This window comes from Phascolarctos cinereus, unplaced genomic scaffold (genome assembly GCF_003287225.1).
Source record: "Phascolarctos cinereus isolate Bilbo 61053 unplaced genomic scaffold, phaCin_HiC Scaffold_1;HRSCAF=81, whole genome shotgun sequence".
NCBI lineage: Eukaryota > Metazoa > Chordata > Mammalia > Diprotodontia > Phascolarctidae > Phascolarctos > Phascolarctos cinereus.
The window spans coordinates 214,497,393-214,569,481 of record NW_027555514.1 but is presented as its reverse complement, the minus strand read 5'-3'; the positions used below and the strand labels follow the sequence as shown (position 1 = coordinate 214,569,481).

The following is a 72,089-nucleotide window of genomic DNA, read 5'->3' as shown; positions in this document are numbered from 1 at the left end:
CAAAAAAAAAAAATAGAGTGGTGGATCAGTGGAATAGATTAGGTACAAAAGACATAGTAGTAAACAACCTTAGAAACCTAGTATTTGATAAACCCAAAGACCCCAGCCTCTGAGATAAGAACTCACTTTTTGAGAAAAACTGCTGGGAAAACTGGAAAACAATATGACAAAACCTAGGTATAGACCAACATCATACACCATTTACCAAGATAAGGTCAAAATGGGCACATGGCTTAGAGATAAAGGGTGATACTTTAAGCAAACAGAGAAGAGAAGAATTTATTACCAAACAAGAGATAGAGAGCATTGCAAGATGTAAAATGGATAATTTTGATTATATTAAATTTAAAAAGCTTTTACACAAACAAAACCAATGCAACCAAGATTAGAAGGAAAGTAGAAAGCTGGGAAACAATTTTTCCAGCAAGTGTCTTTGATAAAGGCCTCGTTTCTCAAATATATGGAGAATTCAATCAAATTTATAAGAATACAGACCATTCCCCAACTGATAGATGGTCAAGCAGGCAGTTTTCAGATGAAGAATCAAAGCTATCTCTAGTCACATGAAGAAATGCTCTAAATAACTCTGGATTAGAGAAATGCAAATTAAAACGACTCTGAGGTACCACCTCACACCTATCAGATTGGCTAATATGACCGAAAAAGATAATGATAAATGTTGGAAAGAATGTGGGGAAATTGGGACACTAATGCACTGTTGGTAGAGTTGTAAAGTGATCCAACCATTCTGGAGAGCAATTTGGAATTATGCCCAAAGGCAATCGAACTGTACCTACCCTTTCACCCAGCAATACCACTGCTAAGTCTATATCCCAAAGATATCATGAAAAGGGGGAAAGGACCTACATGCAAAAAAGAAAAAAAATTGTAGCAGCTTTTTTTGTAGTGGCAAAAAAGTTGGAAATTAAGGAGATGTTCATCAGTTGAGGGATGGCTGAACAAGCTATGGTATATGAATGTAATGAAATACTATTGTGCAATAAGAAACAATGAGCAGGCAGATTTCAGAAAAACCTGAAAAGGCTTATATGAACTGATGCTGAGTGAAATAAGCAGAACCAGAACATTGTACACTGTAACAGCAACAACGGGTGATGAATAGTGATGAATGACTTAGCCCCTCTCAGCAATACAATGATCCAAGACAATTACGAAAGAGTCATGATGGAAAATGCTATCTATATCCAAAGAAAAAACTGATGGACTTTGAATGTGCATGGAAGCATACTGTGTTCACTTTTTTTCATGATTTTTTTTCCTTTTGGTCTGTTTCTTCTTTTACAACATGACTAATACATAAATACATTTTACGTGGTTGTATATATATATATATATATATATGTATATTATACACATATACATATATATGTATGTGTGTGTATATATATAGATAGATATAGATATAGATATAGATGATAGATATAGATATAGATATAGATATAGATATAGATATAGATATAGATATAGATATAGATATAGATATAGATATAGATATGATATAGATATAGATATAGAATAATATAGATATAGATATAGATATAGATATAGATATAGATATAGATATAGATATAGATATAGATATAGATATAGATATAGATATAGATATAGATAGATATATAACCTATATAAGCTTGCTTACCATTTTAGAAAGACAGGAGGGGAGAGGGAGACAAAAATTTGGAATTCAAAATTTTATTAAAATGTATGTTAAAAATCATCTTTACATATAATTTGAAAAAAAAATACTACAAAAAAAGATTTCTTTTATCCTTAGTTCTGTGACATGAACTCAAAGACTTCCATCACCTCCTTGATTTGCATAGATCCCTGGAACACTTCATTGTAGACCTCCTTCCCTGGTGATATCTTTCAGGATAAGTTTGCTGGATAAGTTATTCTTGGATGCAACTTCAGCTCTTTTGCTCTTCAAAATATAATGTTCCAAGACCTATGGTCTTTTAGAGTAGATGCTGCTAAGTCTTGTGAAATCCTGACTGTATTTCCACAGTATTTAAATTGTTTTTTCTTGTTCCTTGCAATATCTTTTCCTTAACCTGGGAGCTATGACATTCCTGTAAATTTTCCTCCTAGAATCTGTTTCAGATAGTGAACTATAGATTTTTTTCTATTTCTACTTTACCCTCTTGTTCTAAAACTTCAAGACAATTTTCCTTAATAATTTCTTGTAGTATTGCATCCAGATTCTTTTTTTGACTATAACTTTCAGGTAGCCTGACAATTCTTATATTGGCTTTCCTCCATCTGTTCTCCAGATCATTTGTTTTTCTAATGAGATGTTTCAGATCCTCTTCTATTTCTTTTTATTATTTTTGGCATCTTATAACATCATTTGATTTCTCTTACCCAATTCTAGTTTCAAGAAGTTATTTTATTCCTTCAGATTTTAAGTAGGCAGAATAGGTCAGAAATTTCCAGGATCTCCAGATTTCCTCCACAAACAGAGAAAATCACCAGGAAATGAATATAGAGCAGCAAAATAAGGGAGTTAAGCAGTTCTCCTACTAAGACAACTTGAGAGGACCTCAGAAAAGACAGGGCCTCAAAAGGCTGAGGTTTGGCCAGGTAGACACCTACAGGACTACTCCACTGAATCAACAAACAGCAAGCCCTGGAGCAGCTCTGTCAGGAAGAAGACTAGACCTCAAGAAATTTCACCTCAACTTTCACCTCACTCACAGCCTCAAGAAATTTCACCTCACAGCCTCAGAAACTTACTTTTACTTCACAAACTTTCATCTAAGCACCAGAAGGTGGCTGAGTGGGGGAAGATTGCAGGCCACCCTCCAACCCACCACCATCAAACCTGCTGTTCCTTGAAACCAGGCCTAGCAGCGCTAACCAAAAGTGATCCTGGGCTGAGGCTATGGGCAAAGAGGAGCAAGCACACTCCAAATGAGTGTGGTATATTACAGGGATCAGGAACATTTTGGGGACAGAATGTTAGGAGCCCTGACTGTGGCTTAGAGGAGAAAAGGAATCCCTGAGGTTGAGTTCCAGGACAGAATTCAGTAAGGAGGACCTGAGGCCTAGAACAACATTACCCACAACTCAAGATTAAAACTTGATTATAGTGAAAATAAAACAAAATTAAATTAAAAAGTGAGTAAGCAAAGGAAAAAGAACATGACCTGCTACTTTGGTGTAAAAGAAATTTGGGTTCATATTCAGAGGAAGATAGTGAGGTTTAAAAAAAAAAATCCATTCCTACCGCAGAGTAACATCAAATGGTCACAAGCCCAAAAAGAGTTCTTAGAAGAACTTAAAAAGGAATTCAAAACTCAAATAAGATTGAGGGAAAATTAAGGGAAAAAATTAAAAGAAAAGCAATCCAAGAAAATTATGAAAAGAAAGTTAATCAATTGGAAAAAGAGACACAAAATCAAAAAGCAACACTATTTACAATCACTCTTGGAGTCTAACAAGTTGACCGATTCCATATCTACTCCTTTTGCAGTTTCCAGAGTTTCTCCCCAAACACCCATTTCTTTGCATTCTGGGATTGCTGGGCCTTGAAAACACAATTACAGCATTATTATTTAGCCCAGTTCTCTCTGCCTTTAAAACAACAAAGAGATTTTATCAAACATTTTGCTAAAATATATGTAACAATGAAAAATGCTATCCACCTACAGATAGAGAACTGATGGAATCTGATTGCAGATTGAAATATATTTTTTCCTTTATTTTGCCAGATCTCCCCCACTTCAAATATGGCTAGTGCAGAAATATGTTGTATGAATATATATGTGTGTGTGTGTGTCTATATATATAGACATACACACATATATAAGGTACCATATTTCTTACTCTCTCAATAGATGGGGGAGGGGTAGAGGGAGGGAGAGAATTTGAAAAGTGAAAATAAGTAATTTTTTTAGATTTTTAATTAATTTATTTATTTTTAGTTTTCAACAATCACTTCCATAAGCTTTTGAGTTTTAAATTTTCTCCCCCTCCCTCTCCACCTCCCTCCCCAAGATGGTGTACAATCTGATATAAGCTCTACTTATATATTCCTATTAAACATATTTTCACATAAGTTATGTTGTAAAGAAGAATTAGGACCAATAGGAGGAACCACAAGAAAGAAGAAACAAAACAAAACAGAAGAAAAAAAAGAGCAAATAGTATGCTTCAATCTGCATTCAAACTCCATGGTTCTTTCTCTGGATGTGGATAGCATTTTCCTTCATAAGACTTTTGGAGATGGCTTAGATCCTTGCATTGCTGAGAAGGGCTAAGTCTATCAAAGTTAGTCATCACACAACATGGCTGTTACTGTATACAACATTTTCCTGGTTCTGCTCACTTCACTCAGCATCAATCCATACAATTTTTTCCAGGTTTTTCTGAAGTCCACTTCTTATAGCACAATCGTATTGCATTTGTTCAGCCATTCCCCAACTGATGGGCATCCCCTCAATTTCCAATTCTTGGCCACCATGAAAAGAACTGCTATAAACGTTTTTGTACATATGGTTCCTTTTTGCATTTTTATGATCTCTTTGGGAAACATCCCTAGAAGTACTATTGCTAGGTCAAAGGGTATGCACATTTTTATAGCCCTTTGGGTATAGTTCCAAATTGCTCTCCAAAATGGTTGGATCAGTTCACAACTCCACCAATAATGCATTAGTGTTCCAATTTTCCCACATATTCTTCAATATCTATCATTTTCCTGTTTTATCATGTTGGCCAATCTGATAGGTATGATGTGGTACCTCAGAATCATTTTGATTTGCATTTCTCTAATCAGTAATTATTTAAGGCATTTTTTCATATGACTATAGATGGCTTTAATTTCTTCATCTGAAAACTGCCTATTCATATCCTTTGACTATTTATCAGTTGGGGAATGACTTGTAGTCTTATAAATTTGACTTAGTTCTCCTGTATTAGATTTTTTAAAAGTAAAAAATAATGATAATCAAATAAAATCTATGTAAACTCTACCTACTATAGCTTCTTCCCCACCCTGCCCCATTCCAGGAGTTTATAAATCTTAAACTACTAAAAAAAATTATTATTGAGGAACTCATAATGTACTGAGGAAGTGTGAGATGCATGTAAATGAGTAGTAAATTAGTAAATAACAAAATGCTAAAAGAATTAGGAGAGAGACAATTCTACCTGGGGAGAGCAGAAAAGGCTTCATGGAGAAGGTGATTAGTCTGAAGAAAGACTGGAAAGATGACACTGATACCAACAGAAATACAGAATTTGGGGAGAACACAAGTTTAGGAAGAAGACAATACGCTCAGTTTGGGACCCATTGAGATTGAACTATGCCTATGAGACATTCAGGTGGTGTCGCCCATTAGATCACTAACAGAGGGCTGGAGCTCCAGAAAACCCAGAGAGGTGGTAACTGAAGCCAACCTAGATTACCAAGACAGAGACTATGGAGAGAGGACAAGAAGGGGAGGGAGTCCTGCCAGCAAACAGAAGGACGAAGGAGGTGGGGAAATGGAGGTTCGGAGAACTCATGCCATAGAATTATGGAATACCAGAGCTGGAAGGAACCTTAGAAACATCTTATCCAACCCTTTCTTTCCCCAGATGAGAGGATTGAGGCTCAGAGAGGTCAAAGGATTTGCCCAAAGTCACACAAATGGAGGTAACAGACCCAATTTCAGATTGTGACCATCTGCACACCTTTGAACACCCTAAGCTCACCTATTCTCTTCTCCTTCCAGAAGCTTCTAACATGTGGCAATTTCAAGTCTAGCCCCAGCCAGACACTCATCAGCTCCTGGTAGGCCATATCTCATTTCACCTTATGGAGTGCACCCTCCAGCCAAGCCAACTTGCCCTGCGCACTGCCAATGGTGTCCTCACCAAACTACTCAGACTGGTCTTTGGTTCCACCCAGTCTGAAATGCTGGGGATGTAAAGTAGACAGAGGGTGGGAAACCACTTCAGCTCCCATTTCCACCATCTGCAATGACCCAAAATAGCCCTTAGTCATAGGATACAGGATGGAGGTCCTTCTCTCATCAACCTAGTTAGTAACATCTTCCCCTTCAGAGCCTATGAACAATTGGACTACTTCGTGTTGTCATTCTCTAATGCAATTATTTGGACAGCTAGGTGATGCAATGGATAGAGCACTAGGCCTGGAACCAGGAAGATTCCTCTTTCTGAGTTCAAATCCATCCTCAGACACTTCATAGCTCATAAGTAAAATGAGCTGGAGAAGGAAATGACAAACCCCTCTAGTATCTTTGCCAAGAAAACCCCAAATGGGGTCACGACTAAAAATGACTGAACAACAAAAATGCATTTATCAAAGGATAAGCGTATTATAGTTCTCTGTGGAGTGATGGTGTATTATACCCATCTATACTGGTATCTTGCTAGACTGAAGGTTCATGGACCCATCTCAGATACTTACCCTAGAGATAAGACCGGGTCTTATCTAAGCTTTCTATCTCTCCCTGTGCTTAGCAGTTCTCTGGTCACAGTAGGTGTAACACTGTTTGGGCTGAGCATGGTAGTACATGCTTGTAATTCCCACTACTGAGGGAAGCTAAGATTGGGGCTGGTGGATGCTTGGAGCTCAGAAGTTCTGAGCTGCAGTAGGGATAATTACCTGATCCAGTGTCACACAAAGCCTGACACCAACATGGTGAGCTCCCAGGAAAGGAGGGCCACCAAGACCTCCTCAGGAGGGGCAAACTAGCCCAGGTCAGAGACTTCCAGGCTGATGAATAGTGAATGTGATCTGGCCTGTGAACGGCCACTGTATGTCCAGCATGAACAAGGCAGAAACACCAAGCCTCAAAGAACACAATAAAGAACACAGTGACTAACACATAGCTGGTGCTTACTGAATGATTATTGATTGATTGTTGAACTCAAATAACAATTAGGGATTGTTTGTGGTTAAAGGAGAAAGAGTACAATTATGCAGGCTGGGAAAGCCAAAATTTCTTTAGCACAGAGGCTCTTAGCACAGTCTGGTGAAGCCTTCTCAGAATACTGGGAGGGTTTTTTTGGTTTTTGGGTTTTTTTTTTTTTTGCTTTTAGGCAATTGGGGCTAAGTGACTTGCCCAGGGTCACATAGCTAGTAAGTGTCAAGTATTTGGTCTGAGGCCAGATTTGAACTCAGGTCCTCCTGACTTCAGGGCCGGTGTTCTATCCACTGCGCCACCTGGCTGCCCCCAGAATACTGTTTTTAAATGATTTCAATCAAAGTAAATAAAATTCCAAAGGACACCAAAGGTTAGTGAAAATTAAAATGTTGTATTTTTCCCACGTAAGGTCATGAGTTTCCCCCACCATCTATCTATGGATCCCTTTTGCCCTTTGGGGTTCTATTGACCACAAGTTAAAAAAAAAAACCCTGCTGGGACAGCTAGGTGGTGCAGCGGGTAGAGCACCGGCCCTGGAGTCAGGAGGACCTGAGTTCAAATCTGGCATCAGACATGATACTTACTAGCTGTGTGACCCTGGGCAAGTCACTTAAATCCAATTACTTTGCAACAAAAATATAAAATACAATAAAAAATAATTTTAAAATTCCTATTAGAAAGAACTGAGCCGAGCTTCCTGCTACTCATATCAAATTTGTCCAAGGAAGGCAGCTACAGAAATCAGGGGATCCTGGGCCTATACAACTCCTGCCGCTTCATTGATAAGAGATGAGCAGAGATCATGGTAATACAGAAAATATAACCCCAAATTCGATAATCCAAATTTATACGTGAAGTTGCTTTTTAATGGAGGCAGACACACACCTGTGCAGGATACAGTAACATGCCATCCACGTACACACATAGGCACACATCCATATGCCTGGACCTATGCACACCCAAGATCAAATTCATAGTATGTAAGCATTCAGAAATATGTACAGAATACATTTTTAAAGAGCGTACGTACATGCATGTGTTTGCATAGATAGAGAAAGCATATATGAAGTGCTTACTCTATGCTGGGCACTAAACACTGGAGATGCAAATGTAAGCAAACAAATACATGTGTTTGCATTATACAAACATGCAACACAAAACATATGTGGGTATGGGTATGCACATATATACACACACACACACACACACACACACACACACACACACACACACACACCTATACACATTTGCATTGTATAAAGCAAGTAAACAGTTACATTGTACAGTTGTTTACACTTGTATATGGACAATTATGGGTGTGTGGATATACATACACGTGTACATACTAAGCCGTCACCTTCCTCTAGACCACCTTCCCTTTTTTGTTGGCCAAGTACCCAGCTAAATTATAGGAAGGGTGAGGAGAAGGGATGCCCCCATCCCTACAGACACTTCATAAAGTGCAATCTCAGATGAAGTGGAAAGGTCGATGCCTGTGAGAAGACCGCCAACCTCCCTGGTTCTTGGTGCTGCTCGCCTGGCCTATGAGCCACTGAACGGCCTGGTTAAGCTTATTAAGTTCTTCCTCGTGCTGACGCAAGTTCTTCCTGGGCCTCCCCGGCCTTTCATGTCCTCCCACTACTCAGATGAGAGGGCAGGGTAGACAGAGACAGGAGAACATGAGAAGGGCAAATTTTAGAGCAATGGATCTGGAGTCAGGACATCTGACTTCTAGCCTCAATTTTCTCATCTAGAAAATGGTAATTATGCCATCTCCCTCACTACCTCCTGAGGTTGTTGGAAGAACTATAGCCCGTAATGAACATGAATGGGCTTTGGAAAGTATAAGGGGCTGAGCCACAGACAAGATTATTGTGATCTATCTCTCTTCTCTCTCACTGTCCAACACCATGACCACCCCCATCAGCCTGGGTCAGTCCCTAGACCCATTAGGTCAGACCCAAAAATTCAGGAAGTAAACCTGTTCTACAACTGAAGATGTTGTCTAAGGAGAAGGGCAAGGATACAATGAGCTGTCCCTGGAGGTGTAGCTGAGGGCTAGGCAGCAGGTGTGAGGACCATACGTGTGCATGAAATCCAGTGCAAGTTGCACACAAGGAAATTGTCTCATGAATTTGACCCTTGTAAATCATTTCCTCCACAGCAAGTGTCCCCGTTAGCCTGCTGAGTCTGGGTGGATGCAATGACCTAATCATTGTTGAGTTCTTGGCGCAGAGGCTGAGGCCCTGTCTGATTTTCCTCTCCTAAACACAAAACCACTTTATGGAGGAGGTTGTTTACAAGGGTCAAACTCATGAGACAATTTCCCTGTGCTCAGCTTGCCCTGGACTTCATACACACACAGCCTGGGGATACTAGAAAAGACAAACAAAGCATAGCAATCATCAAACTCTTACATTATGGGGAAATGGTCAAGGAGAAGAGGCTGTCTACACCAACCTGGGTGGGGGGGAAGTACTTTTCTTGGCAGAAGCTGAGGGCAAATTTGGTATTTAAAGACTGGAAATAGATCTTCCTACCCATCCTTCCCAACCCCATCCCCACCCCCCAAAAAGTCTTGACTTGTATAGATTTGTAGGTGGATTCCAATCAGCTTCCCAACCCACCTTCCATCTATCTACTAGGAGTGTAGACACAGCTGAACATGTTTGAAACAGGCTAGTTCCAAAAGAACTAGACTGGGGTCCCTCCATCACCCCTTTTTCATCCATCCAACAATGTAGACATGTCCTATCATGATGGCAAGAGCAGGAATTTGCTCCAATCTTCTCTCTAAGGTCCCAGTGCGGGGCTACTGGCCAAGGGTCACTCAGAATCCCTGTATCCCAGGGGGCCTGAGCCCTATCACAGCTCCTTCCCAGGACCATGGCGATCTCTCCTTGTTATAATCCCAGGATTCTACCAAAGCTGGGCAGCAGGCATCCCCATGGGCCTGCTAAACGCAGATGGGAACAATGACCCAATCATTGTTGAACTCCTGGCTGCTGTCTTTTGGTTCAAATTCACTGTGACAGAGGGGGCATCGTGTGAAAAAAATATTTGGCAAATGTCTTCTATAGAATGGTACTGTGCCAGACTCTGGTAGGGAAATCAGGGGAAAACGAAGGATAAAATCCCTGCCTTTAAGAAGCTTACAGTCAATTTAGGGAAACAAAATAGCCTTTGGAATAGTGAAGGATGACTAAATCTGGCTTTGAGTCCTGGCTCTAATACCATTTAGCTGAGTGACTGTAGGCAAGTCACTTAACCTTAAATGGGCATAAGTATACTTGCCCTACCTACACTCAAAGGCTTGTGTATGAAGGTACTTTGTAATCATACAGTCCTCAACAAATGTAAACTATTATTATGATTTTTATTAATAAGAAGAGTGATAAAAGACTGGACAGAATCAAGTACAAAACTATTTATTAAAAGTTCTATGTGTCATAGAAATTATAAATCAAGGGAAGATAATTGTGGTGTAATTATGTAATCAAGAAAGGTTTGATGGGAGTAGGCAAACTAGACTAAAGCTTAAAAATAAACCAGACAGGGGGCAGCTAGGTGGCGCAGTGGATAGAGCACCAGCCCTGAAGTCAGGAGGACCTGAGTTCAAATCCGGCCTCAGACCAAACACTTGACACTTCCTAGCTGTGTGACCCTGGGCAAGTCACTTAACCCCAATTGCTTAAAAGCAAAAAAAATAAAAATGAAATAAACCAGACAAAGAGGAGAGGGAAGGGAATCCCAAGAAGGATAAATATGAAAGTGAAAAACAGGAGTGTGGTATATATATGGGGAACCAGGGGAGGGGACTGGCCTCCATTGAAACAGAGTAAATACAATGGAAAGCAATGGGAATTAAGGTTAGAGAGAAAAAATGGTGCCTGTTGATGAGGACCCTTGAATGTCATATTTAGAGAACAGGACTTAAAAGCATATAACTCAAGATTGTAGATTAGAAGCATCCACCCAGCAGAACTCTCTCAACACTCCTCTCCAAACAACTGTAGAATAATGCCTCAAATCAATTTTGGGAGTGGCAGTGTCAACAAAAGATCAGGGTGAGACATTTTTCCAGCTTAAGGAAACATGGCAGGTTGGCAGGAGTCTGAGGTGAAGGCCTGTCTGGAGGGAACACATGCAACAGAGCAGCTTCAGGAGCTCTCAGTCCAGAGATGGCAAGAGGGGTCAGACAGCTGATCAGAAAGAGATCACAGGCGACCCTTTTGTAGCACTGGCTAAAGCTGGTGCTGAATGGTAACTCTCTTGCCCATATGCAGTTCAGCATAGAAGTCCTAGGGTAGAGAGGAGCATGTGTGGTCTGTCACAAAGGCCCTAGTCAAAGCTCCAAGGTAGAGAGGAGCTCTACCACCTGCTGCTGCAGAAGAACAGGGGACCTGGTCCCAGTTCCAGGGCCAAGAGGAGTGCTAGTGTTTGCAGCTTCTGGAGACTATGGGCCCTTCCTGGGCAAAGAGCAAAGTACACACCAGGAGAGCAGTGGCCATACCTCTCCCCAGACCATACTACCTTGGAATGACTGAAAATTTGCAGACCCCTAGAACTAGCTCTGAAAAAAGCAACACAAAAAAGCTGAAAGTTTAGAACAGGGTCTTCTCACCCTGAGGGGAGTAGAGCCCAACATTAACATAAAGTTCAAGGGGGCAGCTAGAGGGTGTAGTGGATAGAGCACCAGCCCTGGAGTCAGGAGGACCTGAGTCCAAATCTGGCCTCAGACACATAATACTTACTAGCTGTGTGACCCTGGGCAAGTCACTTAACCTCAATTGCCTTGCCAAAAAAAAAAAAACATAAAGTTCAAAGTTAAGAAATAGGCTAAAAAAATGAGCAAACAACAAAAAAAGAACTTGACCATAAGAATCTATTATAGTGGCAAGACCAAGACACAGACTCAGAAGACTACAATAGGAAAACAGCTACAACCAAAGCCTCAAAGAAAAATGGCAACTGAACCCAAGCCCAGCAAGAATTTCTGAAAGAGTTAAAGAACTAGATAAGCATGATAGAGGAAAAAATGGGAAAAGAAAAGAGATCAATGTAAGAAAATTATGAAAAGAGAATTAACAGCTTGATAAGAGAACAAAAAAAAAATTTGAAGAAAATAACTCCTTAAAAAACAGAATTGGCCTAATAGTAAAAGATTTACAAAAATTCACTCAAGAAAAGAGCTCCTTAAAATGCAGAATAAGCCAAATGGAAAAAGAGGTACTAAAGTTCACAGAAGAAATAAAAATTAGAAGGTAAGCCAGGAAAGTTATAAGAGACTAAGAAATAATAAAACAAAATATAAAGAATGAAAAAATAGAAGAGAAGGTGAAACATCTCTTAAGAAAAACAACTGATTTGGAGAACAGATCAAGGAGAGAAACCTTAAGAATAATCAGACTAGCTCAAAGCTACAATAAGAAAGGATCTTGATACAATAGTACAATAAATAATTAAACAAAATTATTCTGAAGTGTTAGAACAAGAGAGGAAAGGAGAAATAGAAAAAATCCACCGATCACCACCTAAAAATTAGAATTGGATAACTGGAAGCTAATTACTCCATGAGACATCAAGAAATAATAAAGTCAAAAGAATGAAAAACTAGAAGAAAATGTGAAATATCTCCTCAGAAAAACAACCAACCTAGAAAACAGATTGTAGAGAGATAATTTAATTGGACTACCAGAAAGACATGATCAAAAAAAAGTATAGGCATCATTTATAACTTCAAGAAATTATAAAGGAAAACTGCTCCTATATCATAAGTCCAGATGATAAAATAGAAATTGAAAGAATCTACCAATAACTTCCTGAAAGAGATCCCAAAATGAAAACTCTCAGCAATATTATAGCCAAATTCCAGAGTTCTCAGGTCAAGGAGAAAATATTGTAAGCAGCCAAAAAGAAACAATTCAATTATGGGGCCACAGTCAGGATCACACAAGATTTAGTGGAATCCATGTTAAAGGAGCAAAGGATTTAGAATATGGTATTCTAGAAGGCAAAGGAGCAAGGATTACAACCAAGAATCACCTACCCAGCAAAACTAAATATAATCCATTGGGGAGAAAAATGGATATTTAATGAACTAGAGGCTTTTCAAGCATTCCTGATAAAAAGACCAGAAGTTGAATAGAAAATTTAACATTTAAACACAAGATTCAAGAGAAGCATAAAAAAGGAAACATGAAAGAGAAATCACAGGGGACTCATAAGGTTAAACTGTTTACATTCTTATATGAAAAGATGATTCATGTAACTCCTAAGAACTTTATCATTATTAGGGCAGTTAAAAGGAGTTTATATAGACACAGGACATGGGTATGACTCAGTTATGTTGGAATGATCTCCCCAAAATAATGAAGGGATGAGAAAGAGGGATGCACTGGGAGAAGGGGGAAGGGAGGGGTAGAATGGGAAAAAAATTCCTCACATAAAAGATGAGCACAAGGAAAAGCTTTTACAATGGAAGAGGAAATGTGGGGCTGGGCAATGCTTGAACCTCATTCTTGTTGGAATTAGTTCAAAAAGAGAAGAATACACACACACACACACACACACACACACACACACACACACACACACTCAATCAGGTATAGAAATCTATCTTACCCAATAGGGAAATCGGAAGGTAAAGAGATAAGAGGAAGTAAGGAGGATGATAAAAGGGAGGGGTAGATATTAAGGGAGGTGGTAGTTAGAAGCAAAACATAGGCTCTTGAGTAGGGATAGGATAAAAAGAGAGAGAAGAAGAAACAGAAGAAAAAGGGATGGAGGGAAAAACAGTAATTATAACTGAGAATATGAACAGATAGCAAAATGGATTCTAATTCAGAATCCAACAATATATTGTTTACAAGAGGCACACTTGAAACAGAAAGACACAAAAAGTTAAAATAAAGGGCTGGAGCAGAATTTAATATGAGTCAACTGAAGTAAAAAAAAGGCAGGGGTAGCAATTGTGATCTCAGACATAGCAAAAGCAAAAATTGACCTAATTAAAAAGGTTAATCAGATAAACTACATTTTGCTAAAAAGGTGCCACAGACAATAAAGTAATATCAAAAAATTAAAAATATCAAAAAATCAGCAGGTTTCTCTGATAAAGGCCTCATTTCTCAAATATATAGAGAATTGAGTCAAATTTATATAAGGAAGAGCCATTCCTCAATCGATAAGTGGTCAAAAGATACAAATAGTAGTTTTCAGAAGAAATCAAAGCTATCTATGAAAATATGCTCTAAATCAATATATATGTGAAAAAATTATATATGAAAAAATGCTCTAATCACTATTGATTAAAGAAATGCAAATTAAAACACCTCTGAGGTGCCACCTCACATCTATCAGAAATGACAAATACTGGAGGAGATGATGGAAAACAGGAACATTAATGAATTGTTAGTGGAGTAGTGAAGTGGAGAGTGATTTGAAACTATTCCTTTGACCCAGCAACATTCTACTAGGTCTGTTTCCCAAAAAGAGTAAAGAAAAAGGAAAAGGACTTATACATACACAAAAATATGTCAGCTTTTTTTTGTAGTGGCAAAGAATTGGAAATTGAGGGTGTGTTCATCAAGTGGGGAATGGCTAAACAAACTGCAGTATGTGATTGTGATGGAGTACTATTGCGCTATAAGAAATGACAAGGGAGGTGATTTCAGAAAAACATGACGAGACCTACATGAACTGATACAAAATGAAGTGAGAAGAACCAAGAAATCAGTGTGAACAGTAACAGCAATGTTGTAATGATGATCAACTGTGAAAGACTTGGCTACTTTGATCAATTCAATGAACCAAGGACTTCTTTCATGATGAAAAAATGCTATCCGCCTCCACAGAGAGAACAAATGAAACTTGAGTGTAAATTGAAAAGTAATTTTCTCACTTTCTTTCCTTAAGATTCTGGATCTTCTTTTCTAGTTGGTTGACTTTCTTTTCATAATGTATTTGTTTTTCTTGGATTGTTCATTTAAAAAAAAAAATTTCAATCTCTCTGATTTTTAAAGTGTTTTTAAAGTTCTTCTATGCATTCTTTTTGGGCAGGTAACCATTTGAGATTACCCTTTGGGGTAGGAAAAGCTTTTTTTGCTTCAGTACCTTCCTCTGAAGATGAACCCTGGTCTGTTCTCATATTAACTTTCTATGGTTGAATTCTTTCTCTTTTACCTGCTCATTTTCTAAAACAACTACCACAAACCCCTCCTAGTCGTGGGGTATGGAGGATGGTGTCTCTGGCTTCAGATACTCCTTCAGTTCTCCCCTCTGGCCTGGAACTGAAACCAAGAACTCCGCCCTCCTGTAAGTGCCTATAGCCAGTGGGGTCCCTACCCCATTGCTTCTGCACTCAGCTAGCAAGTGTTTGTTCCTTCTTGCCCAGGGCTGCATCTCCATAGCACAGCTGGGGTTGGTGTCCCTTATCAGGAGAGGTTCCCTCAATCTTACCTACTCAGACTCCCAACTCCCCATGCTGTCCAGGAGGTGAAAATTCCTGTGGCTGGGGTGGAGGTTACCTCCCAACTCAGCTAGCCCCAGGGCTCCCACTGTTTCAGCAAGAACTAGCCTGAAGGTGTTTACACTTCTCAGGGACTAAATCTTGGTCCTGGGATTTTTCTTCCTGTTGTCCCAGGAGGACCACTGTTGTGCCCCAATTCTTGTTTGTTTTTACCAACCTATGTTTGCCCTAAGGTGCTGTTTTGTCTTGTTTGTGGGGGAAATCTGGAGAGCTTGGAATTTTCTGACCCACTCCACCGTCTTCCCTCTTACCAATATTAAATGGTAAAAGTCACAATTTAAAAACAAGCCTTCTTACTTTTGATCTAGCTCTCTCTATGGCTAGTCTAAAAATAAGGTGCCATTTTGATTGGGGACAAAGGAATGGGTTCTTTCAACTCTGTGTTTGTTGATGGAAACAGGCCTCCTCACATTAAATCTTCATCTGTGTGTTTGATGAGAGCCGAATCTTCCTGGCAGAGTGTAGTGTTCATAACCCACAAGAAGGGAAGTTGGTGATAAGCTTAATCAACAGAAAATTGAGTGAAGACTTGGCAGCATCATTGCAGATAAGCTGGCCTCTTTTGCTTCTTTTACTTTTAACTTCACATTGTCATTGTGCAGAAATCAATTGACTCATAAATTCCTAGAAGGTACCTTGTCTAACCTGCCTAATGGATATTGGATGGCCAAACGCTGAGCTATCCTGGTCAGAAGGTTTTCCAGGGAAGGACCAGCCATTGTCTCTCTTGTTCCTTATTCTAGAACCTCCCATCCCAGGTGTCTAGGAAATACTCTATCAAAGTCTAACCTAAGAACCAGTTCCTTTCTCCAGCTGTGGTCTAACCAGACTGCTTTTAGTTTTAGATCAATGCAATTCCCTCAATTCTGTCCTGTCAAAGGTAGTTTTAAGATTTGCTGTAGGAGAGAAGAAGATTCTATCTCCAAAAAAATTCCTTTGATCTTCATCTGTTCTCTCTCCCCATTGCATTGTCATTACAGAGAGCATTCCTAACAAGAGTGAATGATATTTCCTGTATTTTTCTTTTGCTCCGCTTTTCTCTTTGGGCTATTATTGCTTTTACTTCTTCCCATTGAAAGGAAAGAGACTGAAGCATAAAGGATTCAGATGAGATATTGGCAGGGAACAGAAATAAACAGATGGTGATATCAACGTAGGTGATAAAGACCTGGAAAGGGTCTAGGGGTTTTAGTTGTACAAGCAGGGACAGCTTGTACAAGCTGCAACCAGCTTATTTGGGCTTAACAGCTGGTTGTTAAATATTCAGTGTGAGAATTTGCACATCAGAAATTGACACTTACTAGCTGTGTGACCCTAGGCAAGTCACTTAACCCTATTGCCTAGCCAAAAAAAAACAAAACTAGACAGTATAAGTTTGGAATATTGCTGTGATGTAGGAAACAATGAGTTGGCGGACTTAGAAAAATAGGGAAAGATTTGAACCTATGAAGGAAGACATTATCCATCCTCAGAAAAACAGATGACAAACAAGTATAGTATAGTCTTATATACATGCATATGAATGTATGAGCATGATTATAGATATCTAAGCATATGTATGTGCATGTAAACATATGTATACGTTTGTTTGATGTGTGTGAGTATATATTTACACACAAATATAGCCATGTTCAATTGTAGCCTGGGGGGGGGGGAGGTGTAGGACAAAGGGAGAAAAAAGAACAAAATAAAAAGTGCATAGCAAAAAACAAAAGAAAACTTACAAAGAAGCAAAGAAAAGAGGGACAGCTCAGAACATAATGGCTTTCTTAAAATGGAAATTTACTGCTGTATATTTTGAATCCTCTCTTATGTTCTACTGTGCACATGGCAATGCTTTTTTTTTCTTTTCTTATTTTATATTTCAGTTTATAATGTGTTTCTTTTCTTTTCTTATTGTATATTTAAGTTTTAGTATTTAAGCTTAAAATAAATTAATTCTAAAAATAAATTGGTAAGACCTTAGGTAAGTAACTTTTCCTCTTTCGGCCCCACACAAACCAAAGGCACAGAAACAGCAACCATCTAAACTGAATGCCTCATTTCAGTCCTGTGGAGCCTGGGAAAGGGGAAAGTAGACCAGGAAGGCATCCAGGACAAGGCATTTGTGTTCCAAGATCTGCAGTCTTTTAGTGTAGCCATTGCTAGGTCTTGTGTGATTCTAATTGTGGCTCCACTGTATTTGAATTGTTTTTTTCTTGTTGCTCATAATATTTTCTCCTTGAGCTGGGAGTTTCAGAATCTAGTTTTCTCACCTGTAAAATTGGAATTTAGTTAAGATGATCTTCAAAATCCCTCCTCCAATCTCATGGGAAAAATAGACACAAACCAAAGGCACAGAAACAGCAACCATCTAAACTGAATGCCTCATTTCAGTCCTGTGGGGCCTGGGAAAGGGGAAAGTGGACCAGGAAGGCATCCAGGACAAGGCATTTGTAAAGCATCTAAATCAGTACAATGTACTCAGTGAACACTTAGTATGGTTTGCTAAAGAAAGAATGACTTGATTGAATTCTGAGGAAAGAAATGGTAAGATTTTTTTTTTTACCCTTAGGAAGAAATAGTTCTCTTCCACCCTACTGAAAATGAGCTAAACTTAATACAGAATGAAATGAACGAGACAAAGCCTTTACAAATAGAGCACAGAAAAATGCTAAAAGGAAATTTATTTAAAGGGTCATCTTTTAAGGGTAGATGGGATTGATCAGAGAAAGCCTCCTGGATAGAGAAGGGGAGTGGATCTGAGTTAGGAAAGGAAGTGTGAGATGCATAAGAAGGCGTCAGGATGACTCATGCCTCATTCAATTTCATCACCTCAGAAATCCTAGAAGCACCATCCACTGTGAACCTCGCCTAGCATTCATCTTCTGGCTGCTTGCCCTAAAGGCACACGGAGAGAGAAAGGCCTGACTTCCCATAGCCCAATTAGGAGCACCAGGGCAGAAATTGTTTTTTAATTTTCAGTCTATTCCCCTACTCCATAAAACAGTTGGGCAGGAGAAGGATGCTATTTTATAGGGGCTGATAGACAGGCTAACCCAGCTTTGATATCTTTCCTCATTTCCGGGGGTGGAGGTTGGGGGGAGTCCCCAGCAGAAGCTCACTACAAATACTTACTATACAAGGAGTGTATGATACAAGGAGTTCAAGCTCATAAATGCTTCCTCGGTCTTTTTATGCTGCCCAACCCCACTGGGCTGGGGAATATAAGAAAAGGGATGGCATCAGATTCGCACAGACAACCTGGTGCCGCTTCCAGTCTTGACCTCGTCTGCCTTCTCCAGCAGCATCATGTCCTGCCGTTCTTTCCGCCCCAGCTCCAGCAGCAGAATCCGGAACTTCAGCTCCTGCTCAGCCTTCGTGCCTAGGCTGGGTGACCGCTGCTGCATCAGCGCTGCTCCCTATCGAGGAGTGTCCTGCTACAGGGGACTGACCGGCTTTGGCAGCCGCAGCGTCTGTGCGGGCTACAGGGCTGGCTCCTGCGGCCGGAGCTTCGGCTACCGCTCTGGGGGAGTGTGCGGGCCCAGTCCCCCCTGCATCACCACCGTGTCTGTCAATGAAGCCTCCTGACCCCCCTCAACCTGGAGATCGACCCCAACGCCCAGTGCGTGAAGCATGAGGAGAAGGAGCAAATCAAGTGTCTCAACAGCAAGTTCGCCGCCTTCATCGACAAGGTGAACCGGGGCCAGACAATTTCCCTTAGGACAGGAAGAACCTAGACAAGTCCCCTATGAGCCTCTGTTTCCCCTTTCATAAAATGAGGGGTTGAACTAGGTCCCATTGAAGGCGCTTTAATCCGACTTTAAATGTTCTGATCCCATGCGGTCTAGCAAAGACCCCGAAGGCCTGGCCCCGGGGCCACATGTCTGCAGGTTCAGTCATTGCTGCTCCCCTCATCTCCCCAGTTAGGACAGATTCCCCAACCCTTGGCCCTGAGTCACCCTCCACTGTTCTCTGGGGCCCCCACATCCTTGGGCCAGAAAGGCTAGTTTCCCAGAGGTCTTTGTGAGAGATCGTCAGAGACTCCATGGATAGATTTCCAGAGAAGGAGTGTAGGATTCTACTCCCAGTACTAACAAACCACTCTGAGCCTTAATTTCCTCATCAACCAAATGGAAGATATGGACTAGATGATCTCTGTGGTCCTTTCCAGATCTAGTTGTCTTTGATAAACACAAATGAAATTTTATGGAGGCAGTGGATAGATCAGCAAGATAAGACAAAGGCTACTTGCCAGGATCCTGTGGGAAAGTGTTTCAATATGCAAATGTTAGTATTGTATATTTCAGGATGCAAATCCCCAGAAAGAAAGAACATTCTATTCAGAAGACCTAGGTTCCAGTCCCAGCTCCCACAAGTGCTAGCTGGAGTAACTTAACTGCTCTAAGCTTCAGTAAACCATAACCTTAACCCTAAATTTTTTAATTGGGTGATTTTTTTTAATTTTAATTTAATTTGGATAAATTTAATTTAAGTTGGGTAAAATTTTACCCTCAGTAAAATGAGGGCAACAATAACTCTCCTAACTTCTTCCTTCATGGAAATTGTCATGAAGATAAAATAACAAAAGTGAAAGGACTTCAGAAAGTGTAAAGGCTGTACAAACACAAGATGATATTATTTTCTGAGGAGAGAGAACTCCTGGCAATAGAGGGGAGGAAGATATTTGGATAACAGTTCTATCCTTAGTGGGAGAACATCTACCTCTCGTTTGCCTGGAGAGTAGAAATGAGTGTTTGGGAACGTGGAGATAAAATGTATCTCTTACTTTTGTTGAGTAATAAGACCTCTGATAATTCCCTCATCAATCTGGGAGCTTCCAGAAGTCCCACACCAAAGAAGGGGTGGAGAGTAGGTACAGAAGCCTAGGCAATGAACTCCATCTCAATTCAATTCAGCAAGCACTTACTCTATGCCAAGACACTGGGGATCCAAAGACAAAACTGTAATAGTCTGCCCTCAGGAAGCTTACATTCTATTGAGAAGAAACAACACATAAACGGATAAGTAAAGAGAAAATATATTCAAAGTAATTTTTGGAGGATGTGGGGAAAGCACTAATTTGGGGGGTGCGGTGGAACTAGGAAAAGACCACTTAAGAATTGGTGTTAAGGGGCAGCAAGGTGGCGCAGTGGGTAGAGCACTGGCCCTGAAGTCAGGAGGACCTGACTTCAAATCCAGCCTTAGACCAAACAGTTGATACTTACTGTGTGACCCTAGGCAAGTCACTTAACCCCAATTGCCAAAAAAAAAAAAAAAAAAGAATTGGTGTTAAACTGGGCCCTGAAAGAAGCTAGGGACTCCAAGAGGTGAGGAAAGAGGACGACAACCTGTGTAACCAAGCTACCCTCTCCATATTTTCTGGTTTTTTTCTTTTTCTTTCCTTCTTTCTTTTTTTTTTTTTTTGGTGAGGCAGTTGGGGTTAAGTGACTTGCCCAGGGTCACACAGCTAGTGAGTGTTATGTGTCTGAGGCTGGGTTTGAACTCAGGTCTTCCTGACTTCAGGGCCAGTGCTCTATCCACTGCACCACCTAGCTGCCCCCCCCACACACACTATCTTCACACAGAATCACAAAACCCTGCAGTGTCAAAATTGGAAATCACAGAGGAAAGAGGACTTTAGAGGTCATCTTGTTGAACCCAGACCTGCACAGGAATTCCCCCTGCCCCACAGCACCTGACAAGCAGTTTATCCAGTCTTTACCTGAAGACTTCCAGTGTCTCCTGAGGCAAACCCTTCCACATTTGCACAGCCCCAATTGCCTCCCGGCAACTTCTACTCATAGCTTCTAGTCCAGCCACCTCATTTTTAAAAATGATGAAAGAGAGGGAAAGGGACTCATGTGACAAACAGATGGCAGAACCAGAGCTAGACTCCAGATGAGTTCTCTTTCTACTATCCTCAAAAATGCTTACAGCCCCACACCTTGAAATATTTGCCAGGTCTCTTCCAATCAAATTGTCCTTAGACAATGGGCTTTTCTGTATAGGATTCTCATACTAAGAGACATCATGGTATAATGGATAGTCCAGGAAGACCTGGGTTCAAGTCACTTCTCTCTGCTCTCTAGACATTTTTCTAGGGCTTGAAGATGCTAAAGACCTGCATCAGAGATGAAGGAGGGGGGATCCTTACCCAAGTAACAATGAAATCACAGATCAAACCTCCTCTATCCTAAGGCTGAGGGATAGGAGTGGTAGCGTTCCCACAAGAAGTTATCTCGTCCATGCCCCTGGGCAGACATTTGCTATGATTTTGATCCATGTTTCCACGCTTTCCAAGGGGTGCTGAGGTATTCTCTCCCTCTGAATGTCCCTGATGACTTTTCCCCTTCCCTGGGATGGCAGGTTCGATTCCTGGAGCAACAGAACAAGCTTCTGGAGACCAAGTGGCAATTCTACCAGAGCCGGAAATGCTGCGAGAGCAATCTGGAGCCGCTGTTCCAGGGCTACATCGAGACCCTGAGGCGGGAGCTGGAGTGCGTGGAGGCTGACAGTGGTCGCCTGGCAGCTGAGCTCAACCACGTGCAGGAAGTGCTGGAGGGCTACAAGAAAAAGTGAGTGTTCGGGGAAAGAATCGCAGGGAATGGATTTAAGTCCCAGCAGAAGGATTTGAGTCAGACAACAAAAAAACTTCCAGATGGTGAAAGTTGTTAGATAGACATATAGGCACAGGGGGATAGGGAGGTTTGTGGAGTGGCGTTAGGGAGCTGGGAGGGGGTGCAGTAATCATAAGAACAGTTCTCACCTCTCTAGGTTCTATTAAAGGTGTTTAGTTCTGGCTCCTAAATGGAGATGGGAACACTGATAACTTGCCATTTCAAGACCTCTAGCATTTTCTGATTGGTAGACCGTAGGCAAATTCTTGACTTAGCAATATTTCCTTTCCATTGTATCATCTTCAAGAAGTGGGGCAAGAAGAAGAAAAGGTCAATATCAGTGGGGAAAAGTAAGCTTCTTCACTATCTGAGCTTCAATTTCCTCATCTGCTAAATACTAGAAGTAATACTTCTAACCCCATATGCTGAAACAAAAAAATAAAGACTTTAACAAAAACATTTATTGAGAACATATATGTATGTGTGTAGTGTGTATGTGTGTGTGTGTGTGTGTATGTACTTTCCACTGTGGTTGGTACTTGTATAGAATACAGAAGGATTAAACATGACCCTGCCTGCCCTCCACAGGTTTATAGTCTAGTTGGAGGAGATAAAACAAATTCTGACTTTATATCAGGCAAATGTCTCCTGAGAGCAGAAAGATGCAACCTAGCACTGCAGCAGAAAGACTTCCAGTGAGAAAAACGCTAAGAATGCTTCCCACAAGGAAGGGTTAGAATATTCTAGCAGATGAGGAGTAATGATGACTCCTAGACTGTTTCGTTTTGTTTTGTTTTTTGTCTTTTTTAGGAAAGAGTTCTCTTGGGGGATGGTTTGAATGCTCTGGAGCACAGAAGTAGAGGGTTGGGCAAAATTACCTCTTCAGATTCCTTTCACAGCCCAAGAATATTTTAATTCCATAAGCTATTTGATCCCAAGACACCTAAGGTCCTCAAAAGGCAGCCTTCTGGGAGTAAAATTTAGGCCTCATCCAAATTCATTTTTCCTTTCCATCCTTCCTTCCTTCCTCTATCTCTCCCTGCCTCTTTCTTTCTTTTTTCTTCCTTCTTTTCTTCCACCCTCCCTCCCTTCCTTCCTTCTTCTCTTCTTTCCTCCATCCCTTCCTTCTTTCCTCTCTCTCTTTCTGCTCCTCCACAAACTCTGAGCTCTGAGGGTCCCAGAAACTGAAACCCTCTTTCCCCCCCAGATATGAAGAGGAGGTGGCCCTGAGAGCAACAGCAGAGAATGAGTTTGTGATCCTGAAGAAGGTGAGTGCTCAGGCCCAGGATATCCTAGACTAGAAATAGGACAAGGTTCAACCCTCCTGTGAAAGATATTGGAAGCCTGAGACCATGAAGGAGGTCGAATGACTTTTGCCAACATCACATAGCACACCAACAGCTTGGAACCCAGTCGTCAAGTATCCTTTTTTCCAAATGCCCTAATTCTCTTCTCCATGGTAGCCCTGCCTAGAACACCATACTCCATTTCTATGTAGCACATAGTAGGATTTGAAGATAGTTCCAGACCCTCAACGCTGTTCTCCCTACGCTCCTCAGCCATCATAGTAACACCTAATGGTGCCTATACCCTCTGCCCTATCCAATTGATAGCCTAAGGTCAAAGGAGCACAGATTCAGAGGTGGAAGGGACCATGAAGGCGAGTCTAATCCTTCTCATTTTTTGGATAAAGTAATTCAGACTCATAGGAGGAGAAGTGACTTGAACAAGATCACATAGCCATCAAGTAGCAAATTTAGCACTTGAACTCAGGTCTTCTAAGTCTACAACTGATGCTCCTACCTATGAGTGTCACTGATTATCTAGGACCCAAGTTATGTGCATTTGGAAAAAGTTCCTCATTGTGCTTCTTGAATAGCCTACTGAAAGAGGCAGCTGACCTTGCCTGACTGTAGTCCAAGCTCCTTCTTGACTTGGCATCCCTTGTATCATCATCCAAAATGTCACCAATTCTTAGAAATCCTTCCTGTCTCCAAAAGCCCCTCCCAGTGACAGGGTATCATAAAAATTTGCTAAACATACTTGTCTAACCTTAGCCAAAAGAAAAAAGTAGGAGAAATAATAATAATAATTTTGTTGCCGGTGTTCGGTCATTTCAGTCATGTCTGACTCTTCATAACCTCATTTGGGGTTTTCTTGGTAAAGATACTGAAGTAGTTAGCCATTTCCTTCTTCAGATCATTTTATAGATGAGGAAACTGAGGCAAATAGACTTGCCCAGGGTCACACAGCTAGTAAGTGCCTGAAGCCAGATTTGAACTCTAGGAGATGAGTCTTCCTGATTCCAGCCTTGTCACTCTGACCACTGCACCACCTAGTGGCATCCTCATCCTCGTCACTCATAGTTGTGTTATTTTATAATTGAATTGATTTCCTCACAACATTCCTAAGATAGGTAGTATATTATTAGCCCCATTTTATAGATGTGAAAACTAAGATTAAGAGAGGCTGGCAGTGAAGTCACTTTTGAAGGGAACAGTAGAGAAGGAGTATCTACCTCAAGGTCCCTGAATCTCCCATTCTCCTCTGCAGGATGTAGATTTTGCCTATCTCCGAAAATCAGACCTGGAAGCCAATGCCGAGGCCCTAACAGAGGAGATTCAATTCCTAAGGGCTCTGTATGAGGAGGTGAGAAGCACTGTGTTCCAGGAGGAGGCGTGAGGGTGGGATGACAAAAAGGACTTCCTACTTTCTGATCTATGGAACCAAACAAGCAGAAGATGTGGTATTCAGTGGCTAAAGGGGTAGTAGGGTAGAGGAGGAATCAGGAGATACACCAGGAAGAGCTGTTTCAAATGGGAACTCAGGTAGCAGAAAATCCTATGTCTTGGTGACTTGAGGTCATCATAACATGGTAACCCCTGTTATTCACTATTACTATGGAGATGGTTATAAACACCAGTAACCTGCCAAGGAGTTAGGCTCTGGCACAAGTACAGTACCCAAAAGAAGACGGAAGGATGATAAATGGAAATAGATAAGGAATTTCTGGAGAATCTGTGGGTTAGATAGAAACTAGGCAACAGGTCTACCATTGCCTAAAATACCTAGGCAGGATATTTTATAAGAAACCTGTAGATCTGTTGGACGTCAGCAGTAGACATAACAGAAATGAAATGACCCTGGGTAACCTTTTCCACTCTTTGTGGGTTTCTGTGGGACTGTGTGTCTGGGTAGGGGGATTCTGAGGATGTGGGCCACAGAGGAGTTATATTAAGGGAGAGGAGAAGGAGGATTTGAAAGGCAATTTTAGAGAGGCGAGGGTCTATTCTGAATAAGCTTTGGTGATCCTGCCCCACAGGAGATCCGAGTCCTTCACACCCACATCTCAGACACCTCGGTCGTGGTGAAGATGGACAACAGCCGAGAACTCAACATGGACTGTGTCATTGCCGAGATCAAGGCTCAGTACGATGACATCGCCAGCCGCAGCCGGGCTGAGGCCGAGTCCTGGTACCGAAGCAAGGTAAATGAGCCTGACTCTCGCTTACCAGAAATGATGTTTAGTCAGTAAACATTTATAATTGTTATTGTTGTTACAGAGTTATTATCTCACAACTCTGGGAGGTAGGTGCTATTATTATCCTCATTTCACAGATGAGGAAAGTGAAGCAAACAGAAGTTAAGTGACTTGCCCAGGGTCACACAGCTAGTAAGTGTCTGAAGGCACATTTGAACTCAGGTCTTCCTGACTCAAGGCCCCATGCCCTATCTACTGTGACACTTAAGTATCTACTATATTCCAGGCACCATACCTAAGCCTTGGCGATACAAAAAAGAAGCAAAAGATAGTCCCTGCCCTCAAGGAGCTCACAATCTAATGGGGGAGGCAACAAGAAAATAAATATATACAAACAAGATATATATGACATTATGATAAAATTATAATATGTAATATACAATATGTTATAGTATATTAATATAATATATAAAATATATAAATATACATATTATGATAAGATTATTAAAATAAAATATATGTTATATGATATTATGATCAAAAATAAATAAGAAGAGGAAGGCATTAGAATTAAGAGGGATTGGAAAAGGCTTCTTGTAGAAGATTTTATTTTAGGTAAGACTTAAAGGAAGCCAGGGAAGGCAGTAGGCAGAGGTGAGGAAGGAGAGCATGCCAGACATTAGGGACGGCCAGAGAAAATGCCTGGAGCAGAGAGATGGAATGTCTTGTTCATGGAACAGTCAGGAGGCCAAGGTCACTGGATTGAAGAGTACACGGAAGGCGGTAAGGTGAAAAAGACTGGAAAGGTAGGAGGGGGCTAGGTTATAAAGGGCATTAGATGCCAAACTGGGATTTTCTATTTGCTCCTGGGGTAATAAAGAGCAACTGGAGGTTTTTGAGTAGGGGGCATAACATGGTCAGACCTTCACTTTAGGAAAATCACTTAGGTGGCTAAATGGAAAATAGATTTGGAGTAGGGAAAAACTTGAGACAGGCAGACCCACCAGCAGGCTGTTGCAATAGGTCAGACATGAGGTCATGAGGTTTGCACCAAAGTGGTGGCAGTGTCAGAGGAGAGAAGGTGACATATTTGAGAGACGTTGCAGAGGTGAAATGGAGAGGCCTTGGCAACAGATTGGATATTGGAGGTGAGATACAGTGAAGAGTTGAGGATGGCACTTAGATTGAAAGCCTGAGGGGAGGGGAGGATGGTATCGGCCTCTACATTAACAGGGAAGTTAAGCAGGAGGGAGGATTTAGGAAAGATAGTGAGTTCTGTTTTGGACGTGTTTGGCTTAAGATGTTTATTAGACATCCAGTTCGAGGTGTCTGAAAGGCAGTTGGAGCTGCAAGACTGGAGATTGCGGAGAGATTAGCATTATATGATGCTGAGGCCTGGGATGCCACGTGTGGCCTTTTAGAGATGGGAGCCAAATCCATGGTTGCTAAGGAGATCACCAAGTGAAGGGGGAGGGCCCAGGACAGAGCCCTCTGGGACAATGATAGTCAGACCGCGTGACCTGGATGATGATTCAGCAAAGGAGACTGAGAAGGAGCAGTCAGATAGGTAGGAGGAGAGCCAGGAGACAGTGTCCCAGAAACCTAGAGAGAAGAGAGTAATCCATGGCATCAAAGGCTGAAGAAAGGTCTCAGAGAAGGAGAATTGAGAAACAGCCATTGAATTTGTCAATTAAAAGATCCGTGGTCACTTTGGAAAGAGTAGTTTTGATGAAATGATGAGGTCAGGAGAGGGTTTAGAAGGGGTTATGAAGAAAACAAGATGAGACATGACAGAAGCACCTATTGTAGATGGATGACCTTTTCCAGTTCACCCACAAAGGGCAGAAGGTATATAGGAAGATAATTAGCAGGAACGGAGAATCAGTTGAGGGCTCTTTGAGGATGAGGGGAACATGGGCATTTCTGTAGACAGTAAGGAAACAGAAAGATAAAAATAAGCTACAGAGTGGAGTGACAGAGGGGGCGATCTGTTGGAGGAGACAGGAAGGAAAGGGATCACTTGGGCAGGTAGAGGAGTTGCCCTTGGTGAGGAGTAAGGCTGCTTCATCATATGAGACAGGGTGAAGGAGGAGATGATGGCAGAAGGTAGATGAGGAAGAGGGGAGAGGAGGGTGCTCATGGTGAATGGACTTATTTTTTTCTGCAAAATATGAGGTAAGGTTCTCATCTAGGAGTGTGTACGTAGGAAGCTTGAGAAGGAATGAAAAGGTTTAGAGGATCTGTTGTGGAGAGTTAAGATAGTGACTTGAGGTATGGTGGGATTGTCTAGCAGCAATGGGAAGGATGGTGAAGGATTTTCCCTTTATCTGGAGCTTCTGCTCCCTGGGAAGTTATGGAGTCTTCTTTCCTAGTGAGGAACAGTGCATAGATGAGATGGTCCCTCATGTACCTATGTGTGAATTATGGGATACCACCCTCTCCCCCTCCCCTTACAGTGTGAGGAGATGAAGGCCACAGTGATCCGCCATGGGGAGAGTCTGCGCAGGACAAAGGAGGAGATCAATGAACTGAACCGCGTGATCCAGAGGCTGACCGCTGAGGTGGAGAACGCCAAGTGCCAGGTATTGACACTGACCACTCTCCAAAATTAAAGAATTCAGTTAGATTGTAGCAGGAGGAATTCTGTTTGGATACCAAGGAGAACTTCCCAACCAGCTCATCTGGCGATACACCGAGAAAAAGGATAGAAGGATGCTGTGGAACCTTCTCCTGGAGAGAAGCCCTTGTCTTCCTAATCTAGTTGATGTGCATGTAGATGTGGGGGAGGAGGAGAAAGGAGGAGAAGGGTAGAGTTTTGAACAAAGATAGAAGAATAATTAGATTTGCCTCTGTTGGGGAGTCTGTGATTCCAGGACAATTTGACAACCCATTATCTCTTCACCTGATTCTTGTGTTCCCCCAGAATTCCAAGCTGGAGGCTGCTGTGACCCAGTCTGAGCAGCAGGGTGAGACTGCCCTCAATGATGCCCGCTGCAAGCTGGCAGGGCTGGAGGAGGCTCTGCAGAAGGCCAAGCAGGACATGGCTTGTCTACTGAAGGAGTATCAGGAGGTCATGAACTCCAAGCTGGGGCTGGACATCGAGATCGCCACCTACAAACGGCTGCTGGAGGGTGAAGAGCAAAGGTGAATCCCTGGCATCAGCCCTTCTTCCTTAGGTTTAGGCCTACCCTCTCTATATAATGATGCTCCATTCTCCATCCACACTCAGTGTTACCATGATCACATTTACTTTAATTTGAATCTATTTGCACAAAACTTTCATTAGAATCTTTGGAAAAGAGAGATGATCAGCATTTGGGGCCAAATACTTTTTATAAAAGATATGTCTCACTCACTTCCCATCTAATGGTGTTTCATTTTCCCTTCCCCCAGGTTGTGTGAAGGTGTTGGAGCTGTGAATGTCTGTAAGTAATTGAGGTCCTGAAAGAAGTTAAGTTAGACAAGAGGGAATGGGCTGATGGGAATGGCAGTATCCCTGGATGTTAATTGCTCAATAATAATAATAATAATAATCACTTCAATAAGATGACCTGCAGCTAGATCCTATCTCATCTTCTAACAATCTCTGACATTGGGGTTGCAAGCCTTGCACACTTTCTAGTGTGACCTTGGCCAAGTCATCTCACTTCTCTCAACTTGTTTCCTCATCTGCAAGATGAGGCTAATAATATTGTATCCCCTGCTCCATAGAGTTGTTAGAAGAAAGGGATTCGTGGACCTTAAAATGCTCCAAGAAATTTGAGAAGATCTATATTAGAAACTCAGCTATCACTTACCTGTGCAACCTTAGGCTAGTCAGGTCACAGTTTTCATCTGCAAAATGGGGTTGGACTAGATGACCTCAAAGATCTCTTCCAGCTCTAAATCTAAAATCAAATGATCCCTCTTTGCAGCAGGAGTGATTGCAGCTGGAGAGTTATACTTTCTTTAAAGTATTCCTCAGCTATACAGGTGGGACCCAGAAGTATCTATTCCTTTCTCTTGGATCTGGACCAGTGGGAGACACCTGCGTTTGGAGGGTTTTCCGTCCCCTGACTCAGGTTGTGGGGAGGGACTCAGTGATCCCCCAGAGAGATAACCTGCCCTCCATTCTCCTCCTACCCCACAGGTGTGAGCAGCTCCCGGGGCGGGGTCGTCTGCGGAGACCTCTGTGTGTCAGGGTCGCGTCCAGTGACGGGCAGCGTCTGCAGCGCCCCATGTAGCGGGAATGTGGTGGTGAGCACTGGGGGTCCCTGTGTGCCCTGCGGCCAAAGCTTCAGCCGCGGGAGCAGCCGCTCAGTCCGATTTGCTTAGCTGCCCTGAGCTTCGGCTGTAAATAACCCCTTCCCCGCCCCCTGGGAATCAGAAGATAACAGCCGCCGCTTTCGAAGACACGAACCTAACCCTCGGAATTGGAGGCAGAATTATTGAGAGACCCGAGGATGTCCACCGGGGAACGGGGGTGGCGGGAGACGGGACGGAAGGGGGAGAGAAGAAAGAAGAGGAGTTTTCAATTTTGCAGCTGTTATCTTCTGAGCAGCTATCTCTAGCCAGCTCCTGACTTCTCTGGTCCCATATCTCTGTTTCTTGAAGGGGCGCCCTCCCCAAGCAAGGACCAGGTTCATCCCCACTCTATACCAGATACACTAGGTCGGCTGGCCCTTTCCTGTACTCTCTCTCTCTCCCTTTCCTCTGGGCTTGATTACTGGGTTTCCAATAAATCGATATTCCTTGCACTCTGGCAACCTTATGGTTTATTCTGAGAGAGTGACTCAGAGAGCCTTGCTTCAAGAAAGTATACCCATACACCTCATGTCCTCTCCACCCCTAGCCCAACCAGTCACTCAAACATCTTTTAGCCATGACCGTCCCCAAGGAAATGTTTGGGTTATCCCAGCTCTTTATCAATACACATTGACTCAGGTAAGACCTCCTGCCTTATCTGAGTCTGCCAATATGAACAAAGCCCTGTCCTGGACAATGGAGGGAGAAGGAGTGTACAGGGTCCCTGTCCTTAGGGAGCTCTTAATCTGATGAAGAACACCCAGGACACAGGAATGCCAAATCACAGGATGTCAGGGCTGAAAAGGATATCAGAGGCAACCAGCTGATGATCCAGTGGACAAAGTGCTGGGCCTGGAGTTCAAATGCGACTTCAGCTATTTACTGGCTGTGTGACCCTAGACAAGTTACTTAACCTCTGTTTGCCTCAGTTAAAATAGGGATAACAATACCTACCTCACAGGGTTGTGGCAAGGATCAAATGAGGGTATAGTGCTTGGAACATAGTAGGTGCTATAGAAATGCCTATTCCCCTCCCAGCCCAACCTCTTGATTTTACAGATGTTAAAAGAGAGCTACAGAAGTATCACAAAATTACACAGATACTTGTACAGCCAGGAGTAAGAGACTCAGGGGTAGTAGGGGAGCCATAAGTTTAGGCATCCGTGCTGACGGATAGGGAAGATGCTAGAAAGCATAACTTGGAGTGTAAGGGGGAGAATGGGGTTCAGAAGCTGAAGAAGAATAGGGCTGAGGAGAGAAGGTTGGGAAGAATGATCCAGGTAGGAGGAACAACCCATGAGCAGAAAATGGGAACACTTACTTCATCATAGCAGATTCCAAGCCAGAAAAAATCCTCAACTATGAGAATATTAGAGCTGGAAGGGACTTTAGAGATGGATCCAACCATCCCATTTTATAGATGAAGAAACTAAGCCTCAGAAGTGAAGTGATTTGCCCAAAGCCACACAGCTATGGAGTGAAAAGGCTTGGGCAGTCAGATTTGGAAGAGGTGGTGATAGCAGAGGAGAAACACTATTTCATAACATTACATATACCTACCAGCAATAAGCTGCCATGGCTAGAGAAAAGCATGTGGGTTCACGACATCTAGGAATGTGAAGGGCTGGGTCCTATATCTGCTTCCTGTGAGGGAAAAGGGGCCTGGGACCATGGGCCTTTCACCAAGCAACACTGTCGCAAAGACTATGGCTCTGACTTTGGGGTCCAAAGTGGTGAAAAGTGACTTGCTGAAGGTCACAAGGAATGAAGGATGTGGCTGGAATAAGAACCCATGGGTCTCAAATCTCCATCCAGGGCTCTAGTCTTCCATGCCACTTTCTGCAGCCCCCTTCCATGGCCCTCCCTCTCAATCCATCTCCAGCCCACTGGAATCTAAGACTCTATTCCTGGCTTCCCAAAACACTAATAGGTTAGTGTGTTGCCTTCTCTAGCCAGAACCAGAACACCACACTACTTACTTTAGTCTCATCATCATCATCATCATCATCGCTAACATTTATTTACCTAGTGCTGCCTATGTCCCAAGTACAGAGCTAAGTTCTTTATAATTTTATCTCATTTGAGCCTCACAATAACCTTATTATTGCCCCATTTTACAGAAGAGGAAATGGAAGCAGACAAAGGTTAAGTGACTTGCCTAGGGTCATACAGCTAGCAAATATCTGAGGCTGGATTTGAACTCATGAAGAGGCATTTTCCTAACTCCAGGCCTGGTACTCTATCCACTGAGCCACCCAGCTGCCCATTATTAATATTTTCATTACTATTAAAGTGACCTGATTTCTGCAACAAAGAGGTAAACTTATATCAATATTACCCATTATTACTACTCCAGATTTATACTATTAATGACGTAAGAGCCATATTGATAACAGAAACATTAGTGAAAAACATTAGAAATTGGTGCTTATTTCAATAGATGTAGAAAAAAGCATCTGACAGAATACAGTACTCACATATTTTTTTTTAAACTACTGGAAAGTATAGGAATAAATGGTCCTTTCCTTAATAGTGTTACAGCCCAGTTGTACACCTGTCACAAATACAAGTTCTAGAAAGAATCAATAGATGGAGCCAGCCTTTGAGACAATCAATGAAGCTCACTGCCTGGGGATGATAATCCAAATGAAAAAAAAATAAACAAATTAAGAGATTATATGATGGGATTTAGCCCAATCCTCTACAGTGCTAGAGGTGAAATGGGCCCTTGAATCAGAGGAAATCAAAGTGGGAAGATCATAAAAAATTCTGTCCAAGGCTTACTCTCTTTAGTTGAAGGAGTATCCTAGCATTAGTAAAAGCTGATATGGATATGGCCCACTTGAATAAAAAAGCAATCAGCTATATCAGCAAAGTTCTATCCCTGATTCTGCATCCACAAGAAGCCCCCCTTGGTAGGATAGCTGTTGAATTTCCAGGCTTCCTACCACCCAGATAGGCAAACAGCCACAATCTGACTTCAATCAAACAATGATCTATTCCCTCCCCTCACAAAGGCCATCCCAAGAAGACCAATCTAGACTTATCCTGGAAATCTGATCAGGCACTGCAGAGAAGGAGAAATAGGCATCAGTCAATCAAATAAACATTAAGTATTTGTGTGCCAGGCACTATGCCAAATGTTGAAAATACAAAGAAAGGCAAAAGTAAGTCTATGCTCTTAACTCTTGTGGAGTCCACAGACTAATAGGGGAGACAATATGCAAACCATGTATAAATAAGACATACAGGATAAATTGGAGAAATCAACAGAAGGAAAGCACTAGAATTAAGGGGGATTGGGAAAGGCTTCCTGTAGAAGGTGGGGACTTTAGATTGACTTGAAGGAAGGATTTGAAGGAGATGAGAAGAGAGAGTATTCCATGCACGGGGGACAGTAAAAATGCCCCCAGGGGAAAGAGAATATTGTATGAAGAAGAAGAAAGAGGCCAATGTCAGACCCATAACAGGTAGAGTCATCAATAAGCAAGTAGTAGGATAGTCCAGCATATCAAAATCTTTGCAAGGAGGTGTCCAAGGGGATAGAACTGGCCAAGGGTGGTGCGTGGAGTCTCAATGGGGACATTACCCTCAGGGAGATCAAAGACTTTTTCACAGTAGGTGCTAGCACCAATGGATTCAGGACTCTCTCTGTGCACTCTGTTAAAGTTGATATTTGTGTAGGGGTGGAAATCTCAGCAATGCCCCCTGGAATGCAGACCTGCTTAATGTTAATAGGGGGTTTGGGCAAATTGAGAAGCTTCCCACAATTTTCTCCTGCCATAATGAACTGAGTTGACTAAACATCAGCCTGAAATGGAACCACCTCACCAATGCCAGCAGATATATCAGGCTGGTTCATGGTTAGGATTGGGACACATTTGCTGGTCTTGCTCGCACATTTATCCAGACTGTATTCCCCATGTGGTAGCTCTCCTAAAACCTTCCACCTTCACGGAGGTTTATTCTAACCTAAGTGGGGTCTCCAGCCATGATCACTACCTCACTCTCTGTAGAGCAGACCCATGAAGGTCTGAACCCTGCCTCCTATCCAATAAACTGTTACCAAGGATTAGGCCTCCAATTTAACACCAAGTGTATTCGGAGAGTATGATCCAACTCCACCTAGAGATCACTTAGCCTTTACTCACCTCCAGTGAGAGGCATTCCACAATTTCATGAAGCAGTTCATTCTGAATGAAGACAACTATCTTTTTTTTTTTTTAGGTGATTGAGGTTAAGTGACTTGCCAGCAATTGGGGTTAAGTGACTTGCCCAGGGTCACCCAGCTAGTAAGTGTTAAGTGTTTGGTCTAAGGCTGGATTTGAACTCAGGTCCTCCTGACTCTATCCACTGAGCCACCTAGCTGCCCCGACAACTACAATTTTTAAAGAAGTTTCCTTCAGGGGGAGGAGCCAAGATGGCAGAGTGAAAGCAGTGACTTGCTTGAGCTCTCCCCCAAACCCCTCCAAATACTCATAAAAAATGGCTCTAAACAAATTCTGAAGCAGCAGAACCCACAAAAAGACAGAGTGAAACAAATTTCCAGCCCAAGACAACCTGGATGATTGATCAGAAAGGTATATCCTGACGGGCTAGGAGCGCAGCGCAGCGCGGCATGGGCACGCAGACTGCAGTGAACCTGGAGCAGGCCTCAGAGGACTGAATCATGGGCAGCTGTGGAGGTTTCCAGACTCCTCAATCCACTAAGGCCAAAGACAACTTAGAAGGTCAGTGGGAAAAGTCTGTTTCTGTCGGTGCTGAGAAAGGAAGGCGGGGTTTCAGCTCCATTCCCCAAGAGCGTGGCCCGGGGCGGGGGCAGCTACTTCCTGAGCTTCCGGCACAAAGACTGAGGGGGAATCCAGTGGCTGATCAGAGAGGGACTGCAGGGATCTCTTGCTTTGCCCCTGTGTGGATCTGGGTCACGGTTCTGGGCGGCAGTGCTGGGGTGAGGAGGAGCACTGGCGTGGTGGAGCTTGTAGTGGCTGTGCAGAGAAACCCCTCCTCACAGTTACGGGACAGAAAGGAGTGCTTGTGGTCACAGGCCAGGAAAGGAGTAAACACCTCGCCCCTTATCATACCACCTTAGAAGAACTGAAAATTTACAGGTCCCTACAGGTATCTCTGAAAACAGCTACACAAACCCCTGAAGCTTGGGACAGTACACTCTCCACATTGGAAGCAGACTCTTACCTTAACAAAGAGTTTAAAACTCAAGTAATTGGCTGGGATCATGAGCAAACAGCGCAAAAAGAGTCAGACTATATTATCTTACTTTGGTGACAAAGAAGATCAAAATATACAAACAAAAGAAGACAACAAAGTCAAAGCTCCTACATCCAAAGCCTCCAAGAAAAATATGAATCAGTCCCAGGCCTTGGAAGAGCTCAAAAGGGATTTTGAGAAGCAAGTAAGGGAAGTAGAGGAAAAACTGGGAAGAGAAATGAGAGTGATGCAAGAAAATCACGAAAAACAAGTCAACAGCTTGCTAAAGGAGACCCAAAAAAATACTGAAGAAAATAACACCTTAAAAAACAGCCTAACCCAAATGGCAAAAGAGGTCCAAAAAGCCAATGAGGAGAAAAATGCCCTAAAAAGAAAAATTGGCCAAATGGAAAAGGAAGTCCAAAAGATTACTGAAGAAAATACTTCCTTAAAAATTAGAATAGAGCAATTGGAAGATAGTGACTTTATGAGAAATCAGACACTGTAAAACAAATCCAAAAGAATGAAAAATTAGAAAACAATGTGAAATATCTCATTGGAAAAACAACTGACCTGGAAAATAGATCCAGGAGAGAGAATTTAAAAATTATTGGACTATCTGAAAGCCATGATCAAAAAAAGAGCCTAGACATCATCTTTCAAGAAATTATCAAGGAAAACTGCCCTGATATATTAGAACCAGAGGGCAAAATAGAAATTGAAAGAATCCACAGATCTCCTCCTGAAAGAGATCCCCAAAGGAAAACTCCTAGGAATATTGTAGCCAAATTCCAGAGTTCCCAGGTCAAGGAGAAAATATTACAAGCTGCCAGAAGGAAACAATTCAAGTACTGTGGAAACACAATCAGGATAACACAAGATTTAGCAGCTTCTACATTAAAGGACTGCAGGGCATGGAATATAATATTCCGGAGGGCAAAGGAGATAGGATTACAACCAAGAATCACCTACCCAGCAAAACTGAGTATAATCCTTCAGGGGAAAAAATGGTCATTCAGTGAAATAGAGGACTTTCAAGCATTCCTGATGAAAAGACCAGAGCTAAACAGAAAATTTGACTTTCAAATACAGGACTCCAGTGGAACATGAAGAGGTAAACAAGAAAGAGAAATCATAAGAGACTTATTAAGATTGAACTGTTTACATTCCTGCATGGAAAGATGATATTTGTAACTCATGAGAACTTTGTCAGTATTAGGGTAGTTGAAGGGAAAAAAAATTGTATGATGTATATATAGATAGATAGAGGGCACAGGGTGAGTTGAAGATTAAGGGGTCATATCTGGAGAATAAAATTAAGGGATGAGAGAGGATGATACTCAGAGAAGAAAGGGAGAGGTAGAATGGGGTAAATTATCTCACAAAAAAAAAAAGAAAAGAAAAGTCTCTCACAGTGGAGGGAAAACAGGGGAAGGTAAGAGGGAATAAGGGAATCTTATTCTCATAATGGGTATGGAAATCTGTCTTACTCTACAGGAAAATAGGGGGAGAAGGGGTCAAGAGAGCAGGGGGGTGATAGAGAGGAGGGCAGATTGGGAAAGGGGGTAATCAGAAGTAAATACTTCTGACGAGGGACAGGGTCAAAAGAAAGAATAGAATAATGGGAGGGCAGGATAGGATTAAGGGAAATAGAGTTAGTTTTTCACAACATGTCTGCTATGGAAGTGTTTTGCATAACTGCACATGTACAACCTATATTGAGTTGCTTGCCTTTTCAATGAGGGTGGGTGGGGAGGGAGGAAGGGAGAAAATTTGGAACTCAAAGTTTTAAAAACACATGTTTCAAAAAAAATGTTTTCACATGCAACTGGCAAATAAGAAATACAGGAAATGGGGGTACAGAAGTCTATCCTGCTCTACAGGAAAATAGAAGGGGAAGGGGATAAGAGAAGGGAGGGGGGAGAGATAGAAGAGAAGGCAGACCAGGGGAAGGGGTATTCAGAATGCATACCATCTTGGGGTGGGGGGAGGGGTGAGAAATTTGGAACTCAAAAACTTGTGGAAGTGGAAAAAAAATAAAAAATAAAAACCAAGTTCTCCTTCCGAGAGTCTGCAGCACAGAGCCGTGGAGGTCTTGATCTTCTGTATTCATTTATCCCATCTGATTAAATGTTAAAAGTCATGGGGAAAAAAAAAAGTTTCCTTCATATTGAGCTCTGTCATTGCTCCTAGTTCTGTCCCCCTGGGCTAGGCAGAAAGACCTGCTCTCCTTCTACTTGAAAAACTTTCAAATACCCCAAAACAGTCATTGCCATTTTTCCCAACACTCTTCATACTAAACACCCAAAGTCCTTTCATCCTACCTACCAAGGCATGAGCTAGAGCACAGAGCTCCCCAATGATCTCTCAGAAATATCAGTGATCACTTTCCTACCAAATCTGATGTACTGGTTAAAAAAAACCAGTCACCACCTTCCCTAACATTTCTGCAATATTTGACACTATTTTTCTCTCTCCAGAATCCTCATTCCCACACTTTCCAGGTTCTCTTCCTGCCTCTAACCATTTCTCTTTCTCCTTCATCCATCTGCTCTTCCCTTTCCCAATCCCTTAACATAATTTCTTTCCCAAGGTCTGGTTTTCAACTATCTATGTAAATTACTACAGTACTCCAATAGATCTGGGATCTCATCCACAGAGGGTGCCCTTCAGTGACACGAGTGTCATCCTGCAAGTGAGTGATTCATGTATGGGTGAGTCACAGACTTGAGATAATATTTATAAAGCACTAAGTAAATGCTTGTTCCTTCTCCTCCTCACCTGTCTACCAAGCTCTAGACCTGGATTTTCAACGGCCTATTGGACATCTTCATAGATTCCAATTTTAGGAATGGAATGAACTTGAGAGGTTTCAGCTACAGTATCCCTGACAGGTGATTGCTCCACTTGCATACCATTGGTGATGGGAAACTTACTATCTCTCATGATGGTCTGTTCCATCTGTGATTAGTTTTAAAACATTAAATAAGTCTACTGAACTGAAATCTGCCTCCCTGTATCTGTCTGGCACCTCAAATTTAATATACTTAAAGTTGAATTTATTATTTATTCCTCAAAACCTAATCTTCCTCCTGATTTCCCAGTGACACCACCATTCACGCAGCCAACCAGGGTTAAAACCTTGATGCTACCTTTGACTCTTCATTGGTTATATCCTCCACCAGTCCTTAAGCTCCAAGAGAGCAAGGAGTGTTTGTTTATTTATCTTTGTATCTCCCCTAGCAACCAGCTCAGTGTTCTTCTAACAGGTAATATTTAGTAACCATTTGATGAATTCCAGTGTGGGGGATTGGGACTGGAATATTAGGGATGGAGGCCGAGATTAGCCACAAGCCTTCAAAGGTTGGATTTTCCTCCATATTACCCAGCCTTCTTGGCTTCTTCTGAAAACCTCAATATTGATGTCACCATTACTTATCAATCATCCCACCCCCAGACCTTTGACATCCTTGTCCTAGCACCATTCTAAGATCAGAATAAAAGGACATGGACAGCAAACTCTCCTGAGCAGAACAACTTTATTGAGAGTTTTTTTTTTCAGATGCTCCCCACAGGCCCCAAGACGCACTAATCTCCACTTTCTCATCTGCTATATCGTGGTGAAGGGAAATGGGATGGGGTTATGGAGTAAGCAAGGGGAAAAAACCATCTACAGATCCAGCTTCTCCATATCTCTTTCCTCACTGTAGCTCCAGAGAGAGGAGGCAGATCAAAGGGTGAACTAGGGGACAAGTGAAATATCTCTTCTTTCTTGCCATTACTCCTTCCTCAAGCCTCAGTGGCTCCTTCGCTCAGTTCCGGATGCTCCTCCGGCTGGAAGATGTGGTTCTGATAGAATAACTCTTCAAGGTCCCAGATCCAGCTCCACTGGAGAAACCAAGGGCATTGCTGCCCATCATTCCACCAAAGCTCACCCCGCTACCTAAACTTCCTCCAACTGAATTCACCACAGCTGAAGAAGAGAGAGAAGAGAGGTCAATATGTCTCCAACTCATGAAACTAAATTATGACTTATTTAGCTATTCCCAGTACTACCAGGCAACTCCCCAGCACTAGCATCATGAATCAAGTCAAAATACATATTTTGTATTATCTGTGGCTTTCTTTCATACAAGGTCTCCATCTTCCCCTCAACATCTAATCATTAGGGGTGGTTCTATTGGATATGAGGTAAAACAGAGTGTCTGGTTAGTGTAAGAACTAAAGGATGGGAATTGAAAGAGTGGAAAGCTATTTGGGAAACCTCTTGATGCAAGGAGACACTGACTGACCCGATTCTGGTGGGGGAGGGGGGTCCCTTCCATTTTTGTACTTTTCCAGGAAAGGAGGAAGAGCAGCCTTTTTTGTTTGTTTGTTTTCTTCCTGCCTCAGACTTGCCTATTTCTAGAGAACCTTAAATCTAACCCAATCTGGCAATTCATCCTAGAATGTCAGGGATGATGAAGAGCTCAGAGATTAGCAAGAACTTGTAGCTATGCAATGGAGTGCTGTACTGAACTGTAAGTGATCCCACATGAGATGTCAGACAAGATTTGGAACTACCCAAAGAATTTCATTCTATGGACTTCTGAAAGCCCTGAATGAGAATGTTCAACATTTGTATCATGAGAGAACCATAGATGCCCTAACTGATGAATGGCCGAAGGATATGAATAGGCAGTTTTCAGAAGAAGAAATCAAAGCTATCAAGAGTCACATGAAAAAATGTTCTAAATCACTATTAAATAGAGAAATGGAAATTAAAACAGCTCTGGGTTATACTTCCTCACACCTATCAGATAGGATAACATGACAGAAAAGCAAAATGACAAATGCTGAAGGGGATGGGAAAAATAGGGACACCAAAGCATTGTTGGAGGTGTTGTGAACCGGTCCAACCATTCTGGAGAATAATTTGGAACTATGCCCAAAGGGCTATAAAACTATGACTCAGTAATATCACTGCTAGGTCTATATCCCAAAGACATCAAAGAAAAGGTAAAAAGACCTATATGTGCAAAAAATATTTATAGAAGCTTTTTTTGTGGTGGCAAAGAATTGGAAATTGAGGAGATGCTCATCAATTGGGAAATGGCTGAACAAACTGTGGTATACGATTGTGATGGAATGCTATTGTGCTATAGGAAATAACAAGCAGAATGTTTTCAGAAAAACCTGGGAAGTCTTATATGAACTGATGCAAAGTGAATTGAGCAGAACCAGCAGAATATTGTACATAGTAACAGCAAAGTTATAACAGTGATCAACTGTGAAAGATTTAGCCATTTTGCTCAAGACAAAGACCCAAGATAATTTCAAAGGACCCATCTAAAAAACACTATTGATCTCCAGAAAGCAAGAACTGATGAACAGTACAGATCAAAGTATACTTTTTTAATTTTATTTTTCTTGGTATTTTGTGTATGTTTTCTTTTACAACATGGCTAATGTGGAAATATTTTGCATGACTTCATATGTGTAATCGATATTATATTGCTTGCCTTCTCAAGGGATGGGAGATAAGTGGAAGGGAAGAAGAGAATTTGTAACTCAAATTTTTAAAAAATAAATATTTAAAATGTTTAATTAATTGGGAAATACCTTACAAAATAGATTTTAAAATTTAGAAAGAAAACCTTAGAGATATTAAGGAATAGATTCTAACTGGTACCAGATGGCAGTATATGTCTTTAAGAATTGTGAAACATGTTCAGTGTGCTCAAATGAAAGTTCTGCCAAATCATGCTGTATCTTTGAACATTATAAATACCAGCAAATCCTTGGAGCTAGGGCATATAGACTTGTTAAACTCTCAAAGGAGATAGTAAGAATATAAGCAACATCCTAGTAGTGTCTGACCATTTCAGTGGGTTTCAGTTATACCCCAGTGAGAAACCTGAAATCTCCTCCAATTAACGTGTGTGTGTGTGTGTGTGTGTGTGTGTGTGTGTGTGTGTGGTGTTTCCCTGCCAAGATCTCAATTGATCAAGGTAGAAACTAAAGGAAGTAGAAACTAAAAGTCTAAAACCACATCTGACCATCCTCAAAGACCCACAACCTAAGTACCTTAATCACACAATACTGAATATGCTGCGGACCATAAGACCTGAGTTGAAGGTTCAATAGAGTCACCATGTGGCATTTTGAATGGGTGCATGTTATGCTACCAAGAATGCCATGGGCTTGGCATCATAGCTGCTGGTGTTTAGGGGAGAAGCACAATCATGTACTGATTTGTGCTTTAGCATTTCAGAAGGTGGACTGGACATAGAAAATCAATCACTACATTCCTTAGCTGAGAGATCCCTTGAAGGAGGCTACTCACTTTGAATTCACATAGCAGCCTACAGTGGTACGTATGATGATCAGGTTTAGAACTCCAGGAAAGGGATAGATTTTCTACTAAGAAATCTTGGTGTGCAGGGAACACACAAGAAGGCAAATGGATGGAAAGCTGTCCTATGTCAAGTAGTTGAAAGACTAGGCAGTTTGCCAATCTACAAAATAATCCTGGAGGCAGTTTTTTGTTGTTATGTTGTTTCAGTCATATCAAACTCTTCATGACCCCACTTGGGATTTTCTTGGCAAAGATACTGGAGTGGTTTGCCATTTCCTTCTCCAGCTCATTTTACAGATGAGGAACTAAGGCAAACAGAGTTAAGTGACTTGCCCAGGATCACATAGCTAATGAGTATCTGAGGCCATATTTGAACTCAGGGAGATGAGTTCCAGCCTTCTGGCCCAGCACTCTACTGCGCCACTGCTAGAGACCTGCAAAGATATCACCTATTGCCCATTGGAGGTTTGGTAGGGCTCTTTGGTGACCAACAGGAAAACACTGAAGTGGAGTACGTCAAAGAAGCTCCAGAAAGAAGGGTTAGCCCAGTTGAATACAGATTGTTGAAGGTGGATAATAGCCAGGATGATTCAGATGAAGAGGAAACCTCATCTTTGTACCTGCTGGAGTGTCAAGGAAGACAATCAAATGAGCCTCAGCCTGAGTGGGAACTCTGGCCAAACAGGGTAAGGCTGACATTGGAAATCACCACTGTACTGCCTGATGCTTCCAGATCTATTCCAGATATGGAAGAGAAGCTGTCTACAGGGCTTGGAGACAGCAGCTGATAGCCTAGGCTATACACAAGCTCAAGGTTGTAGTTACACAAAGGTGTAGAGCCATCAATAAGAAACATCAAGACTATTTGGCTCCCTTACTGGGCTGTACTTTCTAAGAAGGCAATATCCCTGTCCCCCCACCCCTGAAACAATACATGTTGATCACGTGCAATAAAAAAAAAAAAAGACTATTTGGCTCTGCAGGGAAAAGTCAGTCACAGATCTAGAATAAGAAGGAAGCTAACAAAGTTTTCTTGATGTCCAGGGTATGAAAAGTAAAACAATTACCCAGGTAGATGTATAATAGAAAATAATGAATGTAATGGTTGATACCTAACCAAGTAATGTGTACTCTATACGCAGCCACAACACATGCAACATGTTACATCTGACCTGTGTTTTTGTCACACAGTATACATCTTGCTCTATGTGCTAATTGCACAAATTGTGTTTTTGCATGTGGCCTGTGTGTTTGGTTACTGCATGCATTCCTGATAGGCCTAGAGTGGGGAAGAGATTTACACAAGGCCATGAACTAAAATTTGAGGGTTTTTTTTTTACCCACTAGTTCTACCCCATGGCCTGACAACTAGAGTCCCTACCTAGCTTGCTTTATTTTGCCAGATGTAGCAGCCAAGGAAAAGATAGTAAAGGGCTAAGGCAATTGCAGATAATTCCAGACAAATTCCTAGGCCTAAGCGGGATTATCTATATCACTGGTTTCATGCTCAGGTGGGAGACTCAGGAGACCTGAGGTAGTTGACCTTAGGCCTCTGTGATTTGAGTTTCAGCTCCAAAAACCAGTGACTTACAGATATTGACAGCTCCAACTCCATCTCCGGCCAATCTACAATTGAAAAAGAAAGACTGGTTAGAATCTATATTCCTTCAGGGCTTAGAGATCTGAATTATTTCTGGTTATTTTTTCTAACAAATTTGTACTCTTCATCCTAGACTTTGATGCCCTCCCTCTTGCGACAACACCTGCTCCATCTCTCCTACGCCTTCCAAGCTTTGGCTCCCTGCTTGATGCCTAGAGTGCAATTCCTCTTGCTTCTCTCCCCTCAAGACACATTTTGGATGCTAAAACCTTCCTCCATTAATCTGCACTCTACCCCCAAACTGGAAATCATTTCTCTCTTGGCAATATTTTTTTTATTTCAAGCACCTTGTATTATATATTTTGTTCTGTGCATGTTACACCCCACATCTTCACTCCCAACAAGCTCTTTGAAGGCAGGGACTATGTAATTTTTCCTCTTTTTATCACCTCCACCTAGCACCATGCCTGACACATAATAAGTATTTAATAATTGTCTGTTGAACGAAAAACAAAAAGAAATTAAATTAATGCTTTTGTCTAGCAACCTTGCTCACCACCACCCTAGTCTTTTCCTAACTCTTCCTTTCCCACCTCTGCATCTTCTAACACAGCTGTTTCCTAGACCTCAAACGTCTTACCCAAGCTTCCTTCGCCTGACATTCACAAACCTATCACATACTCTCTCCCTAACTCAATTGCACTCAGGCTCCATTCCTTCTATCTCTCACCATTCCCTCTCTCCAGCTACTCATTGTGGAAGCAAAGTTGGACTTGGGGTCAGGAGATTTGGGTTCTTCTAGTCCTTGTCCCCACCACTTACTTGTTCTGTGACATTTAGAAAGCTACTTAATATTTTTGTTGTTGAGTCATTTCAGTTGTGTCCAAATCTTCGTGACCCCATTTGGTGTTTTCTTGGTAAAGATACTGGAGTGGTTGTCATTTCCTTCTCCAGCTCATTTTACACATGAAGGAACTGAGGCAAACAAGGTTAAGTGACTTGCCCAGAGTCACACAGGCCAGATTTGAACTCAGGAAGACGAGTCTTCCTGACTGCAGGGATAACTCTCTACCCACTGCACCACCTAGCTGTTAAGAATACTTACTCTACCCAGCTATGTTGTTGTAAACCCCATAGAAAGATATTAGTATAGGAAACACGAGCACTCAGTATTGTTGTTATTGTTGTTATTAATTATCCTTCCTGAATCTGGTTGCTTGTCCCCTCCTCCCCCATCTGACTCTAAGCTCTTATTGTGCAGAGGACCATTGCAGCCCTTCTCTTTCTGACTCTCCTCACACCTTATTGGGGTAGGGCTCTCTTTGTACCTGATGGGGAAGTAGGGAATGAACTGGCTGTCAATAATGGTTAACTTGGTGCCAATGAAGGGAAGAGGGAAGTAAAGGGTCAGCCTAAAGCAAACTTGTATGATTTTTATGGAGATAAAAAATTCATTCATGGCAGCTGCCTTATTTGTATTGTGACTCATGCCCCATTAGAAAGGAGCAGTTGGCCTTGGGGCCACACTGGCTCTGTCTTGCTGGAGAGTAAACAAGTGGCTAGGAGAGAGCCTGGCTTCCGTCCCCTCCTGGTTCTTTGCAGCCAAGAACATTAAGAAAACAGGATGGGGATCAAGGTTATTTATCAAGAGGGATACCAAAGGACCATAGTTAAGTGCTTGAAGATGGTTTCATGTTGTGTGGGGTCCTTTCTCCTCCAAGAATAGAACGCTGTGTTGAGTTAAAACAAAGGCCAGAAGCCATTAGTTTACTGTGGGAAATCACTTCACAGCCCAGCGCCTCATCTGTTAAATGTGGGCTTCAAGCTTCATGGTCTCTAAAGTTCCTTTCAGCTCAGAGACTCTCAGAGCTCAGAGAATTTGGAGGTTGGAGCATTTTAGAAAAAAAAGAAGCTAGGCTAGAGAATGGATCCTGAGAAGCAGCAGCAGTAATGGACAAGATAGACTGACTGTTCCCATTCTTTTCTAAGAGGAAGTGGCCTCTAAGTCCTAGGTGGTTGGGGAGGAAGGAAAAGGAGGATCCTTCCTAGTCTGATTGTTCCCTTTGACCAGAGGCAGTTGGGACTTTAATTTCCTCGTCTTCTCGGGGACTTTGGGACTTTGACATACTCTAAGTCACTCATTTGGGATTCCTGTGCCCATCCCCAAAGAGGCTAGAACAATTAGCCGAGAAACTCCCTTTGCAATCTCAACCTCCCCTCACACACACCCCATTTTACCGCAGTTGGCCAAGGTCCTATCTCACATTTCTCACTACTGTATCCCCTACTAGCCTTTCATGGGTCACTTCTTTATCTTCCCACACACACACAACCCCACCCCATTCCCAGCTCTGTACCCCAACCCCCCCCCCGAGATAAAAGATAGTAGCTACTCCCAATCTTGACTTTGTCTGGTAAGAGTTCATAAGGTCCTGAAAAGGACCTTAGGAGAGTACAATGGGAAGGATGCTGGGTTTGGAGTCAGACAACTTGGGTTCAAATCCTGACTGGGCTGCTCACCACCTGTATAAACTAAGACAAGTCACTTAACTTCTCTGCACCTCAGTTTCCTCATATGTAGGTATAAGCTGTAAAGGCTACCAGATGAGTCCAGTTTTGCTGAACTGTTTTTCTTGATTTCAAAGGAGGGTCTTTTTGCTGAGGGTGGGGAGAGGGTATATCAGTAACTAATTGTGGTGTGAATAACAAAAACAAAAATCCATAGTAAAACTTTTGAAAGAAAAGAAATAAAAGGGAGAGGTTGAACTTCCCTTACCAATCCCATTTAGATGATGCCACTCCCTTGGCTTTAGATCTGATGATCCATACCCCATAATTTAGCCTTTGATTATATTCCACATTGCTATCTAATTATGTATTTTGCCTAAGCCTTTTCTCCCCAGCCAAGCTCTTAGCTACTGGAGGGAAAAGGTATACAGGGAGACAGGGTAGAATACTGAAAAGCACATGGAATTTACAGCCAGAAGACCCAAGCACAAATTAAATCCGAGCTCTACTACTGACCTTTTATGGTATGTCACCTACCCTCCTTGAGTCTGTTTGCTCATCTGTTAAATGGGGATGATAGTAGTTACACTATAACCTACCTCAGGGGGTTTTTGTGAGATCCAAAGGAGACCATGCAAGAAAAATACAGTTTTAAATCTTAAAACTCAACATTATGCATGTAATCTCCATGCATTTGGTATTTGCTAAAAAAAAAAAAAACAGCCCAGTATTGGCTTCAAACATACCAGTGTTGTTCCTATCCTTTTTTGTTTGTTTATTCTGTTCTTCCTGCCTTCATTGACTCACTTGTTCATTCAATAAACATTTATTGAGAGAGCTTTCCCCCGCACTCTCTGGCTCTTTGCTAGCCATCTGTTAAAGATCAGCTCAAGCGCTTCTTGATAATTAGAGCTTCAGAAAATGGAATAACCTGTCTCATGCAGCAATGAGCTTCCCTTCACTGGAAACATCCATTGCTCCTTTCTGTGATGCTTGACAACCGGTATGGCAGTGCTCGCTACGTGTTTGGGGGTAGGTTGACTGACTCCCCCAGGTCCGCTCCGGAGACCCTGCATCACTTCCCACCGCCAAATGCCACAATGCACACCTGCTCTCCTCGCCTTCCAGCAGCTTCCTATAGGTGGCGATCTCGATGTCCAGGGCCAGCTTGACATTGAGCAGATCCTGGTACTCCCGCAGCTGCCGGGCCATCTCCTGCTTGCTTCTTTGCAGGGCAGCCTCCAGCTCCTCCTGCTTGGCCCGGGCATCCTTGAGGGCCAGCTCTCCACGTTCTTCAGCCTCAGCGATGGAGGCCTCCAGCTTTACACGCTGTAGGGAAGAGAGGATGGGAGGGCAAGAGAGGAGAAGAGGGAAGTTTTATGGCATCAGCTTGGAGACTTGGAGTAGTGTCCATAAAGGGATCCCATGATCCTTGATAGAGAGAGAGAGAGACAGAGAGAGAGAGAGAGACAGAGAGACAGAGAGAGAGACAGAGAGATAGAGACAGAGAGAGGCAGAGAGATACACACATATATACATATATGCAAACACAGATGATAGATACATAGATATGAATTTACATAGCAAACACAAAGTTTGCAAAGTGCTTTACAAATATTTCTCATTTTATCATCACAGCAACCCTAGGAGGTAGGTGCTATTATTATTCACATTTTATGGATGACAAAACTGAGCCAGACAGAGATTAGATGACTTACCCAGGGTAACACAGCTAGTAAGTGTCTGAGACCAAATTTGAACTCAGGTCTTCCTGCCTCCAGGGTAAAGGGTAAAGATGTCCCCAAATACTATGGACTCCCTCAGATCTCCCCCACTGGCTCCAATTAATTACTGGGAATCATTTGAGAACTATAATGCCCAAGAGTGGTATGATGTATGTTCCTCCGAACTCCAGGTGTTCAGAAGACCCCAGGCCTTTTCCTTCATTTCCTCCATTTCTTCACAAATAAATCACATGAGTCATGGTAAGAATACTCTACTCCTGGTCTGGGACCCAATTTGTGGCCCCTGAGAGGAAGTCTGGAAGGGTACCACAAACATCTCAGAACCACTGAGATAGTCCAGAAATCCCTCCTAGGATAGTCCCAGGTTCAAATATGGGTTGGAACAGGCCCCCTGGGGCAGCTGAGGGCCTTTGTTAAGTCTGAGTTCTCAGCCCAGGAATGGAAAAAGAACTTGAGGTCCATTAGGATCAGCCTAGAGGTAGAGAGAGAATGAGGAAGGGACCTGTTTGGCCCATCAGTCCTCACAGCTTATGTGGCCCCAACTATTCTCCCCTCTTTAGCTCCGGCATGGTGTCTCCCTAACAGATCAATGGGATCCCCCAGTCTAGCACCCTCCGGGCCCAGAGTGAATTCTAACTAGCAGGAGAACTAGGATAGAGAGACCTGGGCTTTGTCCCTGGGGCACTAAAATATAAAGAGCATAAAAAATGTAAATAATGAGTTCAAAAGATTGTGCATTTAAAAAAGCACTGCATTCACATGTTGACTTCACAGGCACTCTTTCTATAACATGGAAACAACTGCATTTAACACACTGAAGTTAACAAGAATAATTAGTTAAAATAGGAAGCTATTAGATGGCAAGGATTATTAATAATACCCATCTCTGAGCCACTATAGTAATTAATTATGTCTAAGCTGAATTGTCCAAATGACTTATTGTATTATTTTCACATCGTGAATTAGAGTGATACATGCTGCTAGCTCTCAGCTTCAAAATGACTAGGTATGGTTCTGTCAAACAGTAGCCAATTCTGTCTCTCCAGCTGGGCTTCTTCTATCTTTTTCCTTCAAGGTCTCATCCTTCTGAATGGAAGCTTAATTCCAATGAGGAAGCAGTCCCGTCTGTACATCTTATAACAATTTCAGATGGAAATAAGTCTGAGGTAGGGTTATGAATACTGTTACCCTCCTCCCTCATATCCCACATACATTCTTCCTGCCTGAGGTCAATTCTTTATAAGGTTTTATTCCCCAAGGTCATTATAAATGTTATATTTATAATATGTATATATATATAATATTATATATAATATTTATAATATATGTTATATATTGCATTATGTATGATATATGCAATATATGTCATGTATTATATTTATAAAATATATACAACATTATAAATATATTTCTTTCTTCAGATTCCCAGACAAAGTTGAAGAGGATATGGTAGAATAGATTTGGGAATGGGTGTTAAGGCTGTGCTAATTATTTAGAGAAATGCTCCATAGGGTTATTAAGAAGTAGACATATATACAGAAGCCAATGAGGAAGAAGCATCGGTAGTGGGTAGGGTTTCAGCAGGGGTTGAGGGGACCAGAGACTGGCCTGGTTTTCAAAAATGCTGAAAATCCACTAGTCCCACAATGCCAACTTTCATTCTTTTAGGAATCAAAATAGCAGGCATTTTGGACTTGTTAGTCATGGTAGGGGAAGGGTCCCACACTACCTGGTTCTTGATATTGTCGATCTCGGCCTGCAGCCGCTGGATGGCCCTGTTCATCTCAGAGATCTCATTCCGTGTGCTTCGAAGATCATCACCATGTTTACTGGCCTGAGCCTGGAGGGTCTCAAACTAGAAGGAAGAAAGGAGAGAATGACAGAAGGTGATTAATGAGAATAAATGATTCATCCACAGGGCCAAGGAGGTAGCCCTCAGTTTTATCTCCTCAGCCACCACGTGTGCCCTACAACATGCACACTGAAGCCCCCAACAATCTCCCATTCACCATAAAGCCTTTGTCTAGAATGGCCTCACTTCCCATCACCTGCTGAAGTCCTACCCAATATTTTAAAGCTCAATGGAAACCTAGCTCTTCCGTGAAGTCTTCCCTAAGTCCCCTTTCAGTAATGCTCTCTTTTCTCTGACTTCACATGACACTTTATTTTGTAATAATAATAGCTAACATTTATAGATAATATCTACTTATGTGCCAGGAGCTGTGCTGAGCACTTTACAAATATTATCTCATTTAATCTTCACAACAACCCTAGGAGATAGGTATTACTATCCCCATTTTACAGTTGAGGAAATTGAGGCAAACAGAGGTTAAGTGGCATGCCTAGGATAGGGCCTGGATCTGTAATTTCATTGCTACAGGAAACTCCTTACTGAGGGGGACTCACCCTTACAATGTGGGGTGGCACCATCTCTGCAAATTATAGTCTTAGTTTCATAGAACACTGAGAGATTAGTGACTTGCCCAGGGTCAGAAGAAGGACTTGAATTCAGGTCTTCTTGGCTCCAAAGTGGGCACTCTATCCTCCAAGCCATAATGTCTCTCTGTTGCACTCAGAGCATAAGTTTCTATATTACAGGTATCTGTCTCTGCATCTTCCTCCTCTAGGATCCTCTTTCCATGCCTTATCATGACATGGAATTTGTCCTGCCTCCTTGAAGGCTATACCCATTATATCTCTAATAAGGACCTTTGTTGAGTACCCAAGAAGAGGAAATTATATCCTACTGTGACACTATGAACTGAGGATTCCTGTTTGGGGTTGACTGGTATCTGAGGAAGGCTATGGCCTCTTCAACCTTGAAGAATAGGCTTCTGTGTGTCTGAATTGAGAGAGGTAGCTCAGGAATTACTAGGATGACCCCTGCAGGTCCTTACCAGGTGGAGGATTTGATCCCTTCCCAAAGCCCCATTCACCTTAGTCTGGTACCAGGATTCAGCTTCAGCCCGGCTGCGGTTGGCAATATCCTCATACTGAGCTTTGACCTCAGCAATGATGCTGTCCAGGTCCAGGTTACGACTATTGTCCATGGAGAGAACCACAGAAGTGTCCGAGATCTGGGTCTGTAGCTCATTCAACTCCTGTAGAAATGTGGACAGTTATGGTCAGGGACCAGCAGACAAAGCCTTTCCTCCCCCCAGATTCCACAGGCCCACCACACATCACACAAGGTTAAGAGGAGAAATCAAGGGCAATGCAGCAAAGGGAAAGGCAGCACAGAAGACAATGAGATAAAGATACTCAAATAGATACTGAGAGAGAGGTGAAAAAAAAGAGGAGAGAGATGCAAGGGACACAATGAGAGACAAAGAGATGAAAATACCCAAGGAGATACTGAGAGAGAAGTGAATAAAGAGTGGGGACAGATACCAAGAGAAATACTGAAAGAAAGAGGCCAATAATAGGAATAGTGGGCATTTATAGAACACTTTAAAGTTTCCAGTTTACGTGTTATTTTCTTTGAGGTTCATAGTAAGCCTATGCAGCAGGCACTGCAGGTATTATGATGCCCATTTTATAGATCAGGAAACTGAGGCCCAGAAAGATTAAGCAACCTGTTTTGTCAGAGATGAAATTTGAATTCAGGGCTTCCTGACCCTATATTTAGCATAATAGCAAGGCAGATATTGCAAGAGACAAACTTAAAGAGAGCCTGAAAGAGATATAAGGTAAAGATACCTAAAGACATAGGGAGGCGTGGAAGCCAAAATGATGGGAGAGAGACATAGTCACAAACACATAGATATAGAGGATCTTGTCAACATATTCTTGAATTAGGGTTTTGCTTGTATTTCTGCTGTAAATAAGAGTCATTTGTTAGCCTCTTCTTGGATTAGGGATACACACACACAAATGCATACATGTACATATATGAGTGTGTGTGTGTGTGTGTGTGTGTGTGTGTGTATGTAAAATAGTGGCTGGGGTTGGGATAATACCAACACTAAAGGCAATACCAATCTGTGCAATTCATACAGACTGGTTGAAATTCAGACATAAGTAGGAGTCAGGAAAATAGAGACCAAAATCGATGTGTAGAATAGCTAATGGAACTTCTAGGGCTGTATCCCAAAGAGATCATAAAAATGGGAAAAGGACCCACATGTACAAAAATATTTATAGCAGCTCTTTCTGTGGTGACAAAGAATTGGAAATTGAGGGGATGCCCATCAGTTGAGGAATGGCTGAATAAGTTGTGGTATATGAATGTAATGGAATACTGTTGTGCTATAAGAAATGATGAGCAGGCAGACTTCAGAAAAACCTGGAAAGACTTGTATGGTCTGATGCTGAGTGAAGCAAGCAGAAGCAGGAGAACATCATACACAGTAACAGCCACATTATGCAATGACTAACGTTATTAGACTTAGTCCTTCTCAGCAATGCGAGGATCTAAGGCACCTCCTAAGGTCTCATGATGGAAAATGCTATCCACATCCAAAAAAAGAACTATGGAGTTTGAATGCAAATTGAATCATACTATTTGCTATTTTTTTCTTCTATTTTGTTTTATTTCCTCTTTCTAATGGTTCCTCCTATTGGTTCTAATCCTTCTTTACAACATGACTAATGTGAAAATATGTTTAATAGGAATGTGTATGTATAGCCTATATCAGATTGCGCACTGTCTTAGGGAGGGAGAGGGAGAAAAATTTAAAACTCAAAAGCTTATGGAAGTGATTGTTGATAAATCAAAATTAAAAATAATTTAAATATATATAATATAAATATATATAATAAATAATAATAAAATGTTCAAAAAGAGGAGAAAAAAAGAATAGCTAGTGGAAGTATCCACAGAAATGTAAGTGACCCCATGAGCCTCCCGAACTTTATAAGCCCAGTTCTCCAGCCTCCACCATGATACCCAAAGGACAGTTAGGTTGATATGATGAGAATGAACACAGGTCTACAAAGAAAAAGAGTGAGTAAAAAAGAGTCGAGTAAGAGCGTGAGGACAGATGAGAGGGCGTGAGTGTGAGGTTGGCTGGAAGTATATAGGAAAGAATCAGCAAAAGTGATGGTAGGAGAGAGGAATGTGAACCAACAAGCAATCTAATCTATCCAGGATATTCTGGAGCCCCATTCACCTCACACTTCTCATGAAGTAGTTATTCAATGTACAAATGCCAAGTCTTCAGCCACACAAACCCATTCCACGTTTACTAGACCCCCATTTCATTCTAACCTGGCTTTGAGCCTCCATATGTATACAGAACCTGGAATAATCTCCCCATCTTCCTCTCAGCCCAGGTCTAGCCCTCCCCTGCTTGCAGATAGCATTCCACTTTCTCTCCCCATACATACACACATGACTTCACACACCTTCCCTAACTGACCCTACTCAGTTTCCCTTATTCCTTCCTATGTTCTCAATACTAATATGATATATAAAGTAATAAAACATCATAGGTGCAACAATTTTAGAACTGATGACCCCACATGTAGTCCACGTGAGGTCTGATTTAGGCAATATGGGCCTTGGCAACCACACAAGTCCTTATCCCTCTCTACTGCCACTGGATCATTTCCTTATTAATTCTCCCTAAAATGTAGGGAGGTATTTAAGGGAGGTACCTGAGGTATTTAAGGAGTGTTCTGTTATTTCATCATAAGCTAACAGAAATGGATGATCACTCTCAACTATTTCTGAGCCCCCACTTATCTATAAATAAACCGGAGAAGCCACTTTTCACATATGCTTTCTCTATATGTCTCTCTCAAACCCCCTAATCTCATGGGCTTAAATTAACATCAGTGTTATTAGCTATACAATAATAACAAACAATAGAGACATATATAAAGATTTCAAAAATTTAACAGCTGTGAAAAGGATCACAGTCACCTCTGACCATCAGCTGCAACTGTCACTTAAACCATTAGCACCAGCATTCAAAAATCTCCATCAAACTCTCAAGAATTTTCTTCAGGTTATCTTCTCCACAGGACGAGTTAAACTTAGTTCTCCCAAAACGCCCTTTCGGTTTTTCTCAAAGATCACAGATAACTCACTCAGACTCTCAAGAAAGAAGTTCTCTTACTCCTTTCTCTAAGTGCTTAACAGACTCTCTCTTAGCCATGACTGTTAAATCACTCCAGAATTACATGTAAAACTATAAATCCCCAACAATTAACTCATTCTTAAAGTTAAACTTAAAAGTAACTCATTCTTAAAGATATAGCAACAGTCTCTATGGGAAGAGATGGTGTTACATAAGATTAAGAGTTTAGAGATTATCTAGTCTTTTCACTGTACAGAAGAAGGAACTCAGATGAGCAATTAAATTACTTGTCCATTGTCACAAAGAACTAGGATTTAAACTGACTGAAAACTGGTAATTCTTTATACTATTCAATGCAGAATATATATATATATATATATATATATGTATATTATGTATATACATATGTGTGTATGTATACACACATATATACATATATTAGCATAGGATAGTATAAAGAATTACCAGTTTGTGTGTGTGTGTACACACACACACACACACAGATCAAAATCTACCCCTCTAAAACACATCTGGTTAGGTGTCATCCTGCCCATAGGTGGGGGGCTGGATAAGATGACCTCCCAATCTTCAGTTCCTAAGCATCTCCTACTCCCAGAAGTCCTTACCGTTTCATTAAGTGTTCTCAAGAAGTTGATCTCATCATTCAGGCCGTCCACCTTGGCTTCAAGCTCTACCTTGTTCATGTAGGCATTGTCCACATCCTGGAGTGTCAGAGAAAGGAAGACAGACACCATGAGTCCACAAGACTAGGAGCAGCCACATTAAACCACTGACACTCAAATGACATCCACTGGCTGCACTGTTATTTAAGGTCATGGCTTAGATATGTCTCTTTGCTCGAAGACAAGTTATGGAGGCCACCAGTCCCCAGTATAACCATGTGCTACTGGTTATTCTTAATCATAGAGGTGTTAGAATGTTGGATCAGAGTATCAAGAGCTGGAAACGAGTATTCAGGTCACATAGTCAACCTCTTTCTTTTATAGAGGGGACTCAGAGAATTATAGAAACTTACCAAAAGTCACACAGGTAGTAAATAGTAGAGTCAAGATTGAAACCCAGATCTTCTGAATCCACTTCTGAAATTCTTTCTATACTTTACCACCTGACATACTTGATAAATGATTTTAATCCTTGGTGCTGGTTGGCTAAGATATTTTCCAAGCCCGGCATTTAACCGCTTCTAAAGTTCAAGTTAGGATTAGACTCCCAGGTCCACCACCAACCAGTTTCATGATCTCAATTAAGAAAATTTCCTTTCCTCTCTGAATCTATTTCATTATGTGTAAAAATGTAAATAATTCTTGTCTTGGTGTCTCCACAGAGTTGTTAGAGGATTAAATGAGATAATGGAAATGAAAGTACTTTCAGAAGAATGTAAGGTACCTTACAAATACAATATATCTTTAATTATCACAGTGGTTGTTAGTATTACTATTGTGTGTATTATATATGCTGCCTTCTTTGTGCAGATGAGAATTCTGACCCACTACCCCTGGGGCACATGCTTTGAGTGGTTTCTCCATCAGTAAAGTTGGGTGTGTGTTGAGCCAACCACGCTCTCTGAAGAGCACTCACCCATTTGTGTTGTGCTTGGCCGAGACTAGGAGTGCAGCCCAGAGTACAAAATTGCAACCTGCTCTGGGTCGGAAACCATGACCCTTGAGCCATTGATGCCCAGTAAGACTATTGGTCTTGGGGGATGACATTATCTGTCCTAGTCATGAAGTCTTAGAGACAAAACATCAAAAATAGAAGGACCTTAGAGATAATCATTTTACAAAAGAGGAAGATGATGGTGATCCTCTGATGGTGATAGAGGAAAATTGATTAGTTCAAGGATGCAGAACAATTTAGTGGCAAAGACAAAACTAAAACCAGGGTCACCCAGGCACATGATTCACACTTATGCAGCATCTTGAGGTTCATAAAGAACCTTTCTCCTGACAAGCAAATGAAGTAATACTACAAAGCAGTCAGTCAGTCAATACGCATCTATTAAGTGCTATGTGCCAGGCACTGTGCTAAGTGCTGGAGATACAAAGAACGGCAAAATATAGCCCCTGCCCTCACAGAGCTCACAGTCTAATGGGGGAGACAACAAACATGTAAATAGCTAAGTACAAATAAGACACACAAAAATCAATGGAGGGAAGGCAGTAGCATTAAGGGGGCTCAAGAAAGATCTATCTAATCCAATAAGTACCTAATAAATACCTACTATATAAAAAATAAATTGACAAGTGCCATGGATCTAAAACCAAAATTATTCCTGACTTCAAGGAACTTATTCTACTTTGTCCCCAATTTCATTTATAAGGAAATGGTTTCAGAGATTAAGCACATGTCAGAGCCACCAAGATGGGTATAGACTTTATGACTAGGACAGATAATGTCAACCCCAAGACCAACAGGCTTGCTGGGGTAGGGCAGGGCATGAACGGCTCAAAGGTCATGGTTTCCAGCCCTGGGTGGATGGGGTTGCTATTTTGTACTCTGGGCTGCACTCCTAGTCTTGGCTAAGTACGACACAAATGGGTCAAGTGATCTTCAGAGAGTGTGGTTGGCTCAACATACACCCGTCTTTACTGATGGAGAAACTACTCAAACCACCATGTGCAGCATTCTTCCAACTGCACCTCAATGTTGCTCTACTCCAGTGCTTTTTTCCGCCATAATATTGACTACCTGGTCAGGACACATGCTTCTGCCTACCACTCACCTTCTTCAACACCACAAATTCATTCTCAGCAGCTGTGCGCTTATTGATTTCATCTTCATACCTGAAAATAGAAATGGATGGGGTAAGATGGATGAGACAGCAAGAAAGGTTCTCATTCTACACCCCCCCCCAGGAACTCTAAAGCAAAAGTAATCTGCTTATCTAGTTCTCCAATAACCTTTCTTGGAAACCAGCCCTTCTTCCCCGCCCCACCCCCTTCAAACCCAAGGGCCTGCCAGGGTCTAACAGAAATTTAATCTCCCAGGGTCCTCTATATGAGTTTCTCTGGAACTCTGTATGGGGGTGAGTGGTACTTAGAAATTGGGGTCTATAGACAGTAGGATAGACAGGGTCACAAAATTAACTTTGCCCCACTAGGTAGAATTAGGAGTTGGGGAGGTTTCAAGAGAAAAGAGGACATTAGTTTAACACAGTTTTATAACTGGGTGTTCTCAGGGCATCAAATGAGGTTGCAGCTAATGGAGTATAATAGCATCTGATGGTTGTTTAGTAATGACAGCCACCAAGAAGGATCATGGGATTGATAACTGGGAGGGACTTCAATTAACTGAGGAGGAAATTGAGGTTCTGTGAGATTGTTAGTTGCTCAAAACATCCAGGTTTCCCTCTGCCCCAATTTAAGCCTTTGAAATCAGCTTCAATGGCCAGAGGGAGACCAGGGGATAAAAGGCAGAACAGCTGCTTTGAGGTAGTACAACAGAAAGGAAGAGCAGACCTCCTCCCAGCCCTCCAGGATCTTTCCCCACCTGCCCTCCTTTCCTCGGCTTTCTCAGTAGATCAAAAGGCAGAAGAGATCTGGGCTTTAAGGGGGCTGGGAGGAGAATGGGGAGTGAAAATCATCAGGTTAAAAGGTGCTTAGAATCCCTAGGAGCCTTCATCAGCCCCTCCATGCCTGTCTTTTGCACCTGTCTTCACTTCACCTGCTATGAGGATTAGGGATGTTGACTTTTCTTTAGGAGAGATGGGCAGGGCACTTCCCCATAGCCAGAAGCCCTGTTGGTTCTCAGTGGTTATCTAGGTCAGCTCCCACCTCCCTCAAGCTTCTGCTGGAAGTATCTAGTCCGTCTCCAAGTTGGTCTTCCTTCCCTACTCCAGGAAGCCCTCCTATATTAAGCCCACCCCTCTCTCCTAAGGCCTTCAGCCCTGTGCCTGCCCCTCCTAAGGCAAAGCTCTGATGAGTGCGGCACCCATCAAAGTATACCGGGTGTGGCCCCACCCCAAGCACTCAAGCTGTGATTTTCCACGGAAGGGAAGGCACAGCAGCTGCCTCCCAGGCTGTCCTCAGCAGCCCCTACCTTCAACGCCTTCCACTTTCCCTACATTCAGTTTTTGTTTCCTACTGGATTCCTCTCCCTCCTTTGACAATCCTGTCCCTTAGAACTGGAAAGTCGGCTAATGCAACTTCTTCATTTTCAAGAGAGGATACTGAGACCCAGAGAGGTTGTAGCTTTTGCACCTCAAACCCAAGCCCTCTGACTCCCAATCTATTGCTCCTTCCACCATATCACTCTGCCATCCCTCCAGGAGTCCTTTATTCTGCATCCCTACAGCAAATGTGATGCTTCATTTGTATTTGTCCATATTCTGTTTGGAAAGGTTCCTTCCAACTGAATTACCCCTGCTAGAATAAAGCTTCTTCTCCCACTTCTCTCTCGTTCAAGAGCAACTCATGGAAGGACTCATCACTGGTGTGATCCTTGCAAAGGAAAGGAGAACATCTGCTTTTCACTTTGATGACCAGAGACTCAGAAAGCAGCCCCTGATAAAGCATGCAGTGAGGTGGGGGAAGAGAGGAAGGGACCACTCAGGACTTGTCAATAAAGAGTCATTAGGCAAGCAGTTTCAGCCTGCCACTCCCAAGGCTCCAACAAGAGGAGACAAAGCTAGGCCTGCTATGGGACAGATGGACATTAGACAGACCTGCAAATGGGCTATTTACCCAAGAAGACTTAGAAGGAAGCATAATAGCTATCTTTAAGCATTTAAAAGGCTATTATGGGAAAGAAGGAATGAGACTTGTCCCTAGTGGGCAAAAAAGAACCAGGAGCAGTGAACGGAAGGTGGCAAATGTTAGGTTTGAGGTCAGGAGAAACTCCGTAGAGCTGTCCAGTAATGCAGTGAGCACCCCATCACTGGGGAGTATTCAGGCAGATGTGATGGGGGCGGTAGATGGGACGTGGTTTCAAGTTTGACTAGGACTAGTGTCTAAGGTCCTCCCGGAATTGAGATTTTGTGAAAGTCTTTCTCAACGTTTAGGGGGGAGGGGAGGGCGAGGTAATGAGAGCAGAGATTACATGATGGGGTGGGGGTGAAAGATTCCATAAGTACACTGAGTCTTTCTGAGAGGAAATTATGAAGATGATGGGCCTGCATTAGAGATTCATCAGCTCTGAAGACAGGAGTATGGTTGTGTCAGCATCAAGAATGGCAGGATTTCCACTGAGGGTCCAGGGCCACCCAAGTCCCCACCCCACACAGAGCCTCTCCCACTATGTTACTTGTTCTTGAAGTCCTCCACCACATCCTGCATGTTCTTCAGCTCGCCCTCCAGGCGGCCCCGGTCTCCCTGAAGTCCGTCCAGCTGCCGCCTCAGGTTGGCAATCTGGGCTTCAAAGATGGATGGAAGGCGGCTGCCTTTGGAGGACTTCTGCTCCTGGAGGAGGCTCCATTTGGTCTCTAGTATCTTATTCTGCTGCTCCAGGAAGCGTACCTGAGATCCCAAGGAAGAGGCAGATCACAGAGACTGGGTGGGGCAGCTGGGTGACACAGTGGATAGAGTGCTGGGCCTGAAGTCAGGAAGCTCCAAGCTCAAATCTGCCCTTAATCACTTACTAGCTATGTGGCCTTGGGAAAGTCATTTAACCTTTGTTTGCCTCCATTTCCTCAACCATAAAAATGGGGACTACTGGGGAAGGAGCTCCATTCACTGAGCAGACCCTGTTATAATAATAGTAATAATTAGTAATAATAACAATAACACTTCCATAGCATTTGAAGGTTTAAAGAGCACTTTTTTTACTTGCAGTATGTACCTTATAGAGCTATTGCATTAGTATCCCCATTATACAGATAAGAAACTGAGGATCACACTCTTTGTAAGCAGAGCAAGGATTTGAGTCTGTAAGCAGAGTGCTTTGTCCATGCTTCATGATGAGCATTATGGGAAAATTCAGAAGGAGAATGAAGCCAGGCCATGGCCCCTCCCAGTGCAGTTGGGGAGACAAGATTCAAGGTGACAGATAGATAGCAAACAATAAAAGCTGAGTTTGCCCAGTGCCCAGTAAATGGCAGGCTTCCTGGAGAAGTCGAAATCTGATCTGGGCCCTGGGGAGAAAGGACTGAGGTATGGGCGAAACATTCCAAGTAAGAGAGATCATGCAAACAATGAGGAAGTGTGGGACATAGGCAGGGTCGGGGAATGAACCCTCCTAGAGTAGAGGGTTCCTGCAGGGAATACTAGAGAAATAAGGTTGGAAATATGAAGGATTTCAAATGCCAAAAATCTGGGTTGGGGTAGCAAAGGAACCAGTCATTTAATAAGCATCTATTAAGTGCTGAGGATTAAGGTAAAAGGCAGTCCCTGCTCTCAAACAGCTCTGAGTCTAAGTGGGGGAGATAACATGCAAACAAGTGTGTACAAACAAGCTATATACAGGATAAACTGGAAGTAATCAACAGAGAGCACCAGAATTAAGAGAAATTGGGAAAGGCTTTCCTATAGAAAGTGAGATTTTAGCTGGGCCTTGAAGGAAGCCAAGGGAACCAGGAGATGGGAATGAGGACATACAAAATAGCCCCCCTACCCAAAGAAACCAACCAAGACCCTGGCCCCTCCTCTTCCTCTCTTCTCATCCCAGCTCTCTTGGGACCTCCAAAGCTGTCCTGGCCTTGCTCTGCCTTTGTGATACAGGTCGTTTGGGAGGAGGGGAGAGGGGGAAAACAAGAAAAATCAATCACAGGATCAGAGCGAGAAGGGACTTCAGTGATTGTCTGATTCAACTCCTTCATTTTAGAGGTGAGGAGCTGAGGCTCCAAAGGGAGTAAGTGACTAGAATAAGGTCATGGAGACAGCAAGTACAGAGGCATGGTTTGGGTTCAGGTCCAGTGACTCTTTCTGCTATGTCACCCCTCCTAACTAATGTGTATAGAATAATGCTAATTCAAAACTTCTTCATGCTTTAAGGAGAACAAAGCACGTTCATCACACAAGCTCTGGGAGATAGGGGGTAAACGCATTATTAATCCCATTTCACAGAGGGAGAGACTGAAACTCAGAGTTACTGAATTATGGGTGGTTGCATGGGCAGTATCAGAGCCAGGATCCACAGTGCCTGCTTCTGAGACTGGTGCTCTTTCTATTATTTAGTATAATATCCTGAAAACAGCTTGAGATTCCAATGGTCCACCACAAAATCTGTGTCTGGGTTCCATCCCTCCCAGTTGTCCTCTAGTCAATCAAACAAGCCTGTAGTAAACACTGTACTAGGCGCTGGGCATACAAAAACCAAACATGAAATTGCTTCTACCTTCACTGAGCTTACATTCCTTTTTTTTTTTTTAGGCAATCAGGCTTAAGTGACTTGCCCAGGGTCACACGTCTAGTAAGTGTCTGAGGACAGATTTGTACTGATTTCTACTAGAACCATTTATGCACCTTGTTCACTGAAACCCATCCTATTTTCTCACCCCCTGAGGAAAGAGGAGCTCACCTGTTCCCAGTCTAGTGGGGGAGGCAGGACATACCCACAGTTTTAGATGCTGGATGGGATGAAGGGGTGGGGTGGGGTAGAGAGACTCCCTGGAGAAAGGGAGATTTAAGAACAGGCCCAAAGAAATAAGGGTTGGTCATAGTACTAGGCCCTTAGAAAGGGGAAAGGGGGGTAGACTAATTCCCATGTCTACTGTTTGCCTCCCCACCTCCACCCTCCACCCTCCACCCCTCATCCTTCCCATATCCACCCTCCACCCCGCCCCATCCTCCCCACCCACTGCAACTTGGGGACAAAGATCTCTACAGCTTAGGGTGTTGGTGGGGGGTGAAAGGGAGGGGGAGGGAAAAGGAGGCCCTGAAATCTCCACCCCACCCCTTTCTTACCTTGTCAATGAAGGAGGCAAACTTGTTATTTAGGGTCTTGATCTGCTCACGTTCCTCCTTGCGCACCTGCTGGATCTGGGGGTCAATCTCCAAATTGAGTGGGGCCAGCAGGTTCTGATTGATGGTCACCTCGTGGATGCCAGCCCCTCTAGGTCCAAAGCCTCCCCCTGAAGCCCCTCCATAGGCAGAGTGCAATCCCACAGCCACTCGGGGCCTCCCAGAACCCAAGCCATAGAGACTGCTGCTTCCGAAGCCCCCTGGCTGGCTGGCTGAGCCACCCCTGGAGGCCACTGAGACCAGAAGCCTCTGGCCTCCCCTTCGAGGAAAGGCTGCAGAGCGGGAGCTGAAGGACTGGGAGTGAAACTGGACAGACATACTGGTCGAAGATGAGGTTCTGGCTGGCAACCGGGCTGGCTCGGGCTGGGCTGGGCACAGCTGGACAAGCCTGGGTGAAACAGGAGCGGTGAACCCTCTGGAATCCCCCCCAGAAGCTGGCCCCTTTTTATCCGTTAGGAACTGGGCTGGGCCTGCCCCAAACTAGCTGGAGAGATCAGCTTACAGCAGGTAGGTGGGCGGGGTTGGCTTTCATCCACCTTTCTCAACCTGCCGGGAACCTCCCCAGAGAGACTAGGCCACTTTTGCCTGAGGAACTGGCTGGGGCTTGGGGGGTTGATGCAGTAGACAGGTATAGCCACACCCAGTCCCTCGCCACTATCACTACCACCTAACCCTGAGGTCTCTAAAAAGGATGACCTGGAGGGAGAAGACATTGGCCCTGCCATCTGGGAGGCCTCATTGGATGGAGGAGACAGTACCGACATTCAGGATACAGAGATAGAGACAAAGACTGAAGAAAGAGCAGACTGATAGCTCTGTGGGGATGAGGGAAGGATTTGTGGAAATGTCTGGGGAGGAATGAGCCATACTAGGCTTTTTGGACAAGGCGGGTGTAGAGCAGAATTGACAAAGTGGGGCAGTAGAAGTTTCCTTATCTATAAAAGTAGGGACTTGGAGCAGATAACCTCCAAGGCCCTTTCCAGCTCCAAATCCTATAATCCTAGACCTTGGGTGTCTCAGTTTGGGGCTGAGGTGGTGATAGTGGGGATGGATTAAAATGGAATTATGTGTAGACACTGGAGCCCTGAGGTCAGTAGTGGTTCATGAAACTCATGGGATAATCCCACCCCTATCATGCTTCAAGGGCCAATGTGGGAGGAAGTTTGCCTGGTGGTCCCTAACCCCACTCTATTGGAAGTCAGCAGCTCTTCAGCCCAGGAAACCCTCTCCCCGGGGGTGTCCTCTCCCCTGAGGGACAGCTCACTTCTTAAGCAATGTGACTCCTGGGCCCTAGAGCTGGATCCAGCCTCTGGCCTAACAGGTTTATCTTAGCACCCCCCAGGCCCGAAGTAGTTTGGGTAAGGACCCTGTTCCACCTCTCTATCTCTTTTCCCTTCTGGTTCTTAACCCTCAGGGCCCTCCCTTTGCAGGAAGCTGTGGTCAGGTATTCTGGGAAAATCTGCTTCACATCTCACTCATACATACATACATACACACATTCACACAAACACACTCACACACGGTTGGGGGGAGGTGGGGAAAGAAATGGATAGAAGATAGGATGTTCTACAAGAAGGGAAGAGGAAGGTTTTCCTTTTCACCGGGTCACAGGGGGCTCAGAGCCATTCCTGACTACTTCACTCCTCCTTCAGAAAGCAGAGTTTCTTCAGAAAGGCAGAGCAGAGCAGAGCAGGGCAGCCTCCCTCCATCCTCCTCATCACCCAGCCCCAATACCTCCAAAATGAATGAAAATATTTCTAGAGATAAGAACAGTTGTCTCACCACCACCCCCTACCTCCCCATGAGCCCTGAACATCATCAGTCAGCTTTCATAGAATGGCTGAAAAGTCCTCCCAGCTTAACTCCAGAGCTCACTGATTTTAATCACAATGAGGGATGTATATTTGCACTTATGCAACTGGGTATCTGAGACAGTGCATGTATCTGTGTATTTGTGTACATGAAAGTATATTTGTGGGTGCAGGTACATGCACATTTATATATGTGTGCGTGTCTATGTATGCATGTGTATATATGTGTATGCATGTATGAGATGAGAGGCTAGGTTGAAAGGGACCAGAGATATCATCTAATACAATCCTTTCATTTTATAGATGAGAAAACAGGCTCAGAGAGATTATATGATTTGCCCAAGGTCATACAACTAGCAAAGCAGCACAGCCAGAATTCAAACTCAGCTCACCTAACCCCAAATTTCATGTTCTTGCCAGTAGACCACCCTGTGTAATTGTGGGTCTGTGTCTGAGCATCCAGTGTCTATTTGTACCTACCCATGTGTATGTACACCCATGTGGAGTTTGTATGTGTATTTGCATTATGTATATGTACTTGTGTATGTCTTTATAAGCATAAAGCTGAACATATCTGTGTGTATCTATTCACATATGTTCACACACATATGTACGTTTGTGGTGCTTTGAACAGAAAACCTCTTTCCTGGGCATTTAGTATCTTAACAATCCCCAGCAGTGAGTCAGACATACCTCTCTTATCTCCTCTCCCATATCCTCCCTTGGACTTTAGCAAACAATTTCCAAATGCTTCAAGACCCTGCTAAAAAAGGGAATAAACATTAGACTTAGCAATAAACACAAAAAAAGCAAAAGGTCAGCCCCTCCAGGTATGTAGCCTTGGGCTAATGCCAGATTCTCCCAGCCTTGCCTCACCCCAAGGCCCTGGGCAGTTTGAGAGGTTCCTTCAGAAAACTCTCCCAGGGTGGCAACTTTGGTGCCTTTCATGCAGAAGCTAGAAATCACCTTTTACTACTCAGATAATAAAAGTCCATCCTCTTAGGGTGAGTCTTTCTCTTTCTGTGCCTACTGGAGCTTCTGGATATATGTGGGTGGGAAAGAAATTAACTTACCCAAGCAAGGAGCAAGAGAAATGTCAGTTAGATAAAAGAAAGACTGAACAGTATTATCTTCCCCAGAGACGCTGGAGAAGGTAAAGCCAGTGCTTTTTGCACTACAGTAGTCTGCTTGTCTATATAAGTGTGGGAATGGTCTATGGGCCTTCAATAGCTTCCTTCAATCTAGCAAGGTATCAACACGCATTATTAAGTACCTATGTGTTCACATATATGTGTGTGTTGCTTTGAATTCAAACATAAAACCCCTTTTCTGGGTGTTTAATGTCCCAACAATTCCCAGCTGTGAGTTCTAGACACAAACAAAAATGAGAGTCTTAGCACCCTGGAGTCAGGAGGACCTGAATTCAAATCCAGCCTCAGACTCTTGACATTTACTACCTGTGTGACCCTGGGCAAGTCACTTAACCCCATTGCCAGCAAAAACAAAAACTAACAAAAAAAAATGGGAGTCTTTACCCTCAAGGGAGTAGAAATAAACATGTGTACACGCAAGTATATGCCAATATACATAAAGTAAATACAGCTCATTGGAGCTAGCACCTGGTGCAATCTCCTGAGCTGTGAAGGAAGTTTAGGATTCTAAGAGGCAAAGGAGAGGAGGGAATGCATTCCAGGCAATGGGGATGGCCTGTTCAAAGGCCTAGAGACTGGAAACAGAACAAGAAGGCCAGTTTGGTCTAGGGCACAAAGGAGAGCAATATGTAAAACCAGCCAAGAGAGGTAAATTAGACCCAGGTTATAAGGGACTTTAAATACCAGATACAAGGAATAGCTCCCTGGGCAGGGGAAAGGAAGGAAGGAAACAAGCATTTATTAAACACCTACTGTGTGTCAGGTACTCTGCTAAAGTGCCTTTTACAAATACTTTCTCCTTTGATCCTCACAACAACTCCGGGAGAGAGGTGCTATTATCACCCTCATTTTGCGGAAATTAAGACCGACAGGTTAAGTGATTTGCCTGGGATCAAATGAACATCTCAGGTTGGGTTTGGATTTGAACTCAGCTCTTCCTGACTCCTTTCTAAGGCAAGGTCTTGAGAAAGTTGGAAAGAAAAAGATCACCAATAGGGAGTTGGACTCTGAGTAAATGGAGCAATCACTGAAAGTCCTGGCAAAGAGGTGGCAAGCATGCCATCTCCCTCATGGTAGAAAGGTGGGTTATGGCTGATACAGACTATTGTATGCATTACCTCCAATACATTTTGTATGAACATCGTTGTTTGCATATTGTCCCTGTCCCCCACCCAGCCCTCCTTAGAATGTGAGCACCCTGAGGGCAGGGAATGCCTTTCTTCATATCCCTAGCGCTAGTGCCCAGCATATTTGTTGCTCAGCCATTCAGTCCTGTCCGATTCTTCATGGGCTTTTTTTTGGCAAAGGTACTAACTAAAGTGGTTTGCCATTTCCTTCTCCAGTGGATTAAGACAAACAGAGGTTAAAGTGACTTGCCCAGAGTCACACAGTAAGTGTCTGAAGCCAGATTTGAACTCAGGTCTTCCTGACTCCAGGCCCAGAACTCTATCCATTGAGCAGTCTAACTGCCTCACTTAGTATATAGCAGGTGCTTAATAAGTGCTAGTTAACGATTTGGCTGTAGAAGAAGTTTTTGCTTAATTGTTTTTCTCTGTCACAGGGCAAGGTTCAATGGGGGGAGGGGGAATGACTAAGATATAAAGAGAAAAGGCATCAATAACATATTTTTTAAAAATAAAACAAGTCTTCCATTCCCTGTTGTCCCCTACTACTGCTGAGAGAGAGAGAGAGAGAGAGAGAGAGAGAGAGAGAGAGAGAAAGCAATTGATTGCTGGAAAAACTGCCTAGACTGTGCTGTGTTAGGTGCATTGGTGCAGTCTGTGGGGGAGGGGTTCACCACATGACCTCCTGATCTCATACTCCAAGAATGAAGACTCTTATTTGGTATCAGAAGGACCTACAAACTGACCGAAGCTCCTTAGCAAAAATTCCTTACACAAATGAAATCCTAAGTCCAGTTAAAAAAAAAAAGTTTGCCCAGACCCTTAGAAATTACTTAGTCAATATAATTCAAGAAAGTGCCTAAAATGTGTGACACTGCCTCAGTCTCTCAAATCCCACTAGCATTGGCAAGTTGAGTCCTCAAAGAGAAACTGACTATTACTTTCTCCGGGTTTTAAAGGTAACCCTGAGGGATAGAATTCATTCAAGAGCCCCCATCCAGTGTGTTTCCCATTGATTATCAGCCAACCAAAAACTTAATTGTTTTTTAGAATGGAGTATTTATTAAGCAGGTATAGTAAAAATAGTAGAAATAAAACCAATCTCCTCAAAAGTCTGGGACATACTCTCCCACAAGTACATCTAGAGTCTAGGGAAGAGTGGGCTGAAGCTTAGAGAACACTTGTAGCAAAGGGCTAATTCACAGCTTCTGGAAATCCTTTTCTCCCGTTATGGAGTCCTCATGAAGTTCCCCTTAGGTATAGCTCTCTGCTACTCTTCTTATATGTGTCTAATTTGTCCTTGTCCAATCTCTCAGTTCCTGATGCAGACACTGCCATCACTTCCTTCTGTGCTCCAGGGATGGACCAAACCTTCTGATCTTTTGAAGTTGAATAGAGGTGTCCTCTGGTCACTGGGAGAAAGGAGTTTACATTCCAGGCATGGAAAACAGTAAAAAAAATGCACAGAGTATCTGAGGTACTACCTCACACCTAGCAGATTGGCTAATATGATAGAAAAGGAAAATGATAAATGTTGGAGAAGATGTGGGAAAATTGGAACACTAATGCATTGTTGGGGGAGTTGTGAACTGATCCAACCATTCTGGAGAGCAATTTGGAACTTTGCCCAAAGGGCTAAAAAACTGTGCATACCCTTTGACCCGGCAATACCCTTCTAGGGCTGTATCCCAAAGGAATCATAAAAATGGGAAAAGGACCCACATGTACAAAAATATTTATAGCAGCTCTTTTTATGGTGGCCAAGAATTGGAAATTGAGGGGATGACCATCAATTGGGGAATGCTGAACAAATTGTGGTATATGATTGTGATGGAATACTATCATGCTATAAGAAATGATGAGCAGGATGCTTTCAGAAAAAGCTGGAAAGACTTATATGAACTGATGAATGAAGTGAGCAGAATCTAGAGAATGTTGTATATAGTAACAGCAATACTGTATAGTGATCAACTGTGAATGACTCAGCTGTTGTCAATGACAAGACAATTCCGAAGGACTCATGATGAAAAATGCTATCCATCTCTGGAGACAGAACTGATGGAGTCTAAAAGCATATCAAAACACACTATTTTTCACTTCATTTTTTCCTGGTTTTTTTTTGGGGGGAGGGGTCTGTGTTTTCTTTCACAACATGACTAACATGGAAATACGTTTTGCATGGTTGCACATGTATAACCTATGTCAAATTGCTTATCGTCTCAGGGAAAGGGGGAAGGAAGGAGAAAACTCAAAATTTTTTTAAATGAATGTTTAAAATTATTTTTACATGTATTTGGGGGAAAAAAATATCATTTAAAAAAATTTACAGAGTAGGAAGGCTTATGTTTAAGGAACAGCAAATAGGCCAGTATCACTAGATCTCAGAATATGGTGGAAGTGTAAATTATAAGAAGACCAGAAATGTAGAAAGAAGCCAGGCTGCAAAGGATTTTGAAAGCCAAACATATTTCATATTTGATCCTAGAGGTGATAGGGAGCCATGAGAGGGAGGAGGGAGGAGGGAAACCTATGCAACATGTATGGGCAGACCTGTACTTTAGGAAGAACCCTTTGGCAGATGAGTTGAGAATGGACTGGAGTGGGGAAAGACATGAGGCTAGGAGAGCAACAGTCTAGCTATGGGGTGATAAGAGTCCTGTACCAGGGTGGTGGCTGTGTAAGTAAAGACAGTAAGACATATATAAGAGATCTTATAAAGGTAGAAATGACAAGACTTGGCAACAGATTAGATATATATGGTGAGTGCATGTGAGAAGTCAAAGATAATACCAACGTTTTGAACCTGGGTAACTAGGAAGATGGTAGTGCCCTCAATAATAATAAGGAAATTCAAAAAAGGAGAGAAGGGTTTGGGGGAAACGGAGTTCTGTCTTGGATATGTTGGTTTTGAGACATTTACGGGATATCCAGTTTGAGATGTCCAGTAGGCAGCTGGTAATGGGAGACAGTGGGGGTCAGGAGGCAGATCAGGGCTGGACACATAGATCTGAAAGTCATGTGCATAGAAATGATAATTGAATCTATGGGAACTGATGAATGAAATCACCAGGTGAGAAAAAGAAGAGTGTCAAGGATGAAGCCTTGGAGATAGATGGTTGCTGGCCTTCGTTCTTGAAGAGGACCAAAATGGTGTCACTATGTTGGAGTCAAGGTACAGTGGGTCTGACTGGCTGATCAGACCAATACAAGCTCAGAATGCTCTACCACAGATTGGACATAAATAGCCCATGTGAACTTTTGGGATAGGTTCTCTAAATTTACACATCTCACGTTTATTCTGAGCTACAGCAATTCTGGCACCTTCTCTGATGAGGGCACACCATGCTGGACGGTCCTGTGCCAGCATCTGCCATGTTACACAATCAATTCCAAAGTTCTTCAGAGAGACCTTGAGAGTGTCCTTGTATCATTTTTTCTGGTGAGTTCTCCATAAAATAGTCTTTTAGGCAAGTATAAGTTTGGCATTCAAACATGGCCAGCACATCAGAGTTGCACTCTGCAGTAGAGTTTGAATGTTTGACAGTTTAGTTCAAGAAAGGACCTTAGTGTCTTTTCATCTTAACATGCCAGGTGATCTTCAGAATATTCCTAAGACAATTCAAATGGAAGTGATTTGGTTTCCTGGCACGGCACTGGTAGACTGTCCAGGTTCCACAGGTATACAATAATGAGGTCAGCACAATGGCTCTGTTTACCTTCAGTTTAGTAGGCAGCCTAATACCTCTTCTCTCCCACACTTTTCTTCAGAGCATCCCAAACACCGAGCTATCTCTGGCAATTCATATGTCAGCCTCATTATTAATGTGTACATCCCTGGAAAGTATACTGCCAAGGTAAGCGAACTTATACACAGCATACAAAACTTCTCCATTTGATATAACTGATGGATCTACATATGGATGGTGTGGTGCTGGCTGATGGAGCACCTGTGTTTTCTTGGTGTTAATCGTTAGGCCAAAATTAGCATAAGCAGCAGAGAATTGATCCATATTTTGTTGCATATCACCTTCAGAGGCTGCATTGAGTGCACAATCATTTGCAAATGAAAAATCATACACCAACACGCCATCCACTTTGGTCTTGGCTTGTAGCCTTTTTGAGTTGAAGAATTTACCATCAAACATCATGCTGAATAGCATAGGAGCAAGCACACAGTCTTATGTCACTCCAGTGGTGACTGGGAAAGTGTGAGAGCATCATTCATTATCCAGAATCCAAGCAAGCATGATGACATAGAATACTGATGATCAGACAACCAAATTTTGACATAGTTTTCCATAAGCCCCCGTGACTGACAGTATCAAAGACCTTGGTCAGATTTATAAATGTTATGTACAGACCTCTGTTCTGCTCCTGGCATTTCTATTGGAGTTATCAGGCAGAAAACATCATATTGATCATTCCTCAGCCCTTTCTGAAGCCACACCAGCTCTCAGGTAGATGACCATCTTCCAAGTAAGGGATCAGCCTATTAAGGAGGACTCTGGCAAAAATCTTGCCAGGAATGACTAAAAGAGAAACCCGCCCCCTTCCCCTCTCCCACACATACACACTGTGATTGTCACAAGAAAACATATTTCCTTTTCCTTTATAGAGATGGACAATGGAGGCATCCTTGAACTCCTAGGGGATAACCTCCTCTTGCCATATAACCCAGAAAATTTCAGTCAGCTTCTATATGAGCACTGGACCTCCCCCACTACTTTGTACATCTCAGCTGGAATAGAATCAGCGCCAGGGTCTTTGCCACAGGAGAGGGGCCTAATGGCATTCAAAACCTCTTCTTCAGTTGGAAATTTGTCTAGAGAGGGATTGACTTCACCCTGAGGTAAATGGCCTGTGGCTTCAGCATTGATTGATGATGGTCTTTTGAGAACACTATGGAAGCGTTCAGCCCATCTCTCTAGGATCATGTCCTTAACGATCACTGTGGCTCCATCAGCACTGAGTAGTTAAGATGCACCATATGTCTTTGGCCCATGAATACTGTTCAGGGCATCATACGAGTGCTTTAAATTGTTAATATCAGCATAAAACTGAATTTCATCTGCCTTCTTACTGAGCCAAGAATCCTTGGCTCTCTCTAAGCTTCACTTGTACTTTACTTTTGATGGAGTTAAATGCTGCCTTCTTAGAGATGGATGAACTATCCTGCTGGTAAACCCTTTGGAGTTCTTGTTTTTCATTTAGCAGCTTCTGAATTTCCCCATCATTTTCATCCAACCAGTCTTGATGTTTGCAAGTGTTCTGGCCCAGATGAGTAAATGCAATGCTCTACACCAAATCTCTGAAAGCTGCCCACTTCTTTTCTGCTCCACCATTGTCAACCGTGTGTTGGCTCAACTTTCTCTCCAATTTAGCAACAAACTGTTTCTGCTTCAAAGAAGCTCTAATCCATTTGACATTAATTCTTCTGGTAGTCATTTTGCCTTGGGGCCACCCCTTTTGCTGAATGTGAATATTTAGCTGGGAGAGGATTAGTCTATGATCAATCCAGCACTCTGTGCCACACATTGCCTTCATCACTCTCACATCCTGTCTGTCTCTTCTCATAATCACATAGTCTATTAAATGCCAATGTTTGCTTTGAGGGTGCATCCACAGAGTTGTATTGCATTTTAGGTAAATGGGAAACAGTATTAGTGATGAGAAGGTGCACTAGTCTTCAGTAGCAATTGATCACTGCAGTTGCCATTTCCAATTCCATTCTTCCCAAAAACTCTGCCATGTCTGGTGGTCTGAGCACACTCTAGCATTAAAGTCACCCAGAATTGCAAGCTTGTCCTCTTTTGGCACACTGATTATAAGGGTCTCCAGGTCTTCATGAAATTTTCTTTGACCTTATCAGGGTTTGTCTTGCTGGAAGCATAGGCACTGATGATGACATTTTCCTGCAAGTGGTAATTGCATTGTCATTGACTAGATTGGTTTTGATTGCAAAATGTACAACAGCTTCATGACACTCTCCTTCACTGCAGCCATCCAGAAAACTGTGTATCCTGCTCCAAATTCAGTAAGCTGGCATTCATTTGCCAGCCTTGTTTCACCCAGGCATGCTATTTGCATATGATATCTGCTAAGTTCTCTTGCAACAAGAGCTATTCATCTTTTGGGTCTACTGGATTTTGTGTTGCTTTAAGTGTGTGCACAGACCATGTATCAATGGTGAGTGGAATCATCTTTGAGAACTGCTTGTACATTTTTTTGTGTTTCAACCACAGAATGGGATCCCCACCTGCCATGTAATCAGGCCAGGGTTGGGTAAGCAGACAATTTTTAGGACACCTTTTCTAGCCCCTTCCTTACACCAGGAAATGAGCAGTGTGGTCCTCTAAAAAGCTGCTCAGATACCCACTGCCAAAGCCCACTGCTGCTTTCAGTGAGAAGACAACCCTATGGCCTGGGCTGCCTGTGGACAGGGTTGTGACTAGAGCTCCAGTGTATGCTCATCTGCTGCTTCATCACTTGTGGGTTAACATAGGACTTTGAGATAGGTAAAATGGTGTGGGTGATGTCTTTTAATTTGTGCATAAATTGGATTTAAGTGAGACAGAGTTGCATGAAGTCATCAGCCTCACTCTCTCTTCAGAGTCATCATAGTACAGTGGCAGGACAGTCAAGATGACTGGTGATGGATGGCTCAAGACGCAGTGGATGACCTTGGCATCATCGGTGTTTATCCAAGCTCTAAGTGCTCCATGGCTCCTGCTTCAGCCACCTTTATGCCCATTGAAATAAATTGTTCTCATCTGCCCATACCATCAGGGGAAGTCTTCACATGCTTGGAGCAGACACCCCCCCAACTCACCAATGGGTTTGATACCCCTCGATTACCCTCAATCTGGTTTATCCCATCTG

The 72,089-nt window shown here is 42.5% G+C and overlaps 2 protein-coding genes across 2 annotated transcripts; one reads left to right on the top strand and one right to left on the bottom strand.

The window, feature by feature from the left end:
* Positions 1-18,512: 18,512 nt before the first annotated feature.
* On the top strand, positions 18,513-30,235 carry LOC110194115 (keratin, type II microfibrillar, component 7C-like). Its single transcript, XM_020966279.2, is given in 10 exon segments — positions 18,513-18,985; positions 18,988-19,100; positions 21,775-21,983; positions 23,233-23,293; positions 24,579-24,674; positions 25,348-25,512; positions 27,963-28,088; positions 28,430-28,650; positions 28,900-28,931; positions 29,636-30,235. Coding segments are annotated over 10 exon segments (1,476 nt in total). The 5' UTR covers positions 18,513-18,717; the 3' UTR covers positions 29,821-30,235.
* Positions 30,236-38,515: 8,280 nt separating this feature from the next.
* KRT7 (keratin 7) lies at positions 38,516-61,542 on the bottom strand. Its single transcript, XM_020966241.2, has 9 exons — positions 61,068-61,542; positions 58,471-58,682; positions 55,952-56,012; positions 53,835-53,930; positions 50,122-50,286; positions 48,915-49,040; positions 46,549-46,769; positions 42,924-42,958; positions 38,516-38,968 (listed from the first exon to the last, which is right to left on the bottom strand). The coding sequence occupies exons 1-9, from the start codon at positions 61,440-61,442 to the stop codon at positions 38,808-38,810; spliced, it is 1,452 nt and encodes a 483-aa protein (XP_020821900.1). The 5' UTR covers positions 61,443-61,542; the 3' UTR covers positions 38,516-38,807.
* Positions 61,543-72,089: the final 10,547 nt, after the last annotated feature.

What these genes read in the sequence shown, in the direction of transcription:
- KRT7 (XM_020966241.2), bottom strand. Translation starts at nt 61,442, where the DNA reads ATGTCTGTCCAGTTTCACTCCCAGTCCTTCAGCTCCCGCTCTGCAGCC. An exon ending in TTGCCTCCTTCATTGACAAG is followed by an intron (nt 58,683 to 61,067) that starts GTAAGAAAGGGG and finishes TTGGGATCTCAG; the next exon opens with GTACGCTTCCTGGAGCAGCA. An exon ending in CTGGAAGGCGAGGAGAGCAG is followed by an intron (nt 42,959 to 46,548) that starts GTGTGCATTGTG and finishes TTTCAATTGTAG; the next exon opens with ATTGGCCGGAGATGGAGTTG.